The 72,089-nt window shown below is 39.6% G+C and overlaps 3 protein-coding genes and 1 long non-coding RNA gene across 5 annotated transcripts in view; 2 read left to right on the top strand and 2 right to left on the bottom strand.

The window, feature by feature from the left end:
• Window positions 1–17,710: 17,710 nt before the first annotated feature.
• On the bottom strand, window positions 17,711–23,140 carry LOC107310348. Its single transcript, XR_001553566.2, has 3 exons — window positions 21,585–23,140; window positions 18,671–18,776; window positions 17,711–18,079 (listed from the first exon to the last, which is right to left on the bottom strand). It is a non-coding gene; the product is annotated as an uncharacterized LOC107310348 (long non-coding RNA).
• Window positions 23,141–35,736: 12,596 nt separating this feature from the next.
• On the top strand, window positions 35,737–53,034 carry CIBAR1 (CBY1 interacting BAR domain containing 1). Of its 2 annotated transcripts, none has more exons than XM_015855917.2 (9): window positions 35,737–35,900; window positions 37,109–37,343; window positions 38,242–38,310; window positions 42,688–42,789; window positions 45,061–45,066; window positions 45,636–45,740; window positions 46,902–47,015; window positions 47,947–48,066; window positions 51,829–53,034. In XM_015855917.2, the coding sequence occupies exons 1-9, from the start codon at window positions 35,740–35,742 to the stop codon at window positions 51,901–51,903; spliced, it is 987 nt and encodes a 328-aa protein (XP_015711403.1). In that variant the 5' UTR covers window positions 35,737–35,739; the 3' UTR covers window positions 51,904–53,034. The 2 variants fall into 2 exon arrangements, with proteins under 2 accessions (XP_015711403.1, XP_032298687.1); XM_032442796.1 differs by lacking the exon at window positions 51,829–53,034 and adding an exon at window positions 48,417–51,264.
• Window positions 53,035–54,947: 1,913 nt separating this feature from the next.
• Window positions 54,948–61,445, bottom strand: RBM12B (RNA binding motif protein 12B). The gene is made up of 3 exons (XM_015855916.2): window positions 61,316–61,445; window positions 58,465–58,510; window positions 54,948–57,740 (listed from the first exon to the last, which is right to left on the bottom strand). Exon 3 carries the CDS (start codon window positions 57,710–57,712, stop codon window positions 55,616–55,618), a length of 2,097 nt encoding a protein of 698 aa, XP_015711402.1. The 5' UTR covers window positions 57,713–57,740; window positions 58,465–58,510; window positions 61,316–61,445; the 3' UTR covers window positions 54,948–55,615.
• Window positions 61,446–61,966: 521 nt separating this feature from the next.
• TMEM67 (transmembrane protein 67) overlaps window positions 61,967–72,089 on the top strand; it is a 22,198-nt gene continuing 12,075 nt past the window's right edge. The window contains exons 1-11 of the mRNA XM_015855973.2: window positions 61,967–62,260; window positions 63,556–63,644; window positions 64,542–64,635; window positions 66,004–66,103; window positions 66,935–67,004; window positions 67,101–67,175; window positions 67,810–67,872; window positions 69,098–69,252; window positions 69,372–69,480; window positions 70,897–70,983; window positions 71,661–71,726. Coding sequence (XP_015711459.1) covers window positions 62,086–62,260; window positions 63,556–63,644; window positions 64,542–64,635; window positions 66,004–66,103; window positions 66,935–67,004; window positions 67,101–67,175; window positions 67,810–67,872; window positions 69,098–69,252; window positions 69,372–69,480; window positions 70,897–70,983; window positions 71,661–71,726 — 1,083 coding nt within the window. The 5' untranslated portion in view covers window positions 61,967–62,085. The remainder of the gene's footprint in view (window positions 62,261–63,555; window positions 63,645–64,541; window positions 64,636–66,003; window positions 66,104–66,934; window positions 67,005–67,100; window positions 67,176–67,809; window positions 67,873–69,097; window positions 69,253–69,371; window positions 69,481–70,896; window positions 70,984–71,660; window positions 71,727–72,089) is intronic.

Below are 72,089 nucleotides of genomic sequence, written 5' to 3' on the forward strand. Positions count from 1 at the left end.
TCCAAGCTCTATATGCAGAGTTCTGCATGATGAGGATTTTCTAGGATCTGAAAACAAAGCCATATTTCTTTTCCAATTTTGCTATCAAGAGGAAGGGAAGTGATTTGTAAAATGGGCTAGATTTTGTTCTTCGGTGCAGTGGTGAAAATCAAGATTAATCTGAAGCAAGTTTCCTCTTCCTTTACATAGCAGCTGAGAGCAGAATTTACGCAGCCCTGCAAGTTACATTTTCACTCTCTCTGAAGACTTTTCTATCATGTTTGTACTTGTCTTGTTTTGTACATGTATTATTCTCTGTTTACAGATGAAATCTGAATAGCACAATCCTTGCGGTCTCTGTGCCTGTTTAGATTGGAACACAATCACTGATGGTGATGTAAGTGACATGTTTGGCCAAGGACAGGGGAGCAGAAGGATAATTTTGTTTCTCCCCACAAAAACATTTAAGAACAAAAGAAGACAGTTCAGAACTAAAAACCTGGCGCTGTCCCCTGGTGTGAGAGCTATAAAGTTCTCTCGTGGTGATTAATGACAGGTTGGAACTTGTAATGATGACAACAGGTTAATGAACACTAAGAGAACAAGCTTATAAGATAGCAAAGTAATTCTTTCAGTGTACTTCTCAATCTGCACACTCCGCAACTAATAAGCAGCTATTCTAAAGTGAGAATATTTCATAAGAAGTTGCTTTTCTAATCAGAAGGACACTAGCTGTCTTCAGAGTATCTAGCGCTCCATATTTGTTCACTATCATTACACTTTCAGCATGAAATTTAAGCTTCTTTTGTCCCATCATGCAGTTTCCTGAACTTATCCATGTTCTCCACTTCACCTGCACCTGCTTTTCTCCATAATCAGCCCAACCTACAGCCTGTGGCTCAGGCCAACTGCACAGGTGCTTTCCCCTAGACAAGACAGTGTGACACTGAGATCTGGAGCACAAAACTAACGTGTAAAATCATTTGGCTTTTCTGTCTCCACTTTTCTTTCCAGGTCACGGAATGTTTGGGAACAAAAAGGCTTCCACTGTGTCTAAACTGTCTGAAAACATGGTAGCAGTTAACAAGGGAGATCTGTGCACAGAAATTGATCCATCATCTTCTGATTCTCTTAGTGATTTTGCTAGTAATGCCTTGTCATGTACTTTAATTATCAACAGCAAATAAATAAATATAAATGATGCTCTTTCACAACAAAATCCCCTTTTCAGCTGTATTCAAGCTGGCTGTTGCAGTTGCATTCAGCTTTAGATGGGTGAGGCATTCTTCTTTCCTTTTCTTTAGACTGGAATTAAGAAAAGTAAAACAGTAGCTCAAAGAAGATACCAAATTGTGGTTTTAAAATTCTGAAATAAACCAAGACTAGAATGCACCCTGTGCTTTTTATTCTGATATTTTCATAACTCTAATGCGACTTTGTCCAACCGTATTGATGTAGAGCATTTCCTTCCCTCTGTTTTGCCTTTCCTCCTCCTAACCCACTGACCCACTAATTCCATCTTCTAGCTGCTGTCTTAACAAAACACATCTCTGTCATTCCAAACATAGTTTCTAATCCAAACATATGCTTCTAGTTTCAGTGATATTATTCACAAGAGTCTGGCATCTGTATAGAACTCTGGCTGTAAAACATTTTCCCTCCATGCTTCCCTTTTCATGACAGGTAGCACTTGGAAAATCTGGATGATCCTAACAAATTTTGATAGCCAAATACCCTTCCTACATCACTTCTTGAATACTGATCTGTTTATGGTCTTACATTCATCCTCTCAATCCATTCTGCACTTGAGCAAAGTCAGCATTGCTTCCCAACAATCACACCATAATGAATCCCATTTCCTTAATCAAAACCCTGTCTTTCTGTAACTTTTGGAAGTCTCTGAAACCCTTCCAAACACCAGAATGACATTTCATTTGCTTTACATTGGAGTAAAAGTACAGGAGCCACATTTTTAATTGTTTATAATCCTCCCCCTGTAATTTTTTATTGTATTTAACTTCTGCTTCCTTTTCTGCTCTCTGAGGCAAAATGTACTACAACACTCAGATTATGTCATCAGTCAAATAGAGATGACAGTCACATCAGCCTGACTTTAATACTAAAACGGTTGATTGTAAAACAGTAGCCAATTGCTTGCCACATCACTTCTCTTATATATGAAGCCCTTCTCAAGACACATTGTGTGCACCAGAGCCACTGATTTAAATTCTGTACCACCTAATGACAAAAAAATCACTGGAGTCATTTTTTTGGTATTTACATTCAAACAACAAGAAATGGGTAAATTCTGCATTGCTCCCCTTAGCGAAAGACAAGATCTCTTACCTAATATCTTGTCTGACCTGTGCTGAAATCTCCCAAATCTGGCTTGGTGACAGGAGTGTTTTTGGTAAAATAGTTCTAATTATCTTCATTCTTTTGACCCTGCCACTGACACCCTGCTCACTAGTAGTCTGTCTGCAATGCTGTGCTGTCACTCATTGTCTGTTGTCCATATCCTTCTTTAGCAAAACAATTTTCAGCCCATCAGCAACATACCTCTATGTCTCTGAGCAAATCTATTTCAGTCCAGCTACCTGGCTTATTCATTGTCTTTCTCAGCCCCGTGATGCGTCACTTCTGGTCCTCTGTAGATGAAGTGTTTTTCTTAAGTCTTGCAGATATAACCCTTGTGCGGTTGCTAAACTTGTTTTTCACAAACACCCTGAACTGCACTTGCTACTTGTTGGTGCTCACAACAAAACTTTGTCACTCAAAAAAAATGGCTTCAAGTCACCAGCTTCAGAATTGCAATCAGAAAAGCTGTAGTATCTGTCTTCTTCCTCACTGAAAGACCGCAAACTTAAAAATGCATTGAATTCTTTAGTACGTTTTTTACAGATTCCCTTCTGCAGAAAAATTCTACAGAGTGGCACAATTTATTAACTTCTGTTTACTGATTCAGCAGTAGCAGTAGAGGGTGCAGATTTGCTATGTTGAAATGAATTAATAGATCTACTCTCAGTTACACTGCTAGCACAAATTACAAAACCTGACCTGAAGTTTGCAGCATCTCAGGAGAATCTATAACACACAAAATACAAAGATGGGCTGGCTTTCATCCAACAGGGAAGTTAAGTGCCAAAAGAACAGGCAATATTACCAGCACTAACATCTTCATGGCTTTTTATCTTCTCAGCTGTGCCAAGGATGTGCTGGGTACACCTCAGGAAAAGCTGCTGCAAAGAAGTCAGGTTTGACAACTGATTCAGGATCTGTTCTTACCACACACTAGGGCCACTCAGATTTTACATTTGCTGAGCCTAAGACCTGATGGAACATCTGCTAACCAAGGGAAACCCAGGTATAGCAGATCTCCCCTTCACATAATTTTATTTGTGGAATAGGGAGAAGGTTGAACTGAAATCAGATAGATCACAGAATCACAGAATCACAGAATTATCAAGGTTGGAAAAGACCTAGAAGATCATCTAGTCCAACCATTACCAATACTTCCAGGCTAAGATAGGCACTTCTAACATGAACTCTGTTACAGGTGAGGTCCAGACCTTCCATGCTGTTGACATCCCAGCAGGTGCCATAATTAAACAACTTTGTTTGGCAGAAACCTCTGCAGGAAACAGCACAAGAGGATCTTGTATTTCGTGGCTATGTGACAATAAAAACTTTCAGCCATATAGAGTCAGGATTTGAGCAGATATGTAAAATTCCCCTGCTCCCTAATTCTGTTGGGCAGCTACTCTCAAGGCAGATTTCAATATAGTGTCACCACCTGAATTCATTTTAACTCCTGTTGTGTTTAGTGGAAGCAAATAGATTCTTCAGGAGGGTGATTTACGGCAGAAATGGTGCCATATGAAAAACCTCAGGAGAATTTGCAGAGGAAGGCTGAAATTGTGGCTGCAAGGCCAGAATATTCTGCTCTAGTGGCAGCACAGACTAGGTCTGGATAAGCGCAGAGGAATGCCAGCATCCAGAATCCCTTGAGATCATTCTGTAGTGCAGCTGGAAGCCAGGCTGGGTCTGTCTTCCCACCTGTGATTTCTGAAAAATAACATTTGATCTGTTTGTTTATAGAAGGAAGCATTAAAGCTTTGAAAGCTATATTCCACTCTTAAGTCATAACTATTTCATAAAAGCTTTAACAAAAGGTAGACAACTGTACCCTTGTGTCTTGGTGCCCTACATGGTTACACAGTGATGTCAGTAGAGAAATTTTGCATCCATTAAAATCAATAAATTACCCCTGTAGCACAGACAGCCTCACACTTGCTGAGCTTAGAAACAATCTTTCTGAGATTAACTAGCCCCCAAATCCAAAGTCTAGGGCTCAGGACGGACACAGAAGTCACATACTCATTACTGTTGCACACAATTCAATAAAATTACAGTAGAATACATCTCTGGAAATATCCTTCCAGAGAATAATAGAAAATTCATACAGGCACTTCCAAATCTTTTCATGCTCAAGTGGTATAAATTTGAGGTAATTCCATTGGAACTCACAGAGCTCTAGGGCTATAAAATCTGTATCAGTGATCAGAGGACTCCAATTTATTAATTTTTTTGGCATATCTACTGTGTTTTTTTTATGTATCTGACTAGAATTCTAGGTGTAATTTAATCAAGAGAAGAAGCATTATTTGAATTTGTAGAATAAATGATAGAATGTCCTGGGAAATACTCCTGGCAGGTGCACTTCTATCTAAAACAGATTTAGCTGGGGCATTGTTACTACGATTGTTGGCACCTGGCTCTTTATTACATAACAGTCTAGTAAGAGTTATGGCAAAAGAGAAAATCGCTTTTGAATCAGATACATGCATGAGACTCTGGGTGTGTGTAAACCCAACCTATCCAGCTGCATCCAAGGCATTAAAGAGTTATATATACCCACTGGAAATGTACCACACTTCTGGCAGAAGTTCAAGAATCTCTGAACTTAAATAATCCTCAGAAGACTTGTTAATAACCAAAGAGAAAAAAAATAAAATAAAAAATAAAAAAAAAGGTTAGCAAATCAGTCATTTCTTTTTCTTATGTAACAATGCCTTTTTAAGGTAATAAACCTGAACTTTCAGTATGAAAGCCCTGAATTACCTTTCAAAGAAGAAACTTGCAGAAAACCCATGCTCAAAAATATGTGGAAGAAATTGCTCTAAAAGAATGGAAAATTAATGAGCTAAAGGAAAGAGAAAAATGCACAGTAATGGGTGTAATATCCACGTATTCAAGATCAAACAATATGCCAACAGTACATCAGAGACTGTAAAACCAATAGCAAAGACAAAAAACAATTACATATAAGGAATTGCAGTAATGACTTTTTGTACATAGTAAGTTAATACTTCGTTACTATAAACTGACCATTCCCAACACATCAGTTGAAGTGAATGTATTCTCTGCTGAAAGCTCATGCCACTTACAATCTGTTCTTTATTTTCACAAACGTTTGCAGAGATAAGACATTATAGGTTTTGAGATGACTTATGCTGTTTTGCCTGTATTGTTCCACAGACCCAAATGTTTATGAGGGCAGGATCTGCACTTGTTGCTATATCTGAATAGCAGGCAATTCACTCCCAAGACAAAGACATACATTTCACAAGATAGATTCACAACTGTACAAAGCCAAACATTGCTTTGTAACACAATCTTACCCATCTCTTACTCAAACACCCTGGGAGTCTTTGTGGGCCGCCAATGGCCACCTGCATGGTCTCAGGTGGATTCCTTTCCTTTAAGTTGAAAGCATTTGCTGCTTTTCTTCTGGTTTCCTTTTAACTGTAATTCCATTTCTTTCTTGGAGGCTTATTTCAGCAATTGCTTTTCCTCTCTCAGATGTTACATTACTTTATATATTCAAGGACATTTTCCCTAAATCCCCCTTGCCAGTATCTACTCTTGATTCTGCAGGAGAAAAATGTTCAAGAAAAAAGTTTTTGTGATAACTGTAGCCTACATAAGGTACCATCTGCTTGGCCCACAGACCCTCTTGTAATAAATGAGACCATTATCCAAAGCAAGGACAACTGCAGCAGGTATCTGTGCTATTTAAGGCTTAATAAATGATGGTTAGTGAAGTAAATGCTTTACTGTGGCCAAGACAAAGGCCTCATTTTTGACTAAGGCAGAAGGCACCTACCCACTCATGGGCCATGCAACTGGCTGTCCTTTTGGCACACTGCTTGCCTCAGCCATTAACAAACCATTTTTACACCAGTAGGCATAAATAATTAGTATATTATTAGCATTATTAACACTGTTAGTAAAACTGCAGTGAGATGCTACAATGATATATTTGAGATTCCAGCAGCTGTGTTTGACCACCTGAAGAAAAGTGTATTTGTAGCATTCTTCCTTCTTTTGATTTGTGGTAATATCTGCCACTGTGATATACAGTTATCAAGATTACAAAGCAGCATCTGTCTGCTTTCATAGCATTTCTAATAGTCGTTGAAAATTTGAACTTTCTAAAATCTCTTCTACATGAGGCAACTTCATATCAGCTGCATTTGGGGTTATATTTTGATACAAGGTACAGTTTTTAATGAGTAAACTAGAAAAGACAGGTGTTTTACACAAAAAAAGTTGCCCACTAACAACTACATTGGAGTCAGTAAACACAGTCTAATTAGAAATGTCATTAATTAGATCATATTTACACATTGTTCTGAAACACACGCATCATTTCCATGCATTAGATAAAGCTGTTTTCTTATTCCTCTGCAGACTGATCCAAAATAATACAACAGGCAGTCACTTAGCTCAGAATGGTCCCAGATGAGGGTGAATATTTTCCATCAAGTCTATATTAGCTTTTCTTTACCCATAGCTGAATCCAACACAGTCCTTCAGATCTCAATATATGGAGGGCTCGATTGTCTCCTTATTGCTTCTGCTGCAAGTGCTATATGCAACCAGAAAGAAGGGAACATATTTTTTCTTTAAATTTCTAATATTTTCAGTAACACTCAATCTTTCCATTTGTCTACTTCCAGGCAGGCAATACAACTCCTATCAACCTCAGTTCCAGTATTAGAGAGCTTGGCTATTGCTCAGGATCCAGGGATTTTGTCCAACACTGTATCCTCCAGTTAATTAGCAGTGGCTTCAGCATCCATGCTACTGACTTGCATGAATTTCCCAGTTTCTGTTTGTCTCAATGCCTTTTACAGGAAGTCAGGATCAGCCAGACTTCATAGATGAACCAGCTGTGAAGCTAAGTCAAATATTCTGTATCTATGGTAGACAAAAAATATAGAGCATTGACCATTGGATAAGTCTGCTTTGGATTTTTATTTCATATTTCCTTCATTTTTTAATATAGACTTCACATCTTGGACAATACATACTGCTCTTTTATTATATGTCCTCACTGGAATATGCTCTGATCACTGACTACTCTATCAGAGTGTATCTATTACCTTTCCCACTAAACTTCTCACAAGTGTGTAGTTTTAGTCAGGTGCATCCTATACTCAGTGCTATACACCTACCATCAACCACAGGAAACCCTGTAACCACACATTCCAAAGTGTTTCCTTGTACTGAAACAATGGCAGAGATGCTGTGAGGTTTATCTTTTTCTGTTGCAGTCAGGCTCTGCTTTGTTTTCTCTGTGAAACAAAAGCTTCTTTAATAATCTTCCCATGAATTACAATTTGAAAAATAGAACTTCTTTTTCCAGGTCTTTCTTCTCCCTTTTCACTTCTGCATAGTAGGTTTGGCCTCCTTGATATTTCTAAGAGGGCCCAGCCTGTGAGGTCTCAGAATGTTTCTTTTGTTTTCCTTAGTTTCCTTCGTCTCTCTTTTACTCATCTTTCAATATTTCATTCTACCAGGTGCAACAAGCATGCTACTTTATCCATCTTTTGAACATTTGCTTCTAATGCACGCCTGGCTACCTGGTGGTGTGTAGCTGACACTGTCTTTAACATACCTTGAATCCATCTGTCTGTTGGACCATATGGTTTGAATTTATTTGGCAGCCGCCCTCCTAATCACAAATGGAGCATCCTCAAGTCTCTCCTATCTATATGCAGCAGTTCATCACTGCAGCAACAGGAATACTGGGGAATTTTTGTCTCTGGCTTTCCCTTGCTGCGTTACCTCACAGAGCCATCTTTAGCTTTCAGTAGCCCTCCCAGGGGATGTCCAGGAATGTGAAGCCTGTGGGTAAACCCTGATGCCAGATGTGATCATTTATAATTTCTCCTATGACACACAAGCCTGAGTCATAGCCAGTTTCCTTCAGAGAAACATCTGTTCTATCAATGCCCTAGCAGCTGTGCTGGCTTTCTCGCTTGAAGTTGGAAGTAATTCTGGCAATTGGTGATACTATCATAAGATGATCCTTGTTTCCCTACACAGTTCAGTATAAGAAGGATCCATTTCACATCCTTTTTGATAGTCTAGAAATCATCTCTCAGTTTATTACTTTTGTATCTGGACTGCTGGTATATAAATCATACACTTCTGAACATGTATCTCTACATCTTATTATCCTAAACCATCATACTCCACTCTGTTATGTTGTCCACTTTTTTTTTTTTTTTTTTTAATTCCTAAATTTTCCTGCATGTGAGTTCACACTGTCAACCTGATTTGTATGTGTCCAGGCACCATCCACATTTTACGCAGTTCTATAGACATATGACACCGTACTATTTCCCATCTCAGACTTTCTTCTTCTTCCACTAAATCAGAGAGAGTTAGGTCTTGTGTTTGAAGTGCTATCTTGCCTAAGCTCTCTGTTCTCCTCCTTTGAGATGATGCATCTGGTCATTTCCTAAGGGTTTCTTGGCCTTTCACACCAAAGTTGAAGGAGGTGTACTGTCTACCAACTTCATGGCATTTTCCTTCCAACCAAGTACTGGTCCTGCACCACACAATCTGAAACTGGCACCTTACAGTGACTGATCCTGTGGTATGTCCTGAAATGTTGACATCTGTTATTCTGAGCACACCGTGGCAGCAACTTTCCCAAGATCATTTTGCTACTAATTGCACTCACCATCACGTATCTCATGTGAGTTGCTCCTTCTTGACCCACCTACAAACCAACCAATGCACTCTCTGCTTTTTGCCCCACCACTTTAATATTGCCATCCAAAAAGGACTTCTGTGGTTTAGGTTTGGGGAGGAAGTACCCATAGTCTGCCACTGTTTTTCTTCATCCATTATCAAGTGGATACAGCACTACAACTACTTGAAATGAGGTTGTGGTGAGGTGGGGGTCAGCCTATTCTCCCATGTAACTAGCGATAGGACTAGAGAGAATGGCCTCAGGTTGCACCAGGGGAGATTCACATTGGATGTTAGGAAATAATTCTTCTCTGAGAGAGCAGTCAGATACTGATATGGGCTGCCCAGGGAGGCAGTGGATTCACCATCCCTGGTGGAGTTCAAGAGGTTTGGTGTTACTGAGGGGCACGGTTTCATGGGAAATATTGGTGATGGGTGGATGGTTGGACTGGAGGATGTTGGAGGTTTATTCCAACCTTGGTGATTCCATGATTCCACAATTCTATGAAATCAAAGACTACTGAGACAGATCCTGACCTCCTCTTGCATCCCTTTGTTCAGCAGAAACACTGACAACTTGGTTAGCCTAGGGTTTGATGCATGATCTTATTAGTCTTTCCTGATAACAGATACATTATCAGGTATGCCTCAGGCTCCTGGCATGCCATAGGTGACAGGAGTGATATACCTTTGAAGCATGGATTACTAACTTTCAGTTATTTCCAACCTCCCTTATAATAATGTAAGAGGAGATAACTGTTTTTATTTCAAAACAAAGTTGTCTTAGCACTTGCACCTTTCTTAAATTTAGAGAAGGAAATGGTGATCCTCCAAACCTCTAGTTCTGAAAGGTTATCTCTCTCAGTTCACTCAACCTTCATGCTCACCTAGAAATGCCAAACATATTGCTGAAGTGACAGATGTGAGAAGTGGGCATTCAACAGCTAAGATAAAAGATCTAACAGACTCTAACAGACAAGCACTACTGGAACCTCCACCAAGCAGTGATATGTAGTGTCTGTCAGTTAAATCTCAGCAGTCTGCTGGCCAGATGTCCTGTGAGTCTTGAGGATTTGGAGATGGTCTGCAGCAGAGATAATGTAGATTCAGCTCCTTTAAGTTCAAAGCATTCACAAGTTCAAAGCAATTACAGGTTCTCAGTTCTGGTCACCTTCCATAATTTTTTCCAGTTCTTTGTTTATAGCTGGTAATGCCTCCTCTTACCTGAGCAGTCACTTTTTCTCTCTCAGCTGTTGCATTCCTTTCTTTATCTTTCCAAGGAGGCTTTCTTGGCTTTCCTTATCTCCTCTTTTGTTTATGGAGTCTTAGATAACACAGTGTCAGCAGCTACTCTTCATTAGGAGAGAGGGAGGAAGGTTCAACCATAAATTGCTTATGCTAGCTGTTTCTTATGCTGGATACTGGCTACTTGGCTTATAGCCTACTGACTTAAAGTAAAGCATAAAATAATTTAAATTTAGCTTTTAATTGTTTGTCTAGCCACACTAACTCATCACTAATAATTCTTCACAAGTACTTAAATAGATATCAGTAGCTTTTAAAATCCAAGAAGAATCGAGCATGGAGTCGTATCTGTCTGTTGTTTGTTTTGGTTTGGGTTTTTTGTGAGTGTTGTTTGTTAGGTCTTTTTCTCTTTTGATTTAAAGGATTCCTACTCTACAGGTGAAGGATTTTATTCTATATAATCATTGTTCATTTTCAATCATATCATGTCATCTGGCTGTTTTATAACTACTTGTAGTCAGCCCTCCATTCAAATCATCTAAGTTTAGCTGACTTTCTTAGGATCATCACCGTCTTTGCCACCATTCTCTTACTTTGAGTGTTGGGTTTAATCAGTGGTAGTTTCAATCAGAGACAGACATCAGGATTGGATGATCTACTCAACAGCCTCATACTGTGCTCAGGATTCATGGGTGTTGTCTCATACAGTCTTGGAATTCTGTTACTTCCTTTGAGAAATTCTTTCCAGACACTATTCTATCTTTATTTAACATGAGTAAGATCTATGTTGCTTCTGGATCCAAATCCTTTATTACACGTTCTCACATTGCTTATATCCCTTCACAAGTTTTCTTTCCCTAGCTTTCCCATTTGCCCCTACATGGCAACAGAAAAGTCCACAAACACTCTTCAACCATTCAGGTGCTTATCCAGTCAGAGCCATGAGTTCTTTCTTTCTTATAGAGGTGTCCTTGGTTCTCATGCTGTTTATCTTGCTCCACAGCTGCTGCTCCATACAGTCCTTCTTGTATTCCCACACTATGTAGTGAACTTCCTGACATCTTCTGAAAAGAGGAGCTAAAGGAAAAAATTATTTCAGTTTTTGGCAGACTGTTTATCTGCCTCAACTGCTTGCTCAAGTTTTTGATAGCTGGTAAAGCAGCCACCACTTCTTTAATTCATTTACTGATCCTAATCATAGAACCAACAAGGTTAGAAAAGACCTCCAAAATCATTAGATCCAGCTATCCACTTACCCATATATCCTCGCTACACCATGTGCCTTAGTACAACATCTAATATACTTAGAGGTTTCTTGTTGTGTGTGCTAATATCTCTAAATAGTGATTCACCATATTCCATTTAATTAGGAAAAAATGTGAGGCTGTAATTAGCATGTACTCTGAACAACACAAAGATGCAATTCAAATATGTAAACACATGTTCAAAACCATGAAGAACAAGAACATGACTGGGAACAGCCGGTGTGAATTTACCACAGGCAATTTCTGCTTGACTGACGTGATAGCTTTGCATGATGAAAAGGTGGGTACGGTGGACAAGGAAAAAGCAGCAGGATGTTCTTTTACATTGACTTTAGCGAGGCCTTTTTCATTGTCTTCTATGGTATCCATATGGCCAAACTGGTGAAATATGGATTAGATGAGTGGATGATAAGGAGAATAAAAAATTGTCTGGACTGACAGCCTCAAGGAGCTGTGTTCACAAAGTCCAGACAGAAGATGTTACAAGTGGCATCCCGTGGGGATTGATGCTATGGCCAGTGCTGTTTGATGCATTTATTAAAGGCCTAGAAGAATATCTCAGTAAATTCACACAGGATATCAGAGTAGCTGATAGGTTGAAGGCATACCTACTACACAGACAGACTTCAACAGATTTAAATAAAGGGCTGGCAGGAATCTCATGAAATTCAAAGAAGCCAGATAACCAACAGAGATGTAATAATCCCATGCAGCACTATAAGCTGAGAACCATCTGCTAGGGAAAAAAAAACAGTTTTCCCAAAAAGGACCTAGGTGTCCTGGTAAGTAGATGGTTGAAGACCATCATCAGTAGCCTCTTGCAGCAAAGAAGGCCAACACATACTTAGTCCATTCTAGCAGGAATAGCAGGAATGTTGAGGAAAGTGGTTCTTCTTCTGCTTGGCACTAATGAGATCAGATTTGGAGGACTGTGTCTAGTAGGAGATCCCCAGTACAAGTAATAGAGACATACTGCAGCAAGGCCTAAGATGAGCCAACAAGACAGTTGGAGCAGGATACATAATGAGGACAAGCTGAGGAGCCTGGCTTTGTTTTACTTGGAGAAAAGGCTCAGGAGAACCTTACTGATGTCTTCAGCTTCCTGATGGCAGGGTACAGAGGAAGAAGAACTTTAAGCTCTATCTGTATTCTCTCCCATTACCAGTGATTGGTTGGAGGACACTAGTGGCAAAGTGACAGAATTCTCCTTCACACTTGAGTTCTTTCTTCTCAGGCACTCCAGCATGATCCTTGAGTTACCCTGAATTTCCACTTTGGTAAGTAGGACCTACACTGACTCCTGTGTTGCACTCATTCTATCACTTTTTTATTATCACTTTTGAGAGAAGACAGTGTAAACAGCCCCTGCTATTTACACAAATTGGGGTTTTTGTTTGTTTATTTTTGCTTGTCTCCGGGATGAATTTTATGAATACAAATCCTCTTAAATCAACTGTGTTTTTGAAGGGAGAACAGCAGATCTCTCATTTATACTCACACTCATACACTGTCCATCAACAATATAAGAAACAGTCATAACAAAGCTCTCCTCTTCCTCAACGGTCTCTTTAAAGCTGGCATAAAAATTAACAGATCAATTGCCTCCTTGAGATAAAGAAGAGACAAACATTGTCCAAGTAAAGTAAATGAGTACTTTTCTCAGCAGTCTACCTAAAGGTCCCCTACAGATTTATATGATAATGGAAAAACCTTCTGTGAGAATTCTTTGATGTCTTTTAAGGACAGAGCTTTTCCTTTGGTGAGGTCCTGTAGAGTTTCATTCCTCTGTAAGGATTTCTAATTTTTGCCTAAAATATAAGAACACCGTGACTGTAAGATTTCTATCTACTTATTAAATATGATAGAAAGTGATCATTAGATTCAAAAATTAGTTAGACATAGGTAATAGGGCACATATATTTATATGCCTTCACAAACACAATGTGCACATGTATGCCTGTTACCACGTCTCATTTCTTTAAGCAAGCAAGATAAAAATACCTTTGCATAAATACACAAATGAAATCCAATGAGTAATACTCAGTCTTAGCACTTTCATTGGAGAAGATGATTTTTAACAAAACAATAATTTAAAATCAACTATTAATATTTCATATGAGAAGACTACTCACCACTTACAGCGCACAACTATACTATAAAACTCCAGGAAACAAGAAGGAGAAAAGCAAGGTAAATCACCACCTTTTATATATGTTATTCATACTCTTCCAATTATGAAAATCCATTAAAGGATTGGCAGTCCCAGCAGGATTACAAAGGGCCTGTGTCAGCATTTCCATCTGTTCCAGTCCTGCCCAACATACATGCAGCTGTTGCTCTCAATTACTCAGCATTCATTACAATCAGCCCTTTTTTCCAGTTTCCCACCTAGCTCTAGAGGACTCCAAGTTAGACTCCAGTGTAACCCCATGACAATATGGGATACACCTACACCTGCTATCAAATGCATAGTTCAAGCTGTGCCCAAGAAGTAACCATTACAAAAAATTGTTGGAAACACTGAAACTCCAAGTCAGAAATTCGTGGGAGGATGTTTAGGATGTTCAGCTGTGTTTTCACTCTGTAATTTCCAGTTCTTTTTACACAAACAAGGAGCACATCACTCCTAACCACCACTAGATCTTCCCCACCATGACCTTTTCATCACAGCTACCGTGGGAACTTCTGCCTCAGAAAGCAGAGACCATGGGTGGTGACATCCGTATGAACCAGACCCACTCCTGGCACCAGGCTGAAAAGTTACTTTCTGTGTGAAAAACAAAACAAAAAAGCTGAAGGTCCTGAAGCACATTTCAACAGTGAAACTTAAATGGATGTTAAATAAAAAACAATAGCAAATCTGCTTCAAAATCACAGCAAATCTGAATTGTGATGACTGTCACTACCACTTAAATTTAGCTTGCATCTTCTTTGTACTGGTATCCATTAATCCAACACAAATTTTAGTCAGTATTGACAGGTACATTGTCACAGATTTATGTATCTAACAGTGTGACTTAAAACTGGCTTAGTTAAATTCATGTCAGTTTGGGGGCTAGAAAAGGCATAAATTGCTAGAATGATCTTCCCAACTGATAGAGTAGAAAGATTATATATTCTAAAAGAATACTAATCAACTAAAAGAATTCTAAAATTATTCTAAGTGAAAATTATCATCTCTTTGGGAGATGAAAGTTATAGAAGAAAGCTTCATTAAAATGTGTAATTAGGTGCAGGAAATACAAAAGACTGATCATAAAGCAGCACAAACTAAAGCCCTGAACTACCAAAGGTGTTCCTGAAGGATTACCCGAGATTCTTAAATAGGTGATTTGGATTTGCTTAAGAGATTTTAATTCAGCAAAGAAAATGAGTAATATTCAGGCTACACTTATGCCAATGGGAGACTGGTAACTTAAGTGTTGTAAGGAATTCATTCTATGTTTATTATATACAGTGAAACTGTCACACTGACATTCAGAATGAAAGCAGTTCATGTGCAACTTTCCCTTATCTGCTTTTCTATAACATCATAATATTAGGGGTGCTCTTCTTCCAGGCTTTGCCTTCAATTCAAGTCAACACTAAACATTCAGTACTATATATTTTTCTTTTGAAAAGTTGAGGACAACAGAAGTAATGAATAGAAGCTGCACTGCTGGGTTTGTACCTTCGTGAGTGCCCACACTGTCATACTGCTATCAGAAAATCCCTTATATATAGCTTTCTAGCATCTGCTGGACATTTATGTCATCATGAAAGCAGTTCTTAGGATGACAACGTTATTGTTTTGTAAGGTGCCTGCTATGTTCTGAGTGCTCAGAAAGATATGAGTGGAAATATTGCACAGCAGTGTCTGGTCACTTTATCTTAAATCTTTAACACCAGTGGCATGACTAATAGTTTAAGTCTCAGAAGCGAGTATGGATCTTAGCGAGTAGAAGAATGGATAATTAAAATAACATTTTCCATAAGTTTATCACAGATATGAATTAGACCAATTGTTGGCTGATAAAAATAAGCATATTTGTTAGTTAAGCTGTTTACAAAGCTGTATCTTTGAACTGTGCTCAGCTAAAAACATCTTTGCCCATCAACCAAAGACAAAGCCTGTTCAAGTGACAACAGGAGATCTAGAAGAGAGATGATAATTAAGGGGGCAGATATCATTTCCTGGGGTAAACAAAATAGTAGGCAGATAGTGGGGACAGGATAGGATATAGCTGTATATTACTCACAATGTATTACATAGTGTTTATTCTCATACGTGGGTTGATCCCAGCAGAATAACAGCGGTGCCAATGAACAGACTGTGGTCTATGGTTACTTTAGCCAAACTTAAAGAATTTTTCACTGGTAATATTACTGCTTATTATATTTTATTATATTCTGTGGGTTTTAGAATCATTTTTATACAAATTCTATTTGACTAGTTTGGCTTCATCCATATCATCTCTCAGATTCACTTCTGCAGGAAAGTCTTTCTTTCATACAGCTAGAAGAAAAGCTGTTGCTGTTGTCTCTATAAGAAAAGTCCCCAGTACTCTGAGGATAGCAATGTGGGTCCAATCCTATCCTAGGTTATCAGCAAAATACTCCCTCCATGCAGCTGTGCAGTGGATATTGGGTGCCTGGGGGTCTGCGCATCTGCAAAAGCAAGCTTGCTTAAATGCGAAGTTTAGAACTGGGTTACTGAGCCTTTTTTTAACTACTTGTACAGGGCTGGCCTGCAAGATCTCCACACTCACAGAATCACAGAACCACCAAGGTTGGAAAAGACCTACAAGATCATCCAGTCCAAACATCCACATATCACCACATGGTTCTCACTAAACCATATCAACATCCAAATATTCCTTGAACACCTTCAGGGTCAGTGACTCCAGCACCTCCCTGGGCAGCCCATTCCACTGCCTGACCATGCTTTCAGAGAAGGAGAATTTCCTAACGTCCCACCTGAGCCCCCCCTCCCCCCAGCACACCTTGAAGCCATTCCATCTAGTCCTACCTATCACCAGTTACATGAGAGAAGAGGCCGACCCCCAGCTCACTACAACCTCCCTTCAGGTAGTCATAGAGAAAAATAAGGCATCCCCTGAGCCTCCTCTTCTCCAGACTGAACAATCCCAGCTCCCTCAGCCGCTCCTCATAAGGCCTGTGCTCCAGACCCCTCACCAGCTTTGTTGCCCTTCTTTGAACACTCATACATCCCCATCAACTGGAAAGGAAAAGATCAGAGCTTGTCTATTTTTCTTTTTAATACAGATCTCAATGAGATGTTCAGAATTCAGTGTGGGATGTCACCTCTGTAATACAGCAGCTTTTTACTCTCCATGAGAATTTGTGGTACTCTCATAAAGTGTTCATTGTCTTTGCCATGGCATGCAAACCCTTGCAAAGTACACAGGCAGTCACATCAGGCTCTGAAATACACATCTGGATATTGCAGGTCTGCATCTTCTCATTGTGTTACTCTACACAGAGAGATGCTGTATTTGATTAAAATATATTTCCTCACCCATGGATGGCTTAGGATGGTTACACTCTCTCTTTTGTTTAATATTCTCTCTTAATGAGACTATTTCTATTTTTCACTAAAAGTGAGCAATTTCATCCTGCCACAGTTGTTCTTTTCTTTGACGTACATATATTAAGTCTAATTTGCATGTATATATAAAAACTCCTTAGGGACAAAAATCAGTTCCGTCTTAATCTATACAGTACACTTGACATATAATATTTTTCTAAGCACCAGTGTGTACTTCCCCACCCATCATTTATTAATAGGCTTACCATCTGCATTCAACTTTAAATTCTACCAATTAATAGATGCAATCCTGGCAACATTTTGGGTACAGCTTTCATAATGTGTAAAATCTGATAAGCAATTCATTTTACGCTAAGGAATTTAACCCAATACCAATGAGACTGTAAGAATACATTTGTTCCAAAAACTTAAAATAAATTGATGTCTTTGGATGAGACAACTTTCATAGGCATTCATTTAAACACTAAACCTCAATAGCTGCACAGAGTTAACAAAAGTGCTCTTCGACTCCCACACAAGCTGACTCACACAAGATAACAAAACTATTAGCTCCTGAAAGAATTCTGAATTTTCCTTTATTATTCCAATGACTTCTCCAGTTCAGAGGAACAAAAGTTCAGAAGTGGATGGGTGACCAGGTTATAAATCAAGGAAAAGACTGCTGTTGACAAGTGGCCTATGTCATCATCCCAACTGCAAAGTCCATCTGAAACTGAGAAATGTATCAGCTGTTACCATTAGTTTTGCCATTAGCCAGCAGCCCATTCCAAAGCAAGCATAATCGTTGTTCAGTTCCCACTTTTCACTGCATCCCTCTCATCTTTCTTTTTTTGTTGTTGCTGTCATTTCAAAACTCATTTCACATGTCCGCAGTTAATATGCCCACACTACTCATTTGTGTGTCCAAATGTCATTTTCTATGACTCACATGTTTTCTTCTTTCTGTCTCACTTTCTCCACAGTGAAATACTTTTTCCACTGGATCAATACAGACCTGTCAAACACAAATCTGAAGTTCATGAGCTGTAAATGTCAAAATGAGATCCGATATTTCTTTTTCATTTTGATTTGATTTTATTTTTGTTGTTTTGGTTTTTTTTCCAAACTAATGAGATGCCATACAGTTATTTCTATGAATGTTACTTCTTAGCTTTGTGTAATACACCTGAATGTGTCAGTATTGAAGCAGTGATTTCCAAAACGGGTAACACAAATACAGCCATGTGTTTTTCTTCTCTATTTTGCCTGACTAGGGCCAAAATACATATAAATAATGAATAGAAAACAACATAATCCTTGGTGTTCTTGTCTTTTAGGCTACATCCAAGCTGGGGCACATTAGAGCACTTCCAGACTCCTTGGGCTGAAATATTCACTCTGAAACTTTGGACTTGGGCAAAACCAAGCAAGCAACAGCAGCTGCTTCACTCTTGAATCTGCCTGGTTTCCCCACAGTGAAAGCCAGAATACATGATTCAGGTCTGCCAATGATCTGAACCTTCCAGGGTCTATGACTGCAGCAGTGCTGCTGTAATGCATGCACCAGTTTCTCTATACACAGCATTAAAAAAATAAACTCAGTTACCAAACAGTATGAGATGGATTAAGTCATGTGCAGGTAGTTCAGTATGATAGCCAAGGATGTCAAATAGCTGTCCAGAAGATAACTGTTCCTCTTACAACAAGAAAGCCTATTGAAAGGAAGGACAAGGAATTGTAAATCTCAAGTAGAGGTTTGTAGGAAATCATCAGAGAGAGGACTGTAAAAGGGACTTCACAGAACAGAAGGGCAGAGAAACCAAGGTGGCACTTCAGAGAAAATCAAGTGCAGAAATTCTTTAATGAGTCAGTCAGGTCAGAAGGAATGTTTTCCTGAAATGTAAAGAAAAAAATGGACTGGGGAACGGAAAGTTGACTTTGGATTAAGATTAAATTTGAATTGAGAATATAATTTAAATTGAACATGTCTGAATGTGGTTATGGGGAAACTGCAGGAGGGAAATAGGGTGTAAAGTAGGCTTGGTACCATTTGGCATCCATACTGACATCAAGAATGGGAATTCTTGGATCACACTTGAAGAAGATAAACAAACAAAACTCTCTGCTGATCTGTACACTGAGATGTAGAAATAAGACTAACTGCAACTACCACTTGATCTATTGATTAGACGCCACCAGATGATGAACTACAAGCTAATGGCAAGCTATTACCCAATTCAGTATAAGAGCAGTGGAGTAAATCAATACACAGAAGATATGTGACATTTTTCTATGCTTTCGGTGGGGGGAATACTAGCAACTTGCTGTATTCTTTTCAGTGTGGACAAGACAGATATACCTGTTAGGAACTACATTTTGCTCATTAAGATTCCATGGGACAATTATTGGGTTGGAAGGGACATTAAGGATCACCAAATTCCAGTTCCTCAGCCATAGGCAGATTTGCCAACTGCTAGATCAAGAATTATATCAGGCTGCCCACGGCCCCATCCAACCCGGCCTTCAACATTTCCAGGGATGAGACATCCACCACTTCTTTGGACAGCCTGTGCCAGCACCATGCCAGTCACTCAGTGAAAAACCTCCTCCTGACATCTAATGTAAATCTCCCCTCCTTTAATTTAACACCATTCCCCCTTCTCCTATCATTCTCTACCCGAGTAAAAGGTTGATTTTCCTCCTATTTATAAACTCCCTCTAAATATTGGAAGGCCACAATGAGGATCTAATATGGACCTGCTATCCACAGATTGGTGGAACCTTTTTCAAACATATTTTTGAAGCAAGAAATTCCAGTAATTACCTGTCTACTTAAATAGAAGAAGTAAACTGGCTTCTTACTGACTTCTCTGTATCCCCTCTATTTCTAGTATTGAGCTGTTTTCTGTATTCAGCTAATCCAAAACCCAACAATTTCCTAAACCTTCATCAAACCTCCACATCTTTCTTGTCTCCTATTCGAAGGGTCTCAGACTTTATAGGTTCTCTCCATAAGGGAACTACTCCATCCTCTTATTCATCTTAGCTGTCTGTATCTTCTGTAATTTCTCTGTCCTTGTAAGCAGAGATCAGAATTGCATTCAGAACCCAAGATGAGGTCCACAAGGATGATCAGAGGGCTGGAGCACCTCTCCTATGAAAAAAGGTTGAGGGATTTGGGCTTTTTTAGCTTGAAGAAGAGAAGGCTCTGGGCAGACCTCATTGCAGCCTTCCAGTACTTGAAGGGAGCTTACAAGCAGGAGAGGAACTGACTTTTTACACCATCAATCTAATAGTGATTGGACAAGGGGGAATGACTTTAAACTAAAAGAGGGGAGATTTAGGTTAGATGTTAGGAAGAAATCTTTTACTCAGAGGATGGTGAGATATTGGAACAGGTCACTCAGGTAGGTTGTGGATACCTCACCTCTAGAGGCATTCAAGGCCAGATTGATTGGGATCTTGAGCAGCCTGATCTGGTTGGTGGCAACCCTGTCCATGGCTGGAGGCTGGAACTAGATGATCCTTAAGGAGCCTTAATGGATCCAACCTAAACCATTCTATGACTGTGTGTGTGTATGGTACAAGTCTTTATATAGTGATAATATCCCCTCCTTATTCTGTATATCCATTCTGATTATTTCCAACATTTTGTAAGCTATATTTGCAGCAGCACATCAATCCAAAAAATAAATAAAATGTCTTGAGTTTAGTCACTAAATGAAGAAGTATTAATCTCATCATGCTCTATTTTTGCTTTTCTCAGTTATACCATATTCTTATTGATTTACCTCAGCTTCAGTTTTGATACTATCAAGTAGTGTCAAGTTTTGAATAAGCTTACAAGTTCCTTATGGCAATGAACATGCCTTCTTTTTTATTGTGATGTGCCTGTGATTTTCTTGAGTATGCTTCAAGACTGATGCAGCAGGAATGAGAATGAACATACAGAATAATGTATGAACTATTGTACTAAGGGACTAATGACAAGAACTTCTGTTACCATTTAGCTTAGCGATATTGGAAGGAGAGGGAAAAAATGTTTTTGTAACTGATTATATGGTTGATTGTAACCAAAGATGTCAACACTGGAGGTGATTTTGGTACAAAAAAATTGTGTAACTTAAAATTGATTAAATTAGTTAGAAAGAGATTTGGTACTGCTAACATGGACTCTGTTGCCAGTAGAAATCCTGATTTGTTATGCTGTGCTTTAGGTTGCTTCCCCTTGTCCATAAACACAGGAAAAGATATTGAGAAGAGCTAAAAGAACAACTGGGGAAAAAAATAAGAACAGCCAACTAACTCGGATTATTAACACAGTCAAACAAAGTCTCAGATGAGATATGATTACTCTCTAGGCATATAAAAGGGGAAATGTCAAGATTGAAAATAGATTAACAAACCAAAAGAAAACACTAATGTAAATGGCCAAGACTAAATTTACATCAGAAACTGAAGGAAGCAGAAGGAAAAGAGTAATAGATTGCTATAGGAAAACTTAATGTGTAGTGACTTACAAAAACTCCTCTCATCAGCGTTGTGTGGAGATGGTTGGACAGCTCCTGAGACAACACTTCATGAGCCACCTTGCTCGGCTGCGGATAACCCAGCACACTGGCTTGCTTCTCTGTCAAGGCAAGTTTAACAGATAACTATACTGAGGTTTTCACTGGTACTACTGGTCTCTGAGAGGCCTCAGCAAACATTAGATCTCAAAAGTTCCAGAAAATAGATAGAAAAAACTCTCCCATGAAAGATTACAAGAAGGTACAAAACATTCAGAACGAGATGGATATTTTTAGCTTAAGGACTATGGATTTTGTCAGTTTGCCAGATGTTGCTGGTGTCTGTATCTGCCCTGAACTTGATCCTCTCTAAAAGCAATGCTGTGCTAGAAGAATTCTGTTCAACAACAAACCTGATAGGTCTCAGCTGGAGAACTTTGTTTAACTGCTTTCTAATGACTATTGAGAGAGTTCAGAGAGAAGGCACACATACACACAAAAACACAAAATCAGTTTTGGAAAGTATCCTCTCCTGACAAGATAGGAGTGGTCTTCCTGTCCACCCTGGGGAAAAAGTCTGCTCACAGACACTGACAATCAGAGCTTCATAAATAGGAAATCTTTCAGGCAGCAAAATGGCTTAAGTTCCTGCTTCTAAGTGGAAAAAAAGACGGCAGCTTTCAAAATATGATTTTAGAGGAAGATTCTCATTAACATAGGAAGAATCAAAGATCAGGTTCAAACAGTTACGAAGTTAGAGACTCAATACACATGCCAAAAATAAAGGTGAAGACCTGCTTTTGCTTTAATTATTTTCATATTGCCTGCAAAGTCTGTTTTTCATTCAGTGTTTTCACAGGTTAAGTATGTAAAGGAGCACAAAGTTTGCTTCATCCCACTCCTCTCACTGTAGTGCTTATCCCAGAATACAAGGAGAGCTTTAAATGTAAATTTTGCTCCATACTGCTCCTGGTAATGTTACAAGAAGCCTCTAAACACTTTGGAGCTTCTGAAAGAAACGAGCAGTTTCTTCTGCGTCATCCTACTCCCCTATTTCAGTGCCTCTCCACATTAGAAATCACCACAGCAAAACTATTTACACCACAAAATTGCTTCATGATTTTTTCAGCCCTGTGCATGTGTTTTTTTGAACACACTGCAGTCCTAAGAAAAACACAGGGAGGCAAACATTAGGCTAGCATATCAATGTATGAAGTTGCAGTGTAACTAGATGAATTTTTTAAAGCCCCAAACTTTTCTTTACCCAGTATTGTTCTGTTCATTCCCTCCAAAAGAAAGTACAACAAATAATGATTATTCATCAGCAATCATAAATTATGCATGCATATATAATGATTATACATAATTATTGTACATTACAATGACTCCTCTCCCATGGCCATAGATTGAAATAATAATCACTGTACTTAGACATTTATCAAACATTCTTCTTATTGAGAAATATAACATTTTCATTGAGAATGTACAGAGGTTCCCGGCAATCAGACAATTCTGCCTCTTGACAACTCTTCAAAAGTTACCAACATTGGGCAGAAATTGAAAGTGTTATGAACTGAATCAGAACAAGCCCTTCCAGGAAAAGAAAAGGCAAGCTTGAGAACACATGTACATACCTTACAGGAATGTGAATGTTCTCAGATCGAGATCCTTTCTGACTTATTTCTGGTGTCAGCTCTATGCAAGCTAATGATCACTTCAATTTCTCTCAAGAAGCTAAAATATATTTTAGCTGATTACTAAAGCCATGAACTACATATTATTAGTAGGATCCCACCTTAAGAGCTCAGTTCTGCCACTGGTAGCCACCAGGCTTACTGGTGTATCTGCAGCTCTTAAAGAGTTTTCTTCAAGCCTAGAAGTCCACTACACTGCTCTTGGTAGGCTCACTGCCCTCTCAGATGTGGTGTCTCTCTTCACACCTTCCCACTACTGCAGAACTGGGGCTGACACGAGTCAAAGGCCACAGACTCAAAAGAAAAACAGATGCTTACTGTTGCCTTCAAAAGAATTCCCAGGATCGGGATGTGTTTAGCTCTCAGCTGTAATTTCAAACATCCACCTTTTGTTATCTAGCACATCTTCCTACCACACAAAGGCAGCCAGCAAGGCCTCACCTTCGGCTCGTGCCAGGCATCCCATACCTTGTGAGGTAAACCTTCAAGGCAAGCCTCTCCTCTGTGTATACGCACAGTCAGTGCTTAGTAGGTAAAACATTCAGGGGCTTCAAACAAGCTATGAGGAGCCCCAACAAGGTGCTGCAAGCAGTTCTCCCTCTGCCCTCCCTGGCCGGCTGGGGCTGTAGACCTGTGCAACCAGCCCTGAATCAAAGAGGTTGGGTGGCTTCCTGACTGCCCTTAGAAGCTAGATGGCTGATTGGATTTGGAGAAAATGGGAAAAAAGTGACTCCTTGAAAGAAGAGCAGCTGATGGGATGCCACTAAAAGTTTCTGCCTGGCACAGAACATGGCTCACTGAGGAGCTCTCCAGTGCCTCTAGACCTTTACATTCCATCATTCTTAAGCTCATTTTCTATCCAGGCCTCTTGCTTCTTTACTCTTTTGTTGAACTCACAGTCTCACTCCCACTAGGGCTGTGGAAGTTATTTTCTACCTACGAAGACAAATATCAGAACACAGTTAGATAGCTGCAACTTGAAAATAAAATATAAAACCCCCACAAACTAAGCATATTGATGAAACAGGCAGTGTAATTCAAAACCTGAATGATAATACCAGTGGGACTTCAAGCTCCTAATGAATGGGGGAGCATAGGGTTGACAGAAAGAAAGAGCACACCAAGTGCACCATCATTTTCTATCATTTAATTATGTGTTGAAATATCCTCTCCATTTTTGGTTCTATTCTTCAGGGTTTTAGAGAAAGGAAAATCATCAACTTACGAGCTGAGGTGGTCAAAAAAAAAAAAAAAAAATAAAAGAAACAGTAGTGCCATTAATATGTTCCGGATACAACAGGTCGTGAAGTCTGAGGAAAAGGATCTTCCTCAGATGAAGGTTTTCTTGTATGCAAGCAAAAAACAATCATTTAAAAAATAAGGAGGACTGCTTCATTTTAAAGAATATTTTAGAAAAAAACATGATTTATTTTAGCATATCAGGCACTTTTTCTGTTAAGTATGCACTCCTGTTACTGTCAAATAGAAGATTAAATTCCTACAAGCATCAATTTATTATTTAAATGATACTTTACAGTTGTAATATATTTCATTCTCTTTTGGCTTTCTAATCAATTCTTAGAACTCCTTATGTATACAACAAAAATTAACTTAAACGAAGCTCAGCTTTAATAAAATCAGTCTTCAGCAGATTTCTGTGAAGTGTCCAAGTATGTTTGCACTGGGAACATATCCTCCTGCTGCTGCACAAGAGATAAGAAGGGTTTTACTGGTTCCCAAAAACAAGTATACTCACTCAAATGAATCTCCCAGGACCCAGTATCTTTCTACCCTCCATCTTCTGTGAATTAGCATTGCTCCAACCATTTTTATGATTTAATAGCTGCTTTTTTTCTTGCTACGACTTTCCGTTTTTTCACTTTCCCAAAGAAGTCTGCTTTATGTAAGAATGCCTATGGACAAAGTGTTTGTCACAAGCTTTTTGTTGTAATTCACTATTTAACTAATGCATTATGTCTTAGACTTCTGCACAAAGAACAAACCGCTTTAATATTGTGTCCATGGGAATCTTTTAGCACATTTTGAAAGAAAGGTAAGCAGTTACATTAAGAACATTTCAGCCTTTTTCATATATTCATTTTTTTCTGGAATATTATAAAATTGCAGTTATGCAGTCCATATCTGACAGTAATTTATATAACCTACAAAACACTGAGATTCGTTCAACTGAAGAATATAGAATTAATCACCTTGTGGGGACACGCTTCATTATGTCCTCATCTTCGAGGCTGACAAAATTAAATCTCCCTTGTAACCCTTAAACTCTCTGACAGATGCAGTGTATGAAAACCTAAATTACACAACCTTAAGAATAAATAACAATGCAGCTAACAGAGAATTTGCTGTGTTATGTAGTACATGAACTAAACAATTAGTTGAAAACAAATAATCTTTCTGATTTTCCATTAATCTGTATACATTTTACCTCCGCATTATCTGCAATAAATGTACACTATCATGATGATACATCACCAAAGTTCAAAGCTGGAGTCTCGCACAAAGCATTGGAGACACTGCTAATGGAGTATTATTAATGTCTTGAAGATAATCATGCAGATGCTGGATGATTCTGCTTTAAACTGTAGTTAAAAGCAATTATGGAAAGCATTTTGGTATTTCCATGATTTTAGTTAAAAGCAAAAAGCATGCATATTTTTAAAAGTCTTTGTTTTCTCAACTGAAAAAAAAAAAAAAAAAAAAAAAAAAAAAGAATATATTTTTACCATAATAAGCATCATTTTAGCTATAATCTGTTGTCATTACCAGTTGAGCTCTGTGAGTGATGGCAGGAACTGGTAAGCAAGTTTTGGATGACCTTTGAGCAGTTCCCTGGCAGCTTTTTGAAGCACTCCCACACTGCTGCCCTCCCAGCAGCTTTAGCTGGGCTCTAACTGGCAGCAGGGCAGACAGGGTGAAAACCTCTCCGGGAAGAGCTTCATCTCCAAAGTCTGCCTAGAACCACACTTAGCACCACATTTCAAAGCTTTACCTTTGCAGTAAGCATATCTTGAGTCTATTGCAACAGCCAGTAGCATCACTCTTCCAGAAGTATTTTTCTTGAACGTCCACTATGTGAAAAAAAGCACAGAGGTCAGGCATAGTACAGTATTTTAAAGGGCAAGAACGTGTGTTATTTTCTACTTTTGGTGTGAACATTATTGTAATCTCAGCTAAAAATTGTATGGCACTTTCTTCTTAGCTGTGAGGTTGGCTTTTGTTAAATGGTGTGGTTTCTTTGGGCTGACATGGTCACTGAAAACAAGGTTTAGCCAACAGTTTCAGTGATTAGCATTGCTCTCTTAAGGTTTGCTTGACTGAGGGATCTTATACATTATTCATGTGATAAATCAAATAAGAGCCCAATAATTTAAGGAATCTGCAGGAAAAGTGCAGTATGACTTATTTGTCTGATGACAATGTCTCATGGAGAATTTGAAGTGAGTGCTCATAGCATGCATAGAACAAAGTTATTTCCAATGTAATAGAGCAAAAATCTCAATTTCAAGTTAGTTTTTAATGTCTGCTTGAACTGGAAATGATTTGTAATGCATGCCTGCCCGTGTGCGTGTGCATGAAACTCCAACATATGAAAGTGGAGAGTTTGTGACCATTAACAAATGCGGATGACTTTATTGCAGCTCATGTTACACTACAGCAAGATTGCCTCCATATGTGCACTTGGTGAGAAATGGGATGGATATTTTAGCAAATTCAAAGCAGCAACAATGGCTAATTCCACATATTTTATTTCTGTCAATCTTAAGAGGTATTTGTTGGTGGTGGTGGTTTACAAAGATGGCCAATTTTATTAATTTAGAAGCACTAGCTTCCCACTTGTTTTCTGTTTTGTGCAATAAACTGAAAACTGATCATAATAAATTCCCTGTATGAATATGAAGTGATCTCCTTGCCCAAAGAATGGGCTTCTCAGTGAGCTGACCTGCACATGACCAGCTCAGATCTGCCAGCCACCCTAGCTGTTATGCAACACGTCTGGGGCAGCTCTCAGCGCCAGCGCCATGCCTTGTCCTCTCACTGAGCTCCATCTCCAAAAGTAGCACAGAAAAAGCTGTCTCCTCAGCTTTTGTGCCCACAACAGTTATGCCCAATAGAGCTATAAACTGGAAAGGTACTGACACCTCTGAACTCAGCCTCAAATTTTGCTCGGTTATCTCAGCCTTTAGTTTTCTGATTGCTTTGCACTGGAGCTGTCAAGCTGGCTTATTTACTTGTCTGCTCAGAGAACAAAGTGAAAGCGTGGCTATTTTAAAAGGGCTGGAAACAAAACCCTATAAACTGCATGAAACAAAACAAAAATCCCTACCTCCATATAATCATAGAGAAAATGTATTCTACATCACGAGAAAGAAAAACACAGAAGTGATTCCCAGATTTTTAAATTATCCAATTTGGATTTCATTCCTGAAATGGGAATAAAAGATTTAGTTTGTCTACTGAGATCTATTTAAAACTTGACTGAAAAATTTAACAAACAGTAACTGTATAAAAACCATAGCTGAAGCAGATATCCTTAGTGGTAGCGTATTAACAGGGGAAGAGTTCACAGAGCTGTCACGTAGAAGCACACATAGCCCTGGATACAGCACGCGGACAAGTGGGCACTAGCAGCGGCCCCTGCCTGGCTAACAGTGGGACAGAGAGCGAAATCTGGTTTTGCCAGCAGTCAGTTATGATGCAGCTAGCACAAGGAACTTATTTGCTGAATTAGTTGTTATCATCTTAAAATCATCACATTTCAGAGCAGAACCGCGGTTTAAATACGGGAAATGCTATTTGGTGTATATGCAACAGTTATTAAACATAATGAAAGTTGAAAGCCACAGAACCACACTCAATGCTACTGCAAGACTATGGAACATTTCTGTGGCCAACACAATAAAGTACCATATGCTGAAGACATAAGCAGCCAAGAAGTAATACACTAAGTAGCCTAAACTGCAACATGCTGTGGGCCAGTATCTGTGCAAATATTTCAGAAATGAGAAACGAGTAATTATTCTGAGAAACAACTATGCCACTGCAATCATCATTTTTAGATACACGCACTGCCAAAAATTAAATATAATCCTTGGAGAAGAACAAAAATTCTCTTTATACGGGTGAAAATTCTACAGTATTTCCCTGCTAAAGACATCTCAAAGATATATCCAGCTAAAGTGTTTCACCTCTTGACTCTTCTAGAAGCCTTGCTGTGATTTTTTCAGGCACTAAGTCACTCAGAATATTCTATGTTCCCTTTGTACACTTCAGAAGAAACAACAAAAGCTTTTCTTTTCCCCCCTTACATTATGTTTTATTCATAACCACTGAAAAGAAAAAATTGAAACTATGGTGAGAGTCACTCTTTCGACTTGTCTCTATTAGAAAATTGAATCAGAAGTGTGAATGGTTTCTGATACAGATAGCCAGGGCTTGCGCTGAAAACAAGGGTAAGAACTAATGCAGAACTGGAAAAGGTAATTCCAGTGCCATTTTTTTAATGTGACTGAAATGAGATCCAGTTTACACCAGATATGCCACTGGAATTGTTCACTGGTGGAACAAGTAAACAATGCATCTAGACAAAGAAAATAGCTGTAGGCTTTGTCAGACTCCAAAACAGCCATGGCACACAGCACACACCTTCCTTCCTCCCAGTGGTCCTGGACTCACAGCGCTGGAAAGGAGTGAGTTCGCTCAGCAACGGCCAGAACCAGCAAGAGTGCTGCACGTATGATCCATAATTGCTTTCCCATAACCAAGAGATGTTTCTCAGCTACAAAGAGAGTTCCTCAGTGTGTATGTGAACAATCCCGTTTGCTGACCTGTGTAGTGCTGCATTTATGACCATGAGGGCCTGGTTCTGTTACATCGGCTGTCATTTCTGAAGTTCTGATATTTGGTAAAATTGCCCTTTAGGCCAGAGGACACACAATCTACATTCTTAGGCGGTGATGCAGACTTTGCATTATCAGCATGAACTGAGCTATGACTGTTTTCACCTTTCCATGTTCATAGGTAGCAATGAGGAATAAAGCATACGTTAGAAAAGCTCCGCAATGTCATCAGCTTATATCTGCAGCCTCTAAAGAAGCTGCAATGTGATCAGTTTCCATTCCTCTGGCATGAATTCAACAAATAATAATTTTGAGAAGAAATTATATGTATACTTTTTTTTCCTAAGAGAAGAGGAAGAGGAAAGGGCTGTGAAGTTAGAATAACTTCTACTGAGATAGAACAAGAGGAATTAAATGATTATGAGATCTTGAGGCAATTTATCACCATTTTTATTGACTACTGATATATGCTTACATGTACATGTACTGTAAAGGGAACTACAGAAAGATGTATGCATAAATCAAAGTGGATTGTATTTAAAATAAAACTTTTACATATCATCTCTTTTTTGAAATTGCATTAAGCAACACTTGTGAATCCATCATTGGCTTCTTTGTTTGTTTTTTTCCAGGAAAAGGGGAAACACTGCGCAATCCTCATCTACCATGTATGGGTATGAGCATTAAAAAATCTTTCACATTCCTCCACAAGATAAAGCAGGTTAAAGAAAGAAAAAACATTACATTTAGTTAGATACTACTACAGTTATGCCTCATACTTTTTTTAATGTCAAGTGAATTGTAGCCACAGAAAGTTAATAGAAATGTAAGGCTTGTACCCATTGTTCATTTCACTCTGTTTAAAGGATAGAAGAAATAAATAATGACTGCTTAACGGGAGTCTAATGTATTCTATGTGAAGTATTTATCCACTTAAAAAGTGGGGAGCAAAGACAGCAAGGAAGGCAACTGGGGCTTTATCCTGTTACCATCAAAGAAAATGGGAAGTCTGACATTAACTACAAGATGTTGGACTGTGCCTTTGGTTTTGCCAGTGAAACTGTATGTGAGTTTTGGATTTTTTCTTGCAGCTAAAAGGCAGTCATTTGCTGCCCTCTAGAAGCAGACTATTGCATACACTTTGGCATTCTCCAAATAGCCACATTTTTTAGGATACATGCAAAAACAATGCAAAGAAATGCTGAAGCATTTTACTGACTCTGCATAAACACTAAATTATGTGATTATGTATAATACGACTGATAATGATCATAGATTTCTACTCTGTAGTTTGTTCAGTTGGTGCTCTGATAACAGCTCTCAAATAGAAGGAACAGAGAGGTGAGATGTCCTGTAAGGTACTGGGAATTTTGAAGTGTTCTCTCAACTCAGAGTAGTTTGATAATGTCTGATTATTCCGGTGGAAATCTGGTATGTTTCCAGGTATTGCTCCTAAGACTGTCAGAGTTAACTTCACAGTGGAAATTAACTCAGATAAGTTCCTTACCCCGTTTAATAAAACTGAAAATTAGCAAAAGAGAATCATTACTGTATTTTGCTAAGTGCAACTCACATTGCGCTGACTCAGAGCACAGAGAGGAGGAAGGGGAAAAACATCAGATTATGCTGAAATCATCGTAAAATATGCCAGCAAGTTTTAATTATGTGTAATTTATTAATAGCTTTTTTCCTTCTCCCCTAAAGTTGCAGGGATCTTTATTAGTTCATTAGAGCATTATCAATAATGACTCTTTGATTATCAGGTTGCCAAGTTAGGTAAGTTGAATTTGCAGACACTTACATTTTATATCCTCATAAACCTCAATTTATTAGCAATTTAAATGTTGTACCTCTCCCTTTGAAAAGTACAAATCAGAGATTCAAGAACCCATTTCAAATACATCCTATGTGTTATTTTTATTTTCTAATCAACTTATCTAACATGAAAGCTTATTTTTAACTGAGGTTCACCACAAGGTCAAGACTAAGGGGCCAGGAGTTTATGCAGACTGTGAATAAACAGCTGCCTTCCAAAAAACAGCATAAAGACAGACTTTAATTACTTGATTTAACTGCAATACCAGTAAATGTGTATACTCACACACTAAAGGTGTATCACTCATATTTCAAGTTCTGAGCATATCAGTCGATATTAGTGCAAGGCTAGCTATTTTAAATACTCACAAAGAACAATAAATCAGGAACTTAGAAAGTTTTCTGAGCTCACTGGCTGCAGTTGGCAGCTAAATAAAGCATGGAGGGGATGCCACCAAGTGGTGGCTGTTACCACATACCAGTGTCTTCCGCACTACCTCACCTCAGCGGCAAAGAATATTCCTGTTACAGATGTTGGAAACAGAATAGTGTAAAAATAAAAAATTGCTGAGGTTAAAATGATTTGCTAATGGTAAAACTGTCAGAGACTTAAATGAAACCAATATCAACTTCCATTTCAAGCCTTGAGGGATATTTACCCAGAAAAGCAGAACTGCAGGTCCTGTAGTCAGCAAACCAACAAGAGCAGCCTTAGGTGTATCTGGAAGAGGCCCTCTGAGTGAAAAAGATTATCTGGACTGCTAAATGATGTAGGTACATGTGATACAACCAAGTGCTGAAGAATTATCTCATCTTTCCCTCACTCTAGGCAGCTTCAAATGGGTCTCTCGCAGACAAAGTCTGTGCACAGTTCTGGGAACAATATTCTCCAAGGAAGGATAGAAAAGTCATTGTGGTTGAAACTACATCAGGTCTGCTTCTTCCGCTCTCCAGTTGACTCCCTTTGTTCTTTATAATCCTTCAACTTTATTACAGCAAATTTTGCCCCTCGAATATCTCATAAACCACATCCCAGGACATATATAGCCTCAGTTCCATGCTATAAAAACACTCAGGAGGGCTATTTTGTGCCTTTGCATTATTTCAGCCACTGCGGCGCCGAAGAGGCCCAGAGGAGACATCTAGGCCCACAGCATGGATGCAGCCAGTCTGCCCTGATACCAGAGCTGAGCCAGTAATTGCATTGAGGGCATGAGCTACCCCTGCCACTTGCTGTGGGATCACTGGAAAGCATTTGCTTAATACAAGAAGCAATTTAGCAACCTGCCCTGAGTAGAAGCACATTCCTAAAGAGCAGCACAGACTTCTTTCAGGAACCCTGCCACAACTCCAATATGAGTCTTGCATAGAAAACATGAAGAAACTTCCATCAGAGTTATCGCACCCAGGATGTGCTGCAGGTGCCTGGCCCCCTTGGAAGAGCTTTGGACCAGGTTGCACAGATAGGCATCCAGGTGGGTCTTGAATGACTCCAGTGAAAGAGGCTCTACAGCCTCCATGGGAAGCCGGTTCTGGTGTTCTGTCACCCTCACAGTGAAGACGTTCTTATGCACATTTGTATGGAACTTCCTCTGCTTCAGTTTGTGGACTTTTCCCATTGTGCTGTTGCCACACACTGCTGAAAAGAGTCTGGCCAGATCCCTTTGCCTCCTGCACCTTAGATATTTATAGACATTGATCAGATCCCCTGTCAGTTTTCTTTTCTCAAGGCTGAACAGCCAGGTCGCTCAGGCTTTCCTTATAAGAGAGGTGTTTCAGGATGTTCATCATCTTTGTGACCCTCCACTGGACTCTCTCCAGGAGATCCCCATCTTCTTTGTACCGAGGAGCCCAGAACTGGACACAGTACTCCATGTCAAGCCTCACCAGGGTAGAGAAGAGCGGGAGGATCACCTCCCATCGCCTGCTTGACCATGGTCTTTTTAATGTACACCAGGATACCATTGGCCTTCTTGGCCATCAGGGCACACTGCTGGCCTCATGGTCAAACTGTTGTCCACGAGGACCCCCAGGTCCTTCTCTGCAGAGCTTCTCTCCATCAGGTCATCCCCCAACCTGTACTGGTGCATGTGGTTATTCTTCCCTAGATGCAAGACTCTACACTTGCTCTTGTTAAACCTCATCTTGTTCCTCTCTGTCCAATTCTCCAGCCTGTCTAGGTCTCAATGAATGGCAGCAGAGCCTTCTGGTGTGCCAACCATTCCTTCCAGCTTTGTATCATTAGCAAACTTGCTGGGGTTGGTCACTATCCTCTCATCAAGGTCATTGATGAAGATGTAGCACAAGACCAGACCCAGCACCGACCCCTGAGGAACACTGCTAAATACAGGCCTCCAACTGGACTCTGCACTGCCAATCACAACCCTCTGAGCTCTGTCAGTCAGCAACCTCGCCACCCAGTCACCTATCTCACACTTCTTCAGCTTTGTTATAAGGATGTTTGAGACATCACATGTTTGCTCTCCCCCCATCTACCCAGCCAGTGATGACATCACAGAAGGCTACCATGTTGTTCAAGCATTACATCCACCTGGTGAACCCGGACTACTCCTGATAACCTTCTTCTCTTCCAATTGCCTGGAGATGTCATCCAGCACAATTTGTTCCATCACCTTTCCAGCAATGGAGACTGACTGGGCTGTAGTTCCCTGGATCAAGAAAAATAACTTACTACCCTCCAGTGTTTATCAAGCAGCAAAGTGGATCACCACCAGTTTTGTATAAATATGAAACTGAGAAAGAATTATCAGTTGCTTGTTCTTGTTGACTCACGCTTCATAAGAAAATGGCAGTCAGATTGAGACAAAGCCATATTTTCTTACAAATTGCTTGAAAACAAGACATCAAAAAGCTTCATATAGCAGCATATTTTGCTTTTCACCTTCAAACTCAGTTTGCACAGAGAAGCATAGAAGCAAAAATGTTTACCCCAAGGTAAGCAAGAAAGCAAGTATAAGAACTCAGCTTATCAAATACATAACTTCATAAAAGTATGAGTGTATGTAATGAACGAGATCAGAGAAACCTGCTAGTCTTACCTCTGACAGCAGCCAAAGCTCTTTGAAAGAATTAAGGATACAACAGACATTCATAAATGATCAGAGGCTTATATATTCTAACCAATACTGGATGGTGTAGTACCTGCCTTAAGTAAGAGAACTGCAAATCCAAAGTTGTGAAATTACGGGAAAAACGGAAATGTTACAGTAGAAGAAAGGTCTTGAAGTTACTAAATCTCAAAGCCCCAGTCCACTGTGAGCTAAACGCATATGTTAAAATTAATGTTATTTGACATTCAAGGTCTAAAGTGATTGCCTTTCTATGCAAATAATAGGATTGGGCAGCATAGGTGGAGGAGAAAATGGAAAACTATTGAAAATAATAATTAAATATTGTAAAAAACATTATTAAGATACAAACCATCATAGCAGAAAAGAAGCAGTCACACAAACATACACAGATCTTATCAATTACAGAGATTCCATCACAGAAATATGCACAGATGAACCTCCAGACTGATGTGGATCTGTTTGGTATTACTATGCCATATATGCAACATTAGTGAATTTAAATGAATGACTTGAGTATTCTTCTGCTATTTGACATATATGTCTAGGATAAACTCATTGATGCAAAATTCAGTCCAGTAGAAGGGTCCTACCTTATCAACGACTGCAGTGTTCTCTGAATACTACAGAACAAATTCTATCCCAACTTCTGTGCTTGAAGTTACCCCAGAATCATGTACATCATGTTTTTTTCCACCCAGCTATGACAGACAATTCTTTTGTCTCAGTGCAATTCTCTGCAGACAGCTGGAGTTTTATGCTATTTCTCAGTACAAAAGTGCAGGGAATTTACTTGAGTTCCTTTTGAGGGGAGAAGCTGCAGGGAGATTTCTCACTGAGAGCATGTTTAAACCGATACCGCAATATAAACAGACATCATCATAAACCTTGTTAGTTGCTTGTGCTCTGGAGGAATATTGGAAAACACTGTCAATTGGATATTTCAAAGCTTTCTTATCTTTAGAATTTGCCATTTGTAAGATATCATCATCTGCAGTATGTTATTCTAGAAACTTACTTAGAGGTAATAAGCAGGAAATTTGGCATTATTTTCAACATCATAATTACTTCTAAATCGTGGTACAAAAATATTTTTCCCCTCCGTGATTGATGCAGCTTGTGCTCTTGTGTGCGCTCTGATGACTCAAAATTTCAACAGGCCCTTATGACATTAAAGTAATTCTTTCCAACCTTTCATGTGCAGCTGGAGCTGCTAGGCCATACATTCTAGGCCTATCTGTAGCATCACGTTAAGTCAAATTATGTGCAAAATCTGCATATACAAATTATGTTTTTAAATGCCTACGCAAGTCACAGAATCACAGAATGACCCGGGTTGGAAGGGACCTCAAGGATCATGTAGTTCCAACCCCCCTGCCTGGCAGGGCCACCAAACATACACATTTACTAGATCAGGTTGCCCAGGGCCCGTCCAACCTGGTCTTGAACACCTCCAAGGACGGGGCATCCACAACCTCCCTGGGCAGCCTGTTCCAGGGCCTAACCACTCTCCTAGTGAAGAACTTCCCCCTAACATCCAATCAAAATCTTTCCTCTTTTAACTTAAAACCATTTCCACGTGTCCTGTACTTTAGAACTGAAGCAGATTTAGTTTGCAGTAAAATAAGCTACTTTAGTCATTACTCTTTTGTGTCTTGTTGCACTGAGAAGCGCAAGGCCACCAGTCCCCATTAACCATATCAGTAATACCATGTTAAAACTCCCCTCCCCGACCTCCTCCATCCCGTTGTGGGGCGGGGCGGGGGGCGGGCGGTTGTGGGTGTCCAAGGAGACGGAGCGCACGCCGAGCCCGCCTCCTCCCCGCCGGGCCGCCGCCGCCATGATGATGCTGGGCCGCGGGCTGGACGCCAGGTAACGGCGGGCGGGGCGGGCTCGGGGCTGGCGGGAAGGGAAAGGAGGGGTCCGGGCATCGTGGGTGTGTGGCTGAGGTTTGATTGTGGGGGTAACCGCGCTCTGTTAGGGGTCTCTGCCCGTCTTTCCCCGCTTGGCCGGGTTGGGTGAAGGCCCCGGTTCGGTCGCGGTGCCGGGGAGCGGGTCCCGGAGCCCCGCCTTGCTGCTGCTCTCGGCCGCCTTGTGGTGTGCGAGGAGCTCTGGGCTGAGTTAGAGACTTAACTCATAGTCGGGCGCTAAGTTTGCGATCGCCTCCAGGCGGTATTGAAGAACGAAGAGTTAAGAAGGGTACAAAATAAATACAAACACAAAACTTGTCGCACCCTCGTTTAAGGAAATGGTGCGTTTCGTGTCCCAAAAGCATTATCTGTAGGAGCACAGCGACATTTAAATTGCCAGAGGGCTGAGGAGCCGCGCCGGGTGCTCCCTGCTTCTAACACGAGGCCCTACCAGTGAGGTGGGAGAGGAGAGGCACACAGGGTGAAATCTTTGCTGTTCTGGTGGTTCTGTGCTCAAACATGTCCTGAAGGGCTGAATAACTTGGATTTATTTTCTCTTTTTATATATGAAAGCATGAGGTCTGCTTGGAAGCATCATTGAGGTAGCTTGCAGTGAAGCAGCTTGTTTTCTCCCCAAAGCAGTACTTTTTATTTCCTGAAGGCGTACTTTGTCTGAAGTGACTGCGTTGTTGCTCAGTCTTAAAGTACTAATTTTTTTTTCCCCACTCGTATTTCTGACTTGCCCTCTGTTGCCCGATTCCTCAACCCATCATTTGTCCATATAGATTGCAGAGTGCTGCAGGAAGCCGTGTAACCTGTCTCGTTTGAGACCTGCGGATGTTAGCGCTGTTATATCAGTAACAGTAATCCCCGAACTTTGTTTGTTAAACCGCAGTAGGAAGGCTTCTGAGAGATGACTTTTGTGATTTGGGTTTTCCCCTATCAGATCAGTAAGTACAAATCCTGTTTTATTTTGTTAATCATAAGAACGTGTTCCGCTAGAACGTTACGTTAGCATGTTACATTGTTAAGAGTAGGTCTGTGTTTAGCAGTGAAATGAGATATCCAAATTGCATATAAATGATTCACTGTGTAATTATATGGTTTCTGTGCTGTATGCGTTGTAAACATTTTTCTCCTCCTTTCTTTTTCGTCTTCCTTGGTATCTAGGGACAATCAAACGAGACAAATACAAGATGCTGTTTCAAATGTGGAAAAACATTTTGGAGAATTGTGCCAAATATTTGCTGGATATGTACGTAAAACTGCCAGACTACGAGACAAAGCAGATCTTCTAGTAAATGAAATATATGCATATGCAGCCACAGAGACACCAAACTTAAAAGTTGGACTGAAAAACTTTGCAGATGAATTTTCCAGACTTCAGGATTATCGCCAGGCAGAGGTACAAAATGAAAGCTGTACGTGTTGCGTTTGCCATCTGAACTTTGCAGTTACTTATCTGTGATTAAAGGGAAAAATATGCTCTGTAATCAGAAGAGAAACATGGAAGAAACCACTCTTAAATAAGCACAGAGCTTATTAGTGCCAGAGCAAGAGAAGCTGCCAAATCGCTCATAGTTTACTGTGCTAATAACTTTAGTGAAAACTGCGTGTAATTAATCCTGGTGAAGTCAATGAAACTGTGCATGTAAATGCTCACAAAATTCGAGATAGAGCAATTCTGTTACTGGTCTCAGATTCTGGATTATGATCTGAGATTAACGAAGCTGTGATTTTGTTTGATTGATTGATTAGTTTTGTGACTTGAGTTGTGTAGCAACGTTTTCCTTTAGCTGAATCTGTGACCAGAAGCAGTACAGAAGAGAATCTTTGACTGCCAGCCTGAGGATGCTGTCAGGGACCACTTTAGATATATGTAAGGCTGTAGTTCAGTGCTTAACATGTGTCAGTATTGCGGCACTTCTGCTGGGTGCATAAAGTGTGGTTTGTGCCACCTTTAAACCTGTGAGCAGGACTGTCACTGTTACAAAGGAATGGTAATTTATGATCCAGAAATGCCAAGATATGAGGAAAAAGAATTCATTTACTTATACTTGATCGAGACAAATTTTGGTGTATGTATTTATTCTTTCAGGAGGGCACAGAAAATTCCTACTTCTAGTGCTGTATCTTTTATGGTGTATGTAGAACTTGGTGTTTAAGAAGTAGTACAAAACGCAAAGATGTGGATAGTGTAATGGGGTTGATCGGTTGGTTCGTTTGTTTTCTAAGCTTTGTTTAATTGTTTCTGCACACTGTGCATGCAGATGATTTTAGTGGCCTCATGTTTTCTTTTGTAGGTTGACAGGCTTGAAGCCAAAGTTGTTGAACCTCTGAAAAGTTACGGCACTATAGTGAAACTGAAAAGGGTAAGTCAAACGTGCTGTCTCTCACAAAGTGCTCTGTGGGGTTCTGGCCACCTCATTGAAAAATTCTACTTTGTGATGGGGGGAATGGTTGTGATTCTTTGTGTGTGTGTGTGTGTGTGTGTGTGTGTGCGTTGCACTAACCAGTGTAACTGAAAGGTTATATAAGAATGCATCTGGATTGAAGCTATCTACATGATGGAGGAAAAATGTACTGACTTAAAGGATGGAAGCAAATATTACTTGTATGTCTGTGTATTACATAAATCTTACCTTCAGCTTGTAAACAAGTCTGTAATTGACGTGTATATCTTTATCAGAGCCCATGTGAATAGAAAAGTCAAATGGTGAATACTATTGTTTTACATACAAAAAACACCAGAAGTGTTTTTGTTGTGGTTAATCTGAGCACACTGTGGCACTGCATCTCAGACTGCAGTATTTTTCATACGTTTTTGTTCTCGCATTACTTCCATATGGTGATGAATCAAGCACAGTGTTTGCTATATTGTTCAGCTATCTCTTGGCATTATGAAGATATACCCTGCGCTCTATTGGTCCTTGGAAAGCCAGTAGACTATGGGGTCTGGATTCTAGAGTTTAATATCTAAATAGTCACAGTGAAGCACAGTTGGTAAGACCTAGAACTTGTCTGAGTATTCTGTGCGTTGTAAATACTGAAGGTGAGAGACCAGTTTCTTTGCAATGCTGTTAGCACAGACATGAGAAGACATGCAGAACACTGCACCAGTGCTTGGCACTTGGGAAGCCTTGAAGTACTGCCTTAGGGAATCCTGCACTGCCACTGACAGCCAGTACATGTTGGGTATGAACCAGCTGAAGCCAGGTCATGCCTTGGCACAACCAATGGCATTTCCTGTCATCTTTGCCGCTCAATGCTATAAAGCATTATATAATGTTTATCACAGAATCACAGAATTATCAAGGTTGGAAAAGACCTAGAAGATCATCTAGTCCAACCATTACCAATACTTCCCGGCTAAATCATATTCCTCAACACAACATCCAAACGTTTCTTGAACACTCCATGGTCGGTGACTCCACCACCTCCCTGGGCAGTGCATTCCAATGCCTAACTACCCTTTCCGAGAAGTAATACTTCCTATGTCCAGCCTGAATCTCCCCTGGCGCAGCTTAAAACCATTCCCTCTAGTTCTGTCATCGATTACACGAGAGAAGAGGCCAACCCCCAGCTCACTACAACCTCCCTTCAGGAAGTTACAGAGAGCAATGAGGTCTCCCCTGAGCCTCCTCTTCTACAGGCTGAACAATCCCAGCTCCCTTAGCCGCCCCTCATAAGGCCTGTGCTCCAGACCCCAAGATGTTTGCTACAGTGAGGAGTCCAGGAGCATTCCTCAACTGTAAATGGGATACAGCAAAATACCTTTGAACTAGGAGAGATGTTAGTAAAGATGTAGCCTACCACTTTTTTTTTTTTTTCCTGCTAATTTTTAAAGACTTTGGTTGGAACTTCACCTGGCTGGTCTTTTGTCATCTTCATTTTGTCAACAGCAGGACATTTTTTAATGATAAAATTAAGTTTGTCACCCTATACAGGGTACTAGCATAGGACCATTTCCACTGGTTAAGTAAACCTGGTATAATGTATCATTATATCACCCTTTTTTAAAAAAGGCACTTTTTATGGGATCTCTTCAAAGGTATAACAAACTACTTCTGTGCTGCATGTAAAAATACCTTGCTGTTTCCTGTGATAATAAATTCATTAAAGAGATCGAGGTCAATCAGAGTACATTCATCTTTTAACTGCTAACGTAGTAAAATTGTTTGAATGAGAGGTGTTTACGCTTTTACTATCTTGAATAGCAATTTGGAGCAGAGTTTGGCTGCCACAGTGGAAGCTGGTTTAGTAGTCTTGGCCTGGAGTGCAGCTTCAGTTTAGGATTTGTTTCTGTTTCATTGTCCTACACATCAAACTTCCTTTTCTGCTTTTTGGCAACTCTCTTCCTGGTTCCTTTTCTTTGCATAAAACAGGACATCATAAAATCAAGGTAATCTACCTGCAGAAGAAAGAACTGGTTTGCTTAAATAACTTCACAGTGACTAAAGCAGTTAACAGTACGGTGAGGAGGATCTGCTGGCTCTCTGTTGGCTGTAGCTGTACTTATGTATGGTTTGAAATGCGATGGCTGAACAGAGAGAGTTATAATATCACTTAAATTCATGAATGAACAGCTTAATATTCTGTATCTCTCCTTTTATCTCACTGGTGATTCCATTCCATTCCATCCCATTTCCACTTGGATGTAATTAAAGCATGTTTTCCAAAAACACATCCAGTCTGGGTCTGCAGACACTGGAGGAGAATGTATGGCTGTCTGTGATATTTAGTGAGTGGTTTGTTGAGGTTTGTGGTGTTATGCTTTAAATGAAAGATTTTTTCCAAATCTTTGGTGTCTGTTTTATGTTCCACTGATATTAAAGAGCTCTGTGATGCTCTATTTATTTTTTTTTTCTAGATGAAGGTATTTGGACACTAATAATAAACAGCTTTTCATTATTTTCAACAAGCTAATATTTAGAATCCTAATTATTTCACCATACTAACATTGTTCCAAGCTTTTGAATATTTATATGGCTCCTCTCCCTTTTCAGTTTTTCAACATCTCAGGTAAAATACGTATGTAACTACATACATGTACATTCAAAACATCAATGTATCACCACCACAGCATCACCAAATCTTTGTCAGTCTCTGGCTAGCACCAAAAAAACACGTATGTTTGATGGCTGTTCTTGCCACTGGGAACAGGAGTGGAGAAGGAAACAGTACTGTCAGCTCCCTTAGACACTTCCTAAACCATTGTGTGCTAGGAAAAAAAAATACTGATTTTTATAATGGTAACTAATGCTTTTGCTCCCATTCTGAAGTGTACTTAGGATGTACTTTGAGCCAAGTGTTAATTCCAACTGAGTGGTTCAAATGAACCTCGACAGTCACTGCTGGAAAAAGGGCCCAGTCCTGTTACATAGTAACACCAGACATTGAGCTGTAATTGTTAAATAACAAATGGCTGTGTTCTGTGGCAAAAATAAGTGTCTTTTTGCCTCTTTCCATACTTCTAAATTAAAATACAAGGCATCAAAAAAGCTCTTTTTTATTATTGCTCTTCTTGAAGCTGGATGACTTCCATACAGGAGAAAGCCCTTTCTAGTGGTCTTTCAGCATTAAAGGTGCTGTGACTTCCTTCTGCAAGAACAGAAGCAAAGTTAGTTTTGATAGTCTAAAGGAGTGGTTGTTTTTATTATGACAGACCAGCTCTGTCTGTGACTCTAAAGACAACGCAAAATGAAGTCATCATATACACAAAGACATATAAGTGTGCAGTAAGGACAGAAAGCAGGAAGAAACTGCATATTGTGATGCTGACTCAATTAAAAGCTTATTATTCTTATTATTGAAGAAACACGCAGTATGTCATCAGCCTTTGCTGTCTCATGGACGAGGGATTATACTGGGGGAGACTTCTTGGAAGGGCAACAGGACAATGGGAAATGGTTATAAACTGGAAGAGGGTAGATTTAGACTAGATATTAGGAAGAAATTCTGTACTGTGAGGGTGGTGAGACATTGGCACAGGTTGTTCAGTGAGGCTGTGGATGCCCCCTGCCTGGGAGCATTCAGGGCCAAGTTGGATGGGGCTGTGAGCAGCCTGGTCTAGAGGGAGGTGTCCCTGCCTACAGCAGGGGGTTGGAACTCAATGATCTTAAAGGTCCTTTCCGATCCAAACCATTCTATGATTCTGTGATCAACAAGTTTCATCTTTTCCAGCTACATCATTACTAGGATGTACTTAATTCCAAATGTAATTAAGCACTTTACTGCATATACAAATATGCAGTTAGTTTACCATTTTAGCCAGAAATTTTCTATGTCAGATTAAGCTCTTTGTAGCAGTTTTCTTCATAACTTGTATTTTGTACCTACTGCTGCCTGGTGTTTTTTGTTGTTTGGTTGCTTTTGTTTGTTGTATTTCTTACTGATTTCTTCGATGTTTTTAGTTCTAAGTGACAACTTGATTCCATTGCTGAAGTAGAATGGACTTGACTTCCTTCTGCTTTGAGATCTCAGTTTTTGACTGTCCACCATACTTTCTCCGAAAAGACATCAATTTCCTTACTTTTAAAATCGTAATGTGCATTACAGAGTTGTGCAAGGTACTAAACTCTCTTGATCCCCGTTGCCTTGTTTTTCAGGGCACCATTGAACAGGATAAGATCAGTAAAATATGATTTAGTTTAAATGTTAATGTTTTCCGGTAATCCTCGTATGACAAAAGATGTATTTCACATTTTCCTAAATCTGTTTCAACGTGTCTAAAACATCTTTATTTCCAGGATGATCTTAAAGCAACTTTAACAGCAAAGAATCGAGAAGCCAAGCAGTTATCTCAGCTGGAAAAGACACGTCAGCGGAATCCATCAGATCGACACATTATTGTATCCTGTATTTCTAGTGACTATAAGATTTTATTTTTTAATTTTCCAGGGATGAAAGTATTTAGAAAGTAAAAGAAGAATGCTTCTTAAAGGGACTATTTGGGTTATTGATTTTAGGGGGCTTGTGTTGACTTTGAATCTAAGTTAATTCACTTAAACTCGGTAATGATAAGTTATGGCATATAATCATTGCTTTGTTATCAGATCTCTTTTTGACTAAAAAAAACCACTGAAGCAGATGATGCATTTATGCAGGAGGGGTAAGCATAGTTTACATCTGAAATACTGATGGGCTTTGACAATAAGTAGACACCTTTTCTATGTCTGCAGTTTTTGCTTTCTTTTCTTTCCTGTAATTTTGGTAATTCTGCTTCCTTGTATCTAGGCAGGATCTGAATGTCCTCTAGCTGTGAGATTATGTGTGATCAGAAAAGTTGCAATTCTGAAAATTGTGATCAAGTCAGACCACCCTTCCTCTCAAGAGACCAGTGACCCTTCTCAGTATATTCCAGGGAAAAATTGAGCCTCTACTGAATTTCTATTAAAATTTTATTGTAGTTTCAAATTATGAAATTATGAGAATCTAGAAAATGATCCTAGTTTCGTTTCTTTACAGAATTTAAGTTCATTTCTATGTCCTGTTTTTCTTGCACACTGGAGTTGGATACAGGGCTGCACAATAAAACAGTGGCATTCTTTGTAGGATTTCAGAAATTAGGATCTTTCTAGCAAGTGGGGCATGGTACTGCAGAAAAGAGAAATGACCGGGATGGTCAAATGCCACCCAGGGCAACCACATACTATTTTTCTCTATGCCAAAGAATGTCTGGTTATTTCTAATGAAATCAACTAAACTAAGTGATGACTAATCAAAGTTCCTCTTGTGACACGTGGGTGTCCGCTGTGGGACTGGAACTTGAGCTGTGATGTAGAGTTCTCCTCCAGTAAGATTAAGATGGTAAATATGAACAGTAAGACATTATATCCTTGCAGGAAAGCTGTTGCCTTTTTTCTTGTCTCTTGTTCTAATTCCTATTTCATGTATGTATCGCTGGCAACTTGTTTCTTTTGTCTTTTTGCACTTCAAAATGCCCTTTCGTGGCCTGGCTTCTTGTGACACCTGTATTTTTGTACTTAAGATTTTGCCTGAAAACTTAAGTCTATTTTTGCATATGCCAAGGGCATACACAAGGGCATACCAAATCCCATGCATTTGCATTTAAAGCGATCGGCACAAAATGCCCAAGAAGTACTGGGAGCAGGAAAACATTGTGCAACTTTGTGAGGCTTCCGCACCAGAAAGAAACTCGGCACTATAAACACTCTTTGCCTTGAGAGAAAAGAACGCTGCAGTTCAATAAGTTATATGGCAGTCCTGTGATTAATTCTGGTAGGAGGTGGGTACAGTGCATTTGAATAAGTGCAGACTGAGAAGAGCTTGTTTCCTTTTGAATGTAGTGTCTTGTCCCAGTCTTTTCTACCAATGCCCCGCACAGTCTGTCATCTACTCTTTCTTTTACGGTGCTTCAGTCAGCTTCTCTACCACACTGCCCAGGTCCCAGTTAGCGATATTCAGAGCACTTGTTAGGAGAGCTTAGTTCCAACCCCTCGTGCTCTTGCCAAAGAAAGAACATCTGTTACACTTCAGTTGGGCTGGAATATGTTCAGTTACTTTTGAGGATGCGTGCAGGCCAGCTTTCAGATCTGTGAGGTTTCACCACATTCCCTGATGATAGCATGGCTGTTAGGCTCCAGCAGTGTTTCTATTCTTCTTCAACAACTGTCATATTTCTGCAGCTAACAACTTTGGCCACAGAGAGCAAAGGAATTGTACTTGTTCCAGATTTCAAACCATTTCAGAAACCATGCGAGAAGTTAAGCTTTGCAAAGAGTACCTTGTCAAATATTTTTTTTTCTATATAAACATACATCTTTAAAATCAAACCTTTTTTTTTCCTGAAATGACGTACGTAGGTTGTCTGAATTAATTTAAAAATCAAAAAGTAAATAACCCTCAGTCCAAGACAAACAGCTGTCCCGAAATACTTGATGCCTGAATTCTGTAACAAACTGTAAGAAAGCTTTAACAAACTGTAAGTAATGCCTTGTAACAGGAAGCTTCAGAAGATCTTAATAACTCCTGCCAAGTAGAGAAAAGTTGTCAAATATCTGAGGTAAATGTTCTACTACATACCACATGTGGAAGTGGAAACGGCTACTTTTATGACTATTGATTACTTTGCCATTTGTTTCCTTTACTGTTACTTCCAGTCACAGGTGAGTGTTTCAGAAGAGAAAATATCCAACTGCTGTTACGGAAACTATGCGGGTGTCTCAAGTTTGAACATCTCACTCTACAACAAAGGAAATCCCTTTCCCAAAGCTTCTGCACATATCTGGCCAGTCTATTTAAGATGGCTCAAGAAAATACATTTGATCATCATAGAAATAACTGTATTTGCATGTGTAATGGCTGCTTAGGCATAACAGCTAACTTTGACAAAGGGTGACACAGTAGTATCTGGGAAAGCACAAAATGATATTGTCTGCTCATCCACCACTCTGGCTTGCACATTTCTACCTTCTCATTTATTAGCAGCTCTACTAGCAGGTGAGTATTAAGAAAGAGGGCCAGAATAGTGAGGCTTCCCTGACTGCCTTGAGTTACTTTTATTTTTCATGTTTTGGATCAGAATCCCAACAGTATAAGAGACATCTTTATTGAAGCCACAAACCCAGTAATCTAGGTGTACTATTTTAAAAACCAGAACTTAAAGGTTTCATAGCAATTATAACAAATTTGCATCAAATATAGGACTAATTTCACCTTTGTGTTACTTTACCAGGCCGAAAGTGAACTGCAGAGAGCTTCACTGGATGCAACACGAACAACCCGGCAGCTAGAGGAAACTATTGATAATTTTGAGAAGCAGAAAATAAAGGACATAAAAGTACGTGTGCTCCCATACCTGTATGTAACACCACGCTTTGCCTTGAATAACATTTACTATATTTACTCTTCAGGAAGATTTACACCTGCATAAATACAAAACTTATGATATTGTGTATTTCATAATCTAAATATGGTGAGCTTTGTAATTTGAAAATTGGTTCATTATTCTTAGTTTCTTGGATTGAGTTTTCCTGAGTTAGATTTAGTGCCTGCGATATCTAACAGTTGCTTTAGTCAACTTCACTGGTAGCTGCATTTCCTTGTACCAACAGTGGCTGGATTAATAGCAGCAAAACAAACAGAAATAGTGAAAAGTAAATTATTTATTTATCCCTGCTAGAGTTTGTGTAGGTTACTGGAAAGCACCAAACATACAGTGACTGCAAATAATCAAAGCTTTCATCTCCCTCTTAATATCAGACATGATGTAGCTTAAGTCCTAAAGACTACAGTAATTGAAAAGTGTTTAAACTGTGAGATATAATAGTAAAATGAGATAGTTTTTATTAAGACTAAATAGGAAAGAATGATTAATAGGAATAGGGGTGGGGAGGGGAAAAAAGAAAACAACAGCATTTGATGTTACATAAAAATATTGTGTTGAGTTCTGTACATATCAACCATTACGGGATGTTTGATATATTTGTTATATATATATATAAATTTTATATATATATATTTTATAATATAAAACAAATATATCAAACATCCCTTAATGGTTGATATGTACAGAATATATAACAAAAACACATAATTGTCTGTAAATTATAGATGTGTGTAAAGTTTACCATAGATTTGTTGAGTTAAAAAAGATTCTTATCGATAAATAAATATGTCAGTGAACAGTTGCAATTGTGTTGAGAAGAAAATCATCTGAGTTTTTAGTATGTTTTATTTACTCCTTGTAACTCTTACCTTCAGTGTTGGAGTGCTTCCTCCAAATTTAGTATGAAATGATGACAGGTAAGATGACTGACCAGCCAGTATTAACATGTAATTTCTGAAAATCAGGTCTGACCACATTTGTTACAAGAACAAATTGAGGTATTGTGCAGTTATTTGTCTCATACAGATACCAAGCATAGAATTCAGTAGTTTATGGCATTTCAAATAGAAATACTTATTGCATTAAGACAACCTTGTTTTCATTTCCTTTTAGAACATATTTTCTGAATTTATAACTATTGAAATGTTATTCCATGGGAAAGCTTTAGAGATTTATACTGCTGCCTACCAAAATATCCAAAATATTGATGAAAACGAAGATTTAGAGGTAAGAGTGATTAAGGTTTGGTTTTCAATTTACTCACTACAGAAAGACAGTCTCCCACTTCAGCAGTATTTATTTCTCATACACAAAATGCAGCGTTATTCTTCTGGTTCCCAGAACTTCTTATTTACACTAAGCCCTTATCTGCATTTCTTCAATGAGCATACAGGTTTATAAGCTCAGATTGTTTAGAAGCAGAAAAGAACCACGCAGATCATCTAATGCTTCCCACAAAACAAAGACACTTTTCCAAAATTAATTGTAGTCAGAGTTTTTAAAGAACACCTCTGCACTGAAGTTTACTGCATAGATACAGAGTAAGAGAACGCTACGTTGTGTTGATCATTTAAAAACTATTTACTCCATTAAAAATTTCCACTTTCTGTTACAAGTTGTGTTATTTTCTGTCTTTCAGTTGTTTTACATGAGGCTGTATTTTGTGCTGTTCCAGTTTCAGAATTAAAATGGCATATAGCACTATTTACGTATCCTTCACGTCAGTATTTTACCTTTCATAACCAAATTTTGGAGTTCTTGTTAATTTGACAGCATATACTTTCCATGAAAATACTGACTTACCATAATTCTTGTCTTCTTTCATGTTCTGAATGAAGTCTTGCACAAATTATTCTAATATTTTTGGTATGAGGCTTAGTCCTGGCTATATGGTGATAGGAAACCATTGCACTTTTTCCTTTGCAGATTCCTTCAGATATCTCAGAACGGCTACTTTGACTACATAAATGCGCTTAAGTTTCAAGTTAAGCAGTGTTGTTACCTCAGCTAAAAGCAATCACTCCAAACTGCAGTCGATATATCTATCTAGAGCAGAGTTAATTGTGCAGTGCTGCACTTTTATTAGTGTTGAGTTTGTGACAGTTAACTTGCAAGCTGTATCCTGGCACCATTGTAACAGCTTTCTTCATCTGAACAGGTTTTTCGGAGTTCACTTTATCCACCAGACTATCAGTCTCGCTTAGACATCGTTCGTGCAAATTCAAAGTCCCCCCTGCAAAGAACTGGCTCCTTAAAATCTTCACTGAAGACAGTACAGGTAAGAAAAATCAAATGGTACATCACTGTATAAAGGGAACATCTTAAGGAAAACCTTAGCTAATGTAAATGTACATTAATCCACTACCTTTAGTCAGTTCAGGAAAGGCAAAAAGTCTGGGCATTAAGATCATATTAACTTCTAAATAATGCAGCTTCAATTTTTATTTTTTTTTTTTAAGGAAAAAATACAAAGTCAACTTTTTAAGCAAAGTTGTTTATTTTTGAAACTGCCATTTCCAATGATACCATTTCTTTTATTAACAAACTGGGGCACCTTGCAGTGCAAAGGCCTAGGACCTACTTGGAAACAGAAGTGATGCTCTTTAAGTAACATTTGCATATTCCTAGTCAGAGTTTCCAGATCCCACTGTGGATTCCCTACTGCATCCTGATTCAGATTAGTGATACCTCCTAGCAGCAAAGTAAAACTAAGACCAACACTCCGAAGCTTCAGAGCAGATGAGGTAAAGGAAGATGATAGAAATTAGTGAAAAGCTGGACCAAGTGTCACTGCTTCTGCACTGCTACCTTGCAAAAAATCTTTTACTGTTGTTTGCAGCGCTGAGCTTGTAGATATTGTCACTAAATAACTAATTTTTTTTATTGCTAAATTGGTTCTTAGTAGTGTTTCAGTTATGGACATGGCCAAATTTAAAATGTCCGCATCCCACTCTTTGGATAGCCATGCACTGGTAGTGTAACACTGGAAAGCTTTCGTAATTGCATACTCTGCATTACTCCTTCCCTGCTCTCAAAACTTAAAGTTACAGTTGAGTTACTCTTGTTGATGAAAGTGGGAGTTGTGCCATCTGAAAAGATGAAAGAAAGCCGTATTCCAGGGCATGATGACCAACTTTAAATAGGCTGCCCTTTTTCAAACAAGCAAATTTCAGGTTCAGGTTATTTCAGAAATTACGGTTAAATGGTTAAATTCCTTTTTGAAGACCAGAGAAAGCCATCAAAAATCCAAGCCACAATCCTCGAGAATTCCCTGCAATGCCATAAAACTTCATCAATGTTACAGAAGTATTTGTAACTTCAGATGGAACAGCTATATGTTTGAACTGTATTGAGAAAAACCAGAAATCAGAACATTTAGATGGTCAGAGATGGCACAGACTCTGTTTTGACCAACTTGCAAGTTTACCTTTTCTCCCCAACCTCTCCTTTGGCTATGTGTTTTAGCTTTTAATGTTCTCTTATTATTCTTATATCTGAGAGGAATAGAAAATCACTTCAACACAGAAGGTAAAATAAAGCTATCATAATCTTACGCAATGTATTCAGAGAGGAGGATCACAGCCAAAAAAAACAATTGGAATGGAATACGTTACTTAGCGCAGTCACTAGAGAGCAGTAAAGAGCCGCAGACACCCTGTTCAGTACCCTCCAACTACACTGCTCTTTTCCATTCTGCAAATACTGTTTGCATCAGCTCTTTGAATTGCACTAGGGGCTACAGTCTCTTAAAACCACCAGACACCTCACTAGCCAAACGTGCTCCTTTCAGGAACACCTTCAGGTGACTGGCGTGGTCTTTCTGTAGATTTTTCTCTCCTAAAGTTTTCACAACTGTTTGATTTCACGCATCACAGTCATCTTTGACTGACCACAAGTCTGGAATTTACGATTCAAAGTAATATAAATAGCACTAGTTTGCAGAACAACACAGACTAATGCTGTACTGAAGGGAAAAGAAGGCACTGCATATCAGGTGGGATGAACAGTGCCTATAGTAATACAGAATTTGTTTTGCAAAGAGGATAGCTCATAGCATCCTAGAATTAATTTCTGGTTCTGCAACTGGTTTTCTGTGGTTATTTCAACACTGAAAATCAGAAGTGATCCTTAAACATATAGCTAGATGTGATAGCCACTCTGTGGGCAGCAGAATATTTTAACCACTGTTACAAGTGTACACAGCAAGGTGATTAACACTGTGTGTGACTAGCAAGGAGAAAAAGCCATCATTAGCAGGAAGAGGAAAGCAGAAGCTTTTACTCAGAAATGAAATTTGAGCTCTCTTCCTTCTAGAGCATCTACATTTCTTAAGACTTAATTTTCCAAGGTTTTGTTTGTGGTTTTTTTTTAACCTATTGAAATGAAGCTACCTTAAGAGGCTCGATTTGCAGCACTCCTTTATCTCCAATTTCCTCTTTCACAGAATCAAAGAAAGCTATTTTAGGCATTTAGAACAAAGTCTGATCTAATGATTAACTCAAATTTCCTGTTACATTCAGAAATTTGGAACTGAGTATTTGTGTAAACCTAGATGGTGTATTTTGTGAGCATCAACACAACTGAGGAATTTTCTGCTTTCATTAGTTTGATAGTTTATGCACACACAAAAAGCTTCTGGTAGATAAACAGCTGTATGAAATTTCAGAAGTCACAATTTAACAACCAGCTTTTAAAATGGAGTGTTGGGAGGAAAAAAAGGAAGTTTTGTCTTCAGTACTGAAGTTTGTAAGTTTATATATACAACTGTGTGTGAGAAAACTAAGAAAGCATTAGAGCAGCAGCTGCCCTCAGAAGTGCTGAATCTAGAATCATTGTTCAGAAACATTCCAGATGACACAAACAGGTAGACAACCATCTTCATTGAGTTCAGTGTTTCTTTTCTTGGAGGACGGGGGGAACAAACATCTGCATTCTACCTTAAATTTCATGTACTCCATATTTTGAGCAGAATCTCTGAGGAATGAGATTGAACTCTCATTAGAAAAAAATAATGTGTAATGGCAGAATCTTAAATAATTCTGATGGTCAAGCACTGGGAAAAACATTCATGTGTGAATCAAGACTTCTAGTAAAGTGTCTAACTTGTCAGAAACATCATAGAGCAGCACAGTTCTGAGTTTCTCAGCTGAATGAAAAGGTTTGATGTCTTCAAGATAAGATTACTCCCTAACACTCACCTTCAGCCTGCTATCTAGGCCGCCAGCCTAGCAAAGAATTGACTTAAAAATCAGCAGCATTTAATATTAATTCAATCAAACAATCATTTTCCTTATCATATCAGAAGTCCTCCAGACAATGGGAATGTTAAGCTTTTAAGACCAATATGCTATATTTCTATTTTGTACCTGTTCTCTTTATGTTGGCATTGTGCATTTTCATAGAATCACAGAATCACAAGGTTGGAAAGAACCTATAAGATCATCTAGTCCAACTGTCCTCCCTTTACAGAAATCCCCTAAACCATATCTCCTAGCTCCCTATCCAGACACCTCTTGAACACTGCCAGTGAACCTCCACCCCTTCCCTGGGCAGGCTGTTCCAGTGCCTGACCACTCTCTGAGAAAAAAAGTTCCTTCTTATGTCCAGTCTAAACCTCATCTGATACAACTTGTGGCCATTTCCTCAGGTCCTGTTTGTTGCCTGGCAGAACAGGCCAAGCCCCTCCTCATCACAACCTCCCTTCAGGAAGTTGTAAAGTGCAATGAGGTCTCCCCTGAGCCTCCTCTTCACCAGGCTAAACAAACCCAGCTCCCTGAGCTGCTCCTCGTAAGACTTGTACTCCAGCCCCCTCACCAGCTTTGTTGCCCTTCTCTGGATGCATTTAGGGCCTCAATGTCTTTCTTGTAGTGAGCATCCCAAAACTGAACACAGTATTCAAGAAGGGGCCTCACCAGTGCTGTAATTTGCAGGACTAAGGGATAAATGCCATCAATAAAACTACCATACAAGTACTTTAAGTACCAACAGAGAAGTTTTTGTTCTATGATTTAGTCATACTTACGTTGCATTTTCATTGTAGATTTCTAGCAGTACAACAAGAAAAAATGAAGAGGAAGAAGAGGAGGAGGAAGATGAAGAGGAGGAAGAAATATAGATGAAAAGACATAACTAAACTGTTATGTCTGAGTGTCTTAATTGACTGGCAAATAGAAAATACATCTTTTTACATAAAGGCATTTGTGTTTTAATCAAGAACTTCACTGTAGTTGTATTTTTAAAAATTCCAGCAGGAGCGCGAGTTGGCACCAATGGTGTGTTCTACAGACAACAAACCATCTGTTTCAAAGAAAGGAATGTTAATTTGGTGAAAATTGGCACAGTAGCTAGAAAATGAAAAAATGAAATAGAATCCAGTATTACATTGTCCTAGATGTTCTAATAGCGTGGTCATTCATTTAAGCTTAGACAAAATCATAGAATTGTTTGGGTTCAAAAGGACCTTTAAGATCGTGTAGTTCCAGCTCCCTGCTATGGGCAGGGACACCTCCCCCTAGACCAGGCTGCTCACAGCCCCATCCAGCCTGGCCTTGAATGCTTCCAGGGAGGGGGCATTCACAGCTTCTCTGAACAACCCGTGCCAGCGTCTCACCACCCTCACAGTAAAGAATTTCTTCCTGATATCTAGTCCAAATCTACCCTCTTCCAGTTTAAAGCCATTTCCCCTTGTCCTGTTGCTGCATGCCCTAAGAGTCACCCCAGCTTTGTAGCCCCCCTGCAGGTACTAGAACACAGAGTTCAAAAAGTGCACTGAGCTGACAAGCTTATTTTCTCATTCCTGAGACTTGACTAAGACAACTTTTGATTCCTTTCCACATACAGAACAAAGCATTAACGATTACGGATCTAGCCCAGTATCTTCTTTCAATACTGTATTTCTTTTATTTAAAAGTGCCTTTGTACTGAACCTAGTTGATATTTTATATAGTTGACAATTATTATGTTAGTTGAGATTCTCTATGTATAGTTCAAATTTCATGCGCTTAAATGGTTAAGTTGCCATTTCCAGCAAAGATATAAGAAATTACATTGTGAGTGTAATTTTCAGCTTTACTATTTGCTAAATGTATAAACAGATCTTCATAAATTCTATGAAAAACGAAGATTTTTTTAATGTTTTTAAGATATTTAGCATGTGTATAAATATAGAATTTAAAACTGTAACTGGGAGAACAATTTCAAGTTAATAAACAAATAGTCCCTCAATTAAAGAAATAAACCCTTCATACTGATGTTGTCCTTTTTCACTGACATAAATTATGCAACTCACACTTAACAGAACGAGAAAGGAAGTTTTGCCAAAAACTAATGTGATAAAAATCTGAGTGAAATCTGGTTAAAAACCCAGCCAATAGTTTCACAGCACAATGATATAGTATCATAATTTTACTACTACTGACAAGGAGTGCTAATACTGACAAGGAGTGCTAATGCCCAAAAGCAAAGAAGTAGCTGGGTAATTGATGTCCACCTGTTACAACCAATTGGTACTTGGCTATATATTTGTATCACAACATCAGAACCATTGCTGTCACCACTTCACTGTTTCATATCCACTCAAGTAATGTTCTCCGTTTCCTAAACAAATGTTTACTTGACAGCTGTACCAGTGTGGTAGTTATATGCACAAATGCATTTAACTATGCTTTGAAAACTGAATTATTAATAAAGAAGGAAAGTGTTTACATCAATTCCCAATTAAATGGTTAGGACAAGAAAAGGTTACCACCCCAAAAGCAAGTAGTCACTTATCAGTGGTTACTCAAACTCTTCTGTAAGCAGATAATGACACCTGAAGTAAGCGTTTTCTGACACAAATCTCACACTTAAACCAGCAATAAATTTTCTTACCCTCTTGGCCTCCAACTCCCTTTCGTTACAGAAGTGCATGTGCACCAACGTTACTTTAGAATCACGGTAAAAATGTTATCCATTTATATTCAGTACTTGACAATCGCTGTTGTGTAGTATTGTGTGGCTGGAAGAACTTTAAACAGAACAAATCACGTAAAGCTGAAGGTGAAAATGGTTTCTTTCACACTATACAAAACAACAGTTGACAAAAGAGGCAAGAATTTATAGTACAAATGATGTTAGCTTACAAAAATAATCACAATTAAGTTTTCAACAGCACAACTAGACCAAACAACTTTATTTTGAGGATCCTTGTATTCATGGATCTCTGCAAAGTCTTCTAGTTTTGTTAGGCCTATTTGTGAGCAACTATGAAGTAAAAGCATCACTTCTTTAAATACTGCATTTAAATTCCGAGCAGTGTACAGAACAGGAACACTTCTGAAGCTAATTAATTCCTAACAATCAGCAAAAGAAGGTAAGTGTATATTCAGACTTTGAAAGTTTAGCCCCATCTAAGTTCCTGCTCTGAGGAACCCTCACCTACAAACCTGGCATTAGCATTCCGATTGAAAATGCAGTTCTCCTAGCACCTAGAAGAGAAATAATATGCCTCAAGAAATGAAACTGTATTATCTTTTTAAAGGTTACTGAAGAACAAGGGGTTTGTCTTGTTCACTTCTACTTAAAGATATTACACGAGAATTAAGGTCATAAAGAAGTATTATCCACAGAACCGAAGTTTCCTAATAAGCCTTAATTTTGAATGCAGTACCTTTTCCTCAAAAGGGAGTAACTTTTATTTCTTACTGAAATTTACTTACGTTGTTACCAAACCCATCGAAGCATCCTGAACGCTAATTGAGGTTATCTTCCTACATAAGAGAATAACACAGCTGGTTGCCAGCACAGTCGCCAGTGACGGATGTTACTTCAAACTGATCATATACTGACCCAGAATGCATCCACACCATCATCAGCAAGTTGATGCTCATACTGTGAGCACTTGAAGGTGAAACAAGACTACTGAAGCCAAAATTCTGACCCAACTCCAATATCCATTTTCTGCCTCAAAGGAATAACTACACTGAGTGAAGAGAAAGCCTATCAATGTGGTTTATATAGAATTTTAGAGTCTTTATAAGCTATTTATTCATTGCTACGTTGGCAAACTGTAACAGATCAGTCTTTCCACAGAAAGCAGCCAGCATCATTCTCACTAAGGTCCACATATGCTGAGAAATAGCTGAGATCAGTAACCGTACAACTTTCAAATAGGACAGACACTTCATAGCAATTTCTTTTTTATTTAAAAAAAGTTGAAAAGCCAGCAAAGCCAGCTAAAGTGAACAGGAAGATCTTTTTTTCTTCTAAAAGTGATGCCTGCAACCACATAAAACCGAACAGCTTACACCAAAAAAAAAAACCAAAAAAAAAATTAAAAAAACAAAAAAACAAAAACCCAGTCACTTTTTAGTTTTATTAAGCTAACCTCAATAAGAACTGTTATTACTAACGCTGGTAGCACTGAAGTTTTTCTGTTTGAACTGTGCATGGTCAATCAACCAACACTTACAATTCTATTTGATGCAAAGTCAGGGAGCAAGGAATTGAAGCAAACTAAAAAAAAAAAAATAAAACAACCCAACTTCTTTTTTTTTTCCTTAAAAAAAAAAGCATTAAAACTCCATGCTTTTATAACTTGACTTAAGATACTGAATGTCCTCCAGAACTCTGAAGCTCTTCTCTGTTGTAAGAAGTAGGCACTATATATTTCTCAATATCTTAACAATACAGATATTTCAACAAGGAACATAACCGAACTGGGTACTATTTACAACCGTTGTTGGAAACCGTTTCTTCTGCATCTTCTAGTAAATAGAAATGTAAATTCTAATGTAACCATCAATACTGTCAAATCTATAATGTTTTATCCCAGAGAATCCTTACTTCCTTTAGAGCAAACTCAACTTAATTTTCCGTGGACCAATCGGCCTATCGTTCAATTCATTAATAGCAGTCATAGCCTCCTCATAGTTTGTCATAGCGACGATGGCATCACCTGAAGGTAATCCTTGTTCATTGTACTGTACAGAAACTGACTCTGGTATAACTCTGTAGCCATAGAAAAAATCCAGAATCTCATTAGGAGTCGCTTTAAAAGGTAAGTTTTTCAAGCGGATAGGAACAATACGGTCAGAACCACCACTGAAATTTGGGTCTGGCATAAATCTTCCTTCAGGAAAATTTCCCATTTTATTATTCCCAAACTCCATTCTGCCAAAAGGTTTGCCGTCACCACCAAAATCCATGAGGGGTGGTGGACCTCTAAAATCCTTAGGAGGGCCCATGAAATTCTCAGGGGGGTGCCTGAATTCAGAAGGATGCCTGAAGTTCCCAGGGGGACCAAATGAATGCATGGGTGGCCCCTGTGGCGGACCAGGTGAGCCGACCGGACGGGACATCTCACCTCTGTTATACGCATGTGAATGACCCTGCATTTCATTGGGTGTAGAGAAAGGAGTAGTTACACCAAACTTCTGCATCTGCTCTTCGGATATAAGTCTTAATAATACCTCTGTTCCCAAATACCTTTGATGATTTAAATTTTCTGCTTTCATGGCTTGTTCTTCAGATTTAAACTTCACTAACGCTTCTCCCAGCCCAACTCCTTTTTCATCATAGAGCAAGTAAATATCATCTTCGTCAATATCAAACCTCTCAAAAAACCTTTGCACTTCTACTTTGGTCACATCAAATGGAAAATTCCTTACATAAGCACATGTCTTCAGGCCGGAATGACCTTCCCGATAACTTTTTTCCGTTATGGCCTGCCCAGGATGACCTCTTTCCTGTGATCTTTTCCTCTCATAAGAATCAAGCATTTTCAGCATTGACTTTCTTGAAATTGGAAAAATGTAAACAGAACGATTGAGAAGAACCTTTCTATGACATTCCAAAGCAGCCTGATAATCTCGCTCGTTCTTTAACATCACAAAGGCATCTCTAGTCCTCCTCTGATGTTTTTCCGTTAAAATCTTTATTTGTTTGTGGCTTATATCCAGATCAGGGAAAAATTCTCTCAGATCTCTCTTCTCCACGTTAGTTGACAGATTCCTTAAGTGTATGTAATATTCCTGGCCAGAAGGTGACCTAGAACGCGTTCTTTGTCTCCTTGGTGATCTTGAATGAGAATGTTTCCTTGCATGCATGTAGCCTGAACTTCTCGGAGAATGTTCTTTGCATAAAAAGTGATCCATTTCATTTGGCATGTCCACCCTCCCACCATATGCAATCCACCGTTCCTCCGTAGTTGGACTTACTTCTATAAACCTCTGACCCATATACTGTCTGTGCCGTTTAAGTCCTTCTAAGGCATCTCCAGGAGTAGCACATTTTACCAAGCAATTACCATTGTTTAAACCATTACGATGCTTTATCAGGAGCACTCCATCCACACGTATCCCAGAAAGGAAATCGCGTACTGCATCTTCTGTTGAAGAGTAAGGTATACCACGTAGAAATAAGTAAAGATCATCTGGGTTAAATGCGTGAGGATCCTTTCTTGACTGATAGCCTGATTTAGGCATACCCACATCACCTTGTCTTGTGCCATTGGTGTGGAAGCCAGCCTCGGGATGATTTGGTGGACCATAACCAGGTTTATTTATTCCTTTTATAAATGTTGCACCTAAATGTGGAACATCTCCAACACCTGATCCACCAGAACCGTTAGGACCTGTTCGTCTAGACCCCGGCATAGCTTCTCGTCCCCCACGGTCAAATCGCTTCCGGCTCATTTCTATGGTATTCTGCATTTCTGCCTTGCTGCTGAGAAAGAGCTCTATCCTTGAGTCCTTGATAAACCCTCCTGAACAGCTCATGGCACGCCGTGCATCTTCATCTGTTGCAAATATAATAAAAGCCTCCCCAATTTCTCCTCCAATAATATGCACACCTCCATCGGGAATATTCAATCCCAAGAAGAAACGACGGATATCTGCAGGACCCGCAACAACAGGAAGCCCCTGCAAACGGATGACTACAGCCATGCTGAGCTCAACCCACAGCAAAAATCACCTGCAGACAAAAAGGTACACATGATAGCACGTCTTTAGTACTCAGCTATTACAGTATCTTAACACTTAAACTAGAACCTTTTTAAATGACTGTCCTCGTCTCGATCAAGAGAAAAGATAGCAAAATAAATTAAAAAACACCCTCGCAAGTTCACAAGAATAGGATTAAAGCAAGATTCACTGAAAGTTGATTAGTCAAAAACAATTAGCTACTCCGTCTGCACAAGTCTGTCAGCATTCCCTATCCTAAGGGCAACCAAATCCACCTCAGTTATCCTCTCCATCCATGATACCTGAAGAACGCCTACAGTCTTTCATGGCACAGCTGCTGTATGCCAAAGATCTCAGACCAGCCCTAAGGAACAAAAACTCCTGTTTACTTCTGAACAGGACATTTGTGAACATAAACACTAAAAATACTAGATGAAAAAAGGAGAAAAGAAAAAGGGTAACTGCGACACTGGGAAATGAAGTAATTCAACAGCAGTGAGGACTTTACTGCTTTGAAAAGTTGCTCTAACCAGTGATCAGTTCAGTTCAATCACGTGTTTTTCTCAGCGTTCAGAAATGTTGTCTCTTTCATGTAGTCAGAGTATTAACTGCAGCAGCCACATGCACTCAGGAGAGCATATCCTAGTTCCCAGTCACATGTCTGTGTGAATACACTGCCGTGTACGATCTTGCCACAATACTCAGTGAGAAGTGTTAAGCTTTTGGCAGCTTACCTGTTTCTGCTTGGAAGACCTGATAAATTCTGTAAAATCAACTTAACTGTGGAAAGAAAATGAAACATAATTAATGGCTGATATCTGTACTTCGGTATACAAACTTTGCTACATTGCTGCAGCTTCCATAGCAGGGGCTAATATTAAAGCCAGGCATGTAATGAAACCACAATCTGTGATAAAATGAAGGCCTCCTTCCATGTTCCAAGGAACATTACATCTTTGTGTTTCCAAAGCAAAGGAAATTCAAAAGTTAAGTCGACTTCTGCATATGATGAAAACACGATGAGGTACTGGTCATCAACTGTGTCACACCCAACCGCTGAAATCAAACAGACCGACTGTATGTCAGGGACAACCCTCAATTCTTTGAGATCTTGAACGATGCGTAAGTCCATCTCACGATTATAGTATGTGTCCATTCTTCTGCAATCCACCTGCCTTCAGAGTTCACAAGAGTATGCTACTCACCAGGCCAGCACCTCACATACTATGAAGACAATCAAAAAGGCAAACATATGTAGCGAGAAGAAACTTCAACAAGCTCCTCAATTCACAAAGCAGAATTTGGTGTCCTCCCTAAATACTAACTGCCCTTCAGAATCACTTAATACACTGACTTGATCACATCCAAATTGTCAACGTTATCATCTAATGACACACAACACACAGTGCAATACTCTGACAACAAGGATAAGCTTCCAGAGCACAAAACTACATCCTTTTAAAAAGAACAAGAACCCAAGGCCCTGTTAACAAGCATTTGCAAGTATCCCCTGCCAAAAAACTCAGTTCAGTAACAAGTATAAAGCATTAGATGCTGATGTCAACTTAGCTATTAATGACAGTAACTCACATTTCACCAAAACCCAGAAAAGCAACAACAAAGATCAAATTCTGTAACTAACACACTCTGGTCACTTCCACATCAGCACTTTATAAACACAACTAACCCCAAACAAACGCCTGTTTAATACATGCACTGAAGATCATCAGCTCTCTGCATTTTTGAGGTGAAATGACTCCAGCCAGCAGCCACACAGTAGATTGTTCTCTCCACGTCCCCATCAGCATGACAGGGAAGGAAATAGGAATGGATGAAAGAAATCCCTTGGTCAAGATAAAGACAGCTTAAAAAGAAAAGATTAAAAGGAAAAAAAAAAGAAAAAGCAATTCATTTACCAGCTCCTACACGCAGATCTGCCTCAGAACAACAGCCACCTTAGAAGCCAAAAAGATATCCTGCCTCCTTTTCCCCGCCAAAAAAATCCACATAACAAAAATCTTTCTCAACCTCAGTTTGTGCTGCTGAGCAGGGCACTATATGGTATGTAACATTTCCTTAGTTAACCTGGGTCAGCTGCCTTGGCTGTGTGCCCTCAAAACCTCTTGGCTGCTCCCTGTCTACAAGCTGGAGTAGCTGAATGGGAAAAAGAAAGCCTTGACCTTGTGCAAGGGCTGCGTAGGAAAAGCCAAAACACTGGTGTCGTCAACACTGTTCAGCCAAAAATCCGGAACACTGCACCGTATCAGCTGCTATGAAGAGAGTTAACTCCATCCCAGCTGGACCCACTTTAATCTATCTTCTTAACAGATGTGAAAGCAATGCCAGAAGCAAGGAGAAATTCAAGGGCAGGATTTTCTTTGTAGGGCCTTCATGTCTTGAAAAGTCAAATCCGCTGCCCTGCTACTTGCCGATGTATTTAATCTGTAGCATTTCTGAATTTTATCCCCATCCTTAAACAGCATTCAGAACAGATCTCCTCAGAACTTCTTCGATGATAAACGGCAAGATCTCTATGATGTACCATGGATACAACATACAACCTTCACTGGTTAAAACCAGACACTTCAAGAAGTCCTTAAACAGAAAAGCAAGATCTGATAACACATTTACTGACTGCACTTTAAACAATCAAGAAGCAGCAGGACCTGTGGAGAAACCATCCAACTGTTTAAATGAATGAATACAATGACTTTTAAGATGCAAGTGCCAATTCATAACCCGAGCAAGGACTTCAGAGAACAAGGATTTACATCATGAACAGACTGACAACCTCATGCCACCACACAGTGCTTTAAGAAATTCTGCACTTGAATGGGTTAGCTAGAAAGCAGTGCTACATCTACACTTCCGCACTCTTAGCAAATCTGAAATGCCACTGAAGCCTCACTGAAGTAACACGTCAGTCAAAAGGAAAAAAAAAAAAAAGTGAACACTTTATGAAACTAAGCCTGAATTTGACTAGCGTTCTTGTTGCAATGTGGTGAGATTGTAATGGCTTGCAGGCAGTGAATGTGCAAACCAGAAGGCACGTTCACAGAGATGTCACAACTGCAAAACATGGTATGTATGAGAGTTGTCAAACAGCTGGCGGGGTGATGATGATTTGGTATTCCAGTCGTCTTACAAACGGGCTCTAGCACTGGCAACGGGCTGTCGGACACTGGTTTCCCGTCGCTACAGAGCCGCAGCCCCGGCCGCAGCCATCGCAGCGCCTGCCCGGAAGGGAAACGGGTCCCGGCCGCCAGCAGGCCGCAATTCAAGGCCGTGGGATGGCGGCCGAGAACGGCCGAGCGGGAAGCCACGCGGCCGCGTGGAGGAGCCGGCCCCGTAGGGAGCGAGACCGGCTTCCCCCGGAGCAGGGTAACGGGAGGGGCCGTGGAGAGAAGGGCGTGAGGCAGCCCGGCGGCGCGAGGAGGCCTACGGGCGACGGCCGCGCTGCTGCTCCGAGAGGTCCGGGCTGCCAAGGAGTGGCGACACGCGGCCGACTCGCAGCAGGAACCCCGCGCCCTCGGTGATCGGAGCGCCCCGGGACCCCAGGCGCCGTCCCTCACGGCATCCACCCACCGGACAGGCCGCCCGAACAGCCTCCGCGCCGACCGCCGCTCCACACAGCTCGCGGCGCAGCACCGCCAAGATGGCGCCCTCCGTTGCTCACTCCCACAACGCTCCGCGTGGGAACACAACTGCGCCTGCGCGACCCCCTGCCCTGCCCTTGGAGCGCTGCGAGTCCTTCCGTCCCGCTCCGTAGGGCGAGGGGGAATGGCTTCAAACTGAGACAGGGGGGTTGGGTTGTCTCCGGTGGCGCAGTGGTTAAGGACGCCACTTTGTGCAACACTGGAGGCCCGGGTTCGAATCCCCCCTGTGACGCAAGTGGTAGAAGTGCCGCTCTGCTACACAAAGGCTCGAATCCCGGGGGTTGGACTCGATGATCTCAAAGGTCCCTTCCAACCCGCACAACACTGTGGTACTGTGTGAGACTGGGAGAAGTTTGTCACCCAGAGGGTGGTGACGCACTGGAACAGGTTGCCCAAGGAGGCTGTGGATGCCCCATCCCTGCAGGCATTCAAGGCCAGGCTGGATGTGGCTCTGGGCAGCCTGCTCTGGTGGTTGGTGACCCTGCACATAGCAGGGGTTGGAACTGGATGATCATTGTGGTCCTTTTCAACCCAGGCCATTCTATGATTACTATATATATAACCGCCTTAGAAGCGAGCTACCGCGGTAACCCAGCTGCGCTTCCCCATTGCAGCCCCTCACAGCCCCGCCCCGCGCCGCCCCTCGCGGCCGCCGTACGAGGCAGCGTTGGGCGGGTAGCGCTGTATCCGCCCGTAGCCATGGGGACCGCCGCCGCCGCCGCGCTGCTGCTGTCGCTGCTCTGGGTACCGCCGTCGGTCCGCGGCTTCTCGCTCCCCCTGCAGCGTCCCGCTGACTGCGGCGATGAGCGCTACTTCGACATCTCGCAGCTGTCCTGCGGGCCCTGCGGGGCGCACCAGATGCGGAGCGCCGGCGGTGAGCGGGGCGGGCGTGAGTGGCGGTTGTGGGGCAGCGAGCGTTGGAACCAAAGCCACGAAGCGGCCTGGGTTGGAAGGGACCTTAAAGCACACCCAGCTCCAGCCCCATGTCGTGGGAAGGGACGCAGCCCAGCAGCTCAGGCTGCCCGGGGCACCCCCAGCCCGGCCCTCAGATCTGTGGGCAATTGTGCCAGCGCCTCACCACCCCCTGAGTGAGAAATGGCCTCTTATGTCCCGCCTGAATGTCTGGCAGGACAGCCGACCATTTGACTAATGTTCTGTAACTGGGCTGGTAAGGATGCTGGTGGTGCTTGAACATTATGGAGCATTTCACATCGTTGTATGTGATCTTTATGTGCCCAAATTTAGGAGTGTATGTAATAATAAATATGGTTCATTAGCAATTAGAATCAGTCTTATTTTGTAGCATGTGCTGAAACATATGGAGATAAGTCCATGATTGAAGAGGGGGGTTGGAACTACATGATCCTTGAGGTCCCTTCCAACCCGGGTCATTCTGTGATTCTGTGTGATAGAGAGGCTGAAAAGTTTATGAAACAAAAGGTATCAAGTGGTAGCAGGCACCGTGAAAGTAGTGTTTACATGAAATTTCAATGTTACTCATTGAAATTTCAAGATAAACTTTAGTTCTCGTGGAAAATTTTAAGTGTTTAATACTACTTTACTATTTTTATGAACTTTTGCAGATAAACGTAGAATCATAGAATTGCTCAGGTTGGAAAAGACCTTAAGGATCATTGAGTCCAACTGCAACGTAACCATACCACCCTAACAACTCTCTGCTGAATCATGTCCCTAAGCACCACATCCAAAGGGTTTTTAAACACATCCAGGGATGGTGGCTCAACCACCTCCTTGGGGAGCCTATTCCAGTGCTTAACAACCCATTCTGTAAAGAAGTTTTTCCTGATATCCAACCTAAACCCCCCCTGGTGCAACTTGAGGCCATTTCCCCTTGTCCTGTTACCTGTGAACAGTGAGAAGAGACCACCCTGCTCCTGCTGTAAGCACCTTTCAGGTATTGGAAGAGAGCAATCAGGTCTCTCTTCAGCCTCCTTTTCATCATATTCAAAGGATACAAACTGAATTCAGGTACATAATGCTGGTGACAGTGTAGACAGTGGGCTAAGGATGGCACAGTGGCATTATTAAACCAATTGATAGAGCTGGAGAAAAAACACTAGAACACAAGTTGTAAGTATTCTGTGACCAAAAAAAAACAAAAAAACAAAAAACAAAAAAAACCAAAACCAAGCTTGTTTTTGCTTTCAGGTAGTTCATGTGTGTGTCTGCCAGGATATAGGATGGTTTCTAATAGCGGTGGGTCCTCTGTTATTTGTGAAAAATGCCCAGATGATATGGTGAGTGCTGAACTTTTCATACTTTGCCATAATACTGATATTAAATTTCCAGTAAGACTGTGGATGTCCCCTCCTGGAGGTGTTCAAGGCCAGGCTGGATGGGGCTGTGAGCAGCCTCCTGTAGAGGGAGGTGTCCCTGCCTATAGCAGGGGGTTGGAAAAGACCTGTAAGATCATCAAGTTCCAAACTGATCCATGATTCTAGAAAAGTTTCCTTCCAACAGCTGTAGAAAAACTCAAGAAACAAGCTTAATTGCATAAGTTTAGGAGCTAAATTGGTAGTACAAGCAATTTTCTTTTGCATTTCATCTTGTTTCACTAGACAAAGTCCTTGGCAAATATCTATTGTTATTTTGGTTTTTCCACTTGTACTGGTGGTAATATTCTCTGATCCCATGGCAGTGGAGAAGGGTGATACATCTGTATCACCCAAGGATGATCATTTATCTTCACTTACCCCATTGCTTTTGATCAGTGGTGCCCGTACTCCATAATATAACAGAAACGTGCATGTGAACTGTTCAGATACATGCATGCAGTTACTAGAGCTGATCAGCTCTAAGACTTCTACATTTCTGTTATTTCTGTATATGTAAATATGACTTATGCATTGGTATTTTTATTGCTTTTTTATATATGTATACATATATATAAGATAATGATACTCCCTATCCTTTTTAAACCTAGCATTTTCAGTGAACTCTTGTCTTCACTACAGGTGTTAACAAATGTTTCAAAACAACTTAAAACCCCTTTTCTTTTTTGGTCTATCTTTGCATAGGAATGATGTTGTTGTATCTGAACACATTTTCTAGTAAATAACGTCTGGATCAGTCGTTCTCCACAGATATCTGATCACTGTTTTTGAAAACTTTAATAGCTTTATGTTTCATTTTAGAGTGGGGTTACTCAAGATGGATGGAATTGTATTACTTGCCCTAAGGGCCTGACTTCTGAAGGAAAATGTAAATGCCTCAGTAATGAAATATTAGGTAAGAAACATATACAAGTCATGAGATATTATTGCTTGTTTTAGGTGTTGTTTTAGGTGAGTTCTATTAAATAAAAAAGGAAATTCAACATATGTTTGCATTTGTACAGTAACAGTTTAGCATTGCTGCTGATCTCAAACATTGTTCCTCAAAGAGAGCAAGTAAATCTTTATCACTGTTCCTTGAAATGATTTATTAAATGGCTTATTGAAATGAAAGCTGATGTGAAAGAGTTAGAATTAGCCAGGTTGGAAGAGACCTTGAGGATCATCAAGTCCAACCACAGTCTAACCATAGTACCCTAATTGCAGTACCTAGTTGCAGAAAATACTGCAACGCTACGTCACTTTCTTGAAGCTGGTTGGCACGTGGAAGTAGGTGGTGAAATGGGGAGTAAAACCGATTTCAGTATAGACTTAAGACAAAGCACATAAATATTTTGGAGAATATAATGCATAGGTACTTTGCAGTACAGGAATTACAGATACATGAGCAGGTGGAACCAAGTAGCATGAGTGCGCTAAGCAAGCCATTGTGTGTTAAGGTCTGTGGATTTTGTGCTTCCTAAAATGCACTAAATCTGTGATTCCCTGACAAACACCTCCCTAAATCTGCAGCTCTTACCTGATGCCCTGCAGTTGTTACAGATGCATTTCAGTAAACACGGGAAATGAATTCTGCTGTTAATTTTGGTTTCTGTATTAAATATATTTTTGCTAGTCTTGTGTAGTAAAAAAAAAAACAAGGAACAAAGAATGACTTTATTAAAGGATGTTAAAAAAGTTCCTGAGAGCTCTAGTTTTCTACATTTGCAAGGACACAGGATAGAAAAGGCTTTTCACGTGTCTTTAATTCTTTGATTAAGTATTAATGTCCAGTTTGGTTTAACTTCTTACACAGTGCTCTGGAGAGTCACTCTTTACAGGATGACTAATTTTAATTTTTTTAGGAATCTCTAGAAATATTAATATCACAAGAAAAAATATATCTATTCTGAGCCTCTTTGGTTTGAAATAGCAAAGCAGCAGTACATGAAATACTTCATTTCTCATGACTACAGCGGTGTGTGTGCACTGTATAGACAACACATTCGTACACATACATATAGAGAGTCATGGAATTATTAAGGTTGGAAAAGACCTCTAAGATCATCAAGTCTAACTATCAGCCCAACATAAATAAATGTGAAAATGTGTTTACAGTGGAAGAATCCTGCAGGTTATGCTTTTAATTTGGAGGACATAAAATCTTTGCATCTATTTCAGGTCTCTGCATTAATGGTTTCATTATTAGCACTTTTTTTTTTAAGCTGCATGACATACTGTGCATAATGCTGTTGTATCACAGCTGCTTTTCTTTTCAACTCAGTGGAAAGAAGTGGTGATGGCAGTTTGCTAAATGCAGCATTGTGCGTAGTTTGCAATGGGAGTCCGTCATCGTTCTCCGCATCAGATGCGTTAGGGAGTAGGTAAGTATTCTTCCTTTCATACTGATAAATTTGGAAGTGTCCTATTCTGTTTAAATGGGATATTTTTGAGATAAAATCTTTATCCATGGGATGTAGACATTTCTGGATAATAGAAATGCTCTCTTTTGCTTCTACTGTGTATGTCCGTAGAGCTTACTGACAGTTTTAAAAGCAGTGAGTTGGAATTTCTCAAGCCAATATCAAACTTAATATGCATTGTGTTCAATAAAATCCTTACCTGACCAGTATTGTTCTTTTGCTTTCTTGTGTGTTTTACTTCTGTGGGCTTTTTCTTTTTTGATTGTTTTTATTTTACTTCAGTGTGACTAGAAACAAACTTTGAACTGGAAGCACAGGCAGAATTTTGATGACTTAACTGTATCATTTCTTTCCTTCTTCACTGATGGTAGAAACAAACTGATAATAACTACTTAACTTCAGCATAGGAAGTTCTGCACAAATGTGCGCAAGAACTTCTTTACGGTGAGGGTGACAGAGCACTGGAACAGGCTGCCCAGGGAGGTGGTGGAGTCTCCTTCTCTGGAGATATTCAAGACCCGCCTGGACGCCTACCTGTGTGACGTGGTGTAGGGAGCCTGCTTTGGCAGGGGGGTTGGACTCGATGATCTCTAGAGGTCCCTTCCAACCCCTACAATTCTGTGTGATTCTGTGATAATGAGTTCTGGATTTCAGTTGGAATTGTTGAAGATGCTCATGGTGTCATTAGGCCTTACCTCTCTAAAAGACATCCCACGTAATCAGCTTTCAATATGTACTTAATATCATATTTAACTGCATTTTAAGTCTTTTCTTCATGTTTGCAATCCGTAGGTGTGTAAGATGTGAACAGACATTCATCAATGTAAGCAAGTCGTGTGACTGTATCAGCCCAAACATTTTAGTAAGTAGAGGAATGCTTATTGCATTGAAGTTCAGAAAAATGAAGCATTGTTTTGAAGAATACAAACATTTCCATTTGTAATTTTTTCTTTTTCAGAGTGGAGGTTTATGCTTCAGTGCTCGTGAAAGCTTACCTCCAAAGGGAATTGCAACTGTTCGATTTGGACAGGTAGTAAGTATCTTTATACTCAAGCATTTTCAAGCTGTATCCGGCAAGTCTTTTAAATTCTCTTCCTGGAAAATAAAGGTGGTGGTTTGCTGTCCAGTCGCAGCGAGGTAATCTGTGAGGTAATCTGCATCAGCAAAGAGTTGAATAGTTATGTTGATCTGGCAGGCATTGCTCTGTTAGGATAGGTTTAGGAACATCTTAAAAAACTGAAAAATGGAGGTAATGTACGTGAGTTTGGTATCAAAATAAGTTGTTATATATGGTCTGTTGTATTTATAGTATGTGGACTTGTATTATATTATTGTATATTGGCCTTTTCTTATTGCATTTGGCCTATTCTTATTGTATTTGGCCTCTTCTCCCAGGCAACAAACAGGAGCCGAGGAAATGGCCACAAGTTGTACCAGAAGTGGTATTTCCACTCCTATTATGTCTATTTTGTCTAACTTAGTGGAGTGAAACAAATTATTTTGTTTTGGTGGTTGAGCTCAGAAAAGAGCTGGTTCAATTTAGAGATTTACAAAGGTCAGAAAGCTCTTATGAAAAAAATAAGAAGCATCTTCTGTTTGACTGTTTCCCAGGCTGTTGTGTGTTAATTGTTCTGAACAAAGACAGTGAAGCTGTTCCTTACTTGCAGGGTGTAACGCTGACATCGGCTTGGTTTCTGAAAAACCTGCAAGCCTCAGCCTCTGCCTGCTGGGTGAGTTTCATTAATGTTTGCAGTTTGCTTTTTACACAGAACAAGTACTCTGCATAAAAGCGCCTCTAAAACAGGGCTTTAATTTGTGGAAGTTGGCTTGTTTGTTTTAAATAACTTTATTTTGAGAATACAGTAGATAAGAGAAATATATATACAGAATGCTTAGAAAGTCTATTAAGCTCTAATCAATGGTAATGCAAGTCTCTGCGGCTGAAATCTTCACAGGGTGAATAGAGTCCTGCAATAGTCAGTTATATATCCATTATATTGGGGAAGAGACCCCTCAAAAATTGTCAGCTGGTCTTTATGTCTTCAGTGGCTTTCAGTTGATAATTGTGTTTTGTGATGGAGAAGGATAACCACTGAACTTTCTGTTTTATTTCTGTTGTGATTTATGTGTTAATTTATTTACCTGTATGTTGCTCTCGGTGGTAGTAACTGGAAAGAGTGGCTGCAGCAACAGAATTATGCAGTTATGAAGGGGATAAGCCTGTCTCATTTACCAGCTCTCTTACCACACACCTGCTTTGCCATATTCCTTTCCGCTCAACCAAGCTGTAACATTTCACGTCCCACTTTTTCCCCTCATTTCACACACACCACTCTGAGATGTATCCTCCTAATTCCCTTCAGCCTCACTAACTGACTCTGTTCTCACCCCTTAAGTAAGTTTATCCTCCTTCAGCCTGTTGAGTTCTTCAAAGGTTCTGCCTGAATGTTTGTGCAGCTGCTGATCTGACCCCATGCAAAGACAGTGGGCAATGGCGACTGTACAGCTGCCAGGAATCACTTCTGCCCATCATGTGGCAGCAGTTTGTTGGCCAAAACTGAACAATTGTGTAAATACAAGGTTTAAAAACAGCAGACTACAATAAGTACTAAGCTGAAAAGAGGATATTTATTTAGCTTGCAGCCATAATAAAACCATGTTTTTCAAATGCAGATTTTTTTTTTTTATTTATTTATTTTTTTTCATCATGCCATCTAGATAATGCAACCAAAAAACCTCCCTAAAAAAGTGAGAGCATTGATTTCATGCTGCCATTTGGAGACCTGTGAGAGTGTAGAACCAGAATAACTTAAAGAAAATATAAGGCATTGGCAAAACAAAATCGCTTTCAAGTGAAGATGAGATTTAGGAATGACTAAAGATAACAAATTTTGTATCCCATGAAAAGGAGTTCATAGATTCTTTTTTCTGTGTTCCTGTGTTTCTCCACTGCAGTTGTACTCTAATCTGACAGCTTGCCAAGCTCTTGGAAATATGTGTGTGATGAATATGAACTCACTGAGTTCTTCAAGTACAGACGCCTGCAGTTTGTTTCAATATATTTATGCCAATACAGCAAGGCTAGGCATTGTCCATTCAATAGTGTACTGGTAAGTTACCTTTTCCATTACGTTCCATCTTGAATTGTGTTTACGGAGTTTATTATTATAAGTGTTCTTTGATTTAAAATGTTGTGTTTCTTTAGAGAAAACACTGTAATTTTTTTCAGGAGGCATAATCTGCCATGGCTGTATTATGGTGATCAACCAGGATTGGCATCCCAAGTGCTTGAGACAAACCATCTGCCTACAATCTTCAGTTTTAAAGGAAGAAGTGAGGTAAGTGATAGGGAACAGGCACAGAGAAGTGGATGTTAGAAAGAGGACATCATCACATGAAAAGTTTTCAATTTGTTATAGGTTCAAGTCCACTAAAGATGAATTTTAGGCAGCTGGTGTAATAAAATGCAGTGGGAGATTTGTATGGAAGAAGAAAATGATATTCCTGTTAAAAAAAAATCTCCAGTTAAATATTATTTTACGGACTCTCACTTGCACACACATTTCTGTTGCTCATACTCGTACACTCACATTAATAATGCAAAGATAAGCTTGCCTAAGTGATCTGACCAGGACCAACTGTGTGTCACACAGGAAACAAGCCAGCTATTAAGTCCTTAATAAGTTTCCAGGATTCTTCTGGATTGGCAGTGATAAACCAGTATTTAGACAGATCTTTTATACCTCTCCAAAGTTAATAGGAAGTTATGCATTGTCTTTCACTCCCAATATTCTTTACTTCAATTTCTGTAAATCTTAAGAAAGTTGTTATATGTCTTTCCCTTACTTGAAATACCTACATCCTATAGAGGACTATAAAACAAAATACTTATTATATATCTATAGGAAATGGAAGTGTGAGGCTGAAGCAATAAACTAAATCCCTTCCAGCAAAATAGAAAAAGTCGTGTTATAATTGAGCTGTTTTGTCACTGTCAATCAAAATATCTCAGCGTTTGTTACTTCTGTTAGGTTTACCTTTACCTGTCAGCACTGAGATAAATATAGGAGGTGAAAGACCTCTCAGCAGTAATCAAAAAGTAAGAGTCATATTCTTTTTCGCTAAGTTTAAATAAGTGTTTTGTACAGTCATTTAAGGCTGCCAGCCTTTAAACAAGGTTAGGGAGTCCACCCTTTCTAGTTGCACAGGTTTATTGTTTGCAGCTGTGCGCTCAGGCCTGGCCATGTCCTCTCACTAGCTGCTCAGTCATCGGTTCAGGCCTGACATAAGGGTCTCATACACCAAGAAAGCTCAGTGTGATCAGCGCCAAATGTGGAAGTAGTTGAATAAGCATAGATCTGGTAGAAGTCCAACAATAGTATGGATTTGTAGCTTTTAGGTTGTAGGTAATTTGTGTCGACTGTGAATTTGAGTTGAGCAAATGCCTGATATATCTACAATTATGTGTGTGCACAAAAGGGAAACCGAGTCGTTCTCTTGGAAGCTTTTTAGTTTGAGGTAAAAAAAAAAAAAAAAAGCAAAAAGTGAGTCTGTAAAATATATATATATGTGTGTGTGTGTGTATGTGTATATAGACAATTATGTATTAAAAAAGTAAAATATTTAAAATAAAAGTATAAAATCTAAGGTGGAAAAATAAACCATTATGCTGAAAGTTTTAGATGTATGTAGAACAATGGGACAATAATTCCTAAAGGGTTTTCTTGTTTGTCTCTTTTTTTTTTAATCATCAGGATGTGAAACTGCAGTTTATTGCAGCCTCGTATGATGCAGCAGGAAACTTCCTTAAATGGCAGAGTTTGGAAGGAGGCCTCTTGCAGGTAGGCTTGATTTAATTGCCTTTTGTTTTTTTGATAGTGCAGTGTTCTGATTGCCTTCAACCAAAGCCTTGAAACAAAAGCCAAGTGTTTCATTACTACAGCAGTGACAGTTTGTAAGATAAATATATTTAGATTAGGGAAAATAAGCCTTGATTGAGGCTCAAGATCTCTCCAAAATGAGGAGTATAAATCAGCAACTCATAATCCATTGGGCCAGTATCCATTTAAAATACCTGGAAGTTCTGAGAAACAGCAAAAATTCTAGGCTATGGAAAATTACAGGGTATAATTTATTTAGCAGTCCAGCAGTGATGTGGGCGCTCTCAGCAGTTCTCTAGGCAGGCAATAAGAGGAACACAGGCAAAAACAATCAGGAATTATCCATCCTCTTTTCTAAGCTCTTCATGTCACTCTTGGTGCACTTCGCTTTAAATGCTTCATTATCTGCAGAAGAATAGTTGACATTCAGGGTTTAGATGGTGACTGCTGTTTGTTTGTTACTGTGTCAGGATGAATCGTCTTGCTTCTGCCTTCCAATCCTTAAAAATAAAACACAACTCAGTGTATATTTTGTGAGCCTGCTGAATATATAAACTGCTTGGGGTACCTGTGAATGTTTAGTGTCAGAAAACAATAGCCTGATTGAATTAGCCTAATTATTATTGTGTTTTGTTCAGCTTTGTCCTGATACCCAGACGAAATTGAATGCAGCTTACATATTTGGAACAACCTATAAACAAAGTGTAAGTAAGAGAGAAATTGCTTTTCTGAATATTTGAGTTAAATTGCATAGCATATCATCAGTACCTCAGGGCTAAGCAGCCCCAGCTCTCTTAGCCTTTCCTTATAGGAGAGTGCTCCAGTCCCTCTAATGTCTTCATGGCCCTGTACTGAACTGTATCAAGTAGCAATGTACATCTCATGCTGGTGAGCAGAGAAGCAGACACAATATTCCATGACTGCAGTGTTTGTGCTCTTTCTAATTCTATGTCTGAAAGCTGCTAGAATATTTTTTCCTGGTCTTTTGAAAAACAGCAGAAGAAACATAAGCAGAGCTTCATTCTCCTCACTGGTTATCTGGTAAACTGCAGTCACTTCTATGAGCT

This window comes from Coturnix japonica, chromosome 2 (assembly GCF_001577835.2).
Source record: "Coturnix japonica isolate 7356 chromosome 2, Coturnix japonica 2.1, whole genome shotgun sequence".
NCBI classification, from domain to species: Eukaryota; Metazoa; Chordata; class Aves; order Galliformes; family Phasianidae; genus Coturnix; species Coturnix japonica.

Bases quoted from the DNA above. Each gene is read 5' to 3' on its own strand.
- CIBAR1 (XM_015855917.2), top strand. From the start codon at position 35,740: ATGTTAAAACTCCCCTCCCCGACCTCCTCCATCCCGTTGTGGGGCGGG. The intron at 35,901-37,108 runs GTAACGGCGGGC...CTTGGTATCTAG, and splicing joins GGCCGCGGGCTGGACGCCAG to GGACAATCAAACGAGACAAA. The intron at 47,016-47,946 runs GTAAGAGTGATT...TCATCTGAACAG, and splicing joins ATGAAAACGAAGATTTAGAG to GTTTTTCGGAGTTCACTTTA.
- RBM12B (XM_015855916.2), bottom strand. From the start codon at position 57,712: ATGGCTGTAGTCATCCGTTTGCAGGGGCTTCCTGTTGTTGCGGGTCCT.